The sequence below is a fragment of the Paralichthys olivaceus genome, chromosome 16 (genome assembly GCF_024713975.1).
Source record: "Paralichthys olivaceus isolate ysfri-2021 chromosome 16, ASM2471397v2, whole genome shotgun sequence".
In the NCBI taxonomy this organism is placed as follows: Eukaryota; Metazoa; Chordata; class Actinopteri; order Pleuronectiformes; family Paralichthyidae; genus Paralichthys; species Paralichthys olivaceus.
In genome coordinates this window covers 13115015-13185195 of record NC_091108.1, presented here as the reverse complement: position 1 = coordinate 13185195, position 70181 = coordinate 13115015, and the positions used below count along the sequence as shown (strand labels likewise).

The window sequence follows — 70181 nt, the reverse complement described above, 5'->3', positions numbered from 1 at the left end:
AAAAATAGATCCGCTAGGGGGGAACAAAAGTAGGCTATAAAGCTTTTGAGATCAACCCAGATACTGTTTGTCTTTTTTTTATACGGACAGGTGAGAAGCAGAGAGCATGCTCTGAGCAGGCATTATTGCTCCACAGTGAAATGCATGTTGGATGGCCCTTATCTGAAGGTCGGGGATAACTATGATCTGCACAAAATGATTCAACATCTGCAGCTTGTGGGAAATTCCAAATGCATCACACAAATATAAGAGAAATGAAAGTGATTCAAGCCTGTGTGGAGTGAAGGTTATACTGTTTTTGGTGCACGTACCCAATGATTTTATTTCCTATTATTGTTTAACAACATTGAAATTATCCAAATGTTTTTGCATCCTTAGCTGACACATTATTTAATTGCAGGAGCTCATAAATTGTTTTGCAGTGAATTGGAACAAGAGCAAAGCAATCCATTTTCCAGCTCATCTACAATTCCCAGAGGGGAGAGAGCTGGGTAAATGAAGTAGCACCAGGCAATACAGGCAAATAAATAATAATATGCACAATAAATATCACATTATTGTTTCTTTTAAGTTTAAAGACTGAGGTTGACCAATCTGTGGTATACAACCTCATTGTGTTTACACAATACATAAACATTATATGATATTATATTGATATGTATTGAGCCTTTGTTGTATTTCTACTGATTCCAATAATTATTGATATTGTTTTATTGCCCAGCCTTAAGTATCTTTGACCTTAATAAGACAATACTCTAAAAAGTCAGGGTTAATTCAGTCATCCTGCTCCTTGTATATTATAATGAGAACTTTGTACATCTCCTTTTTTTTTATCTATGCCCAATTTATTAGATTAATCTTTGATGATGACAGTGATAATGATGATATCCACAGTATTTCTGACAGATATGTCAACGTACACGTGATACTATAACATTGTCGATTAGATCTTATCTTTTCCTGTTCTAATAAATTCAGGAATCACTTCTCTCCATCTGCAAATCTGTTTGTGGTGACTGAGAGGAGCAGATTTCTCCTCTTTTTATTCTAGTGTACAAAGAAGATTGTTTTGACAGTCAACAGCCTACAGGAGGATGCTTCAAGGAGACATCAGCTGTACATAGAATATGAGAAAAAATGCATTATGCCATAAATCAGTCACAGTTTTGTTTCTTGGCGTGAACTATAATATGCACTCATCCCCTTGAGTGACTGCAGACACCTCTAAACAGAGCGGATATTAGTAGGTCAGCTCCACTGGTAGAAACGTGACACGGTGCACAATGGTGTTGCAATAAAATGAGAAAATATCTGTGTCTGTTGAGACAGCCTCAGATATGATTGGATTTCATACACAAACTTTAATATGTTTCTTCCCCCCCCGGTTTATATTATTTGTTTTTGTATTTGTTTCCCTCTAATTCAGTTCTCTGTGACCTGTGGAGATTTAAAAAAAGAAGAGACAGTTCCACTCTCTAATGTTCATACAGGGTTGTTTTAAGTTAATGAATGGAATTTTTCATGGTTAAAAATTAATTAATACAGATCAGTTATCAGTTAATTGCAAGCTGGTGGTTTCCAGGTAATAAAAATTATGCTTGTTTATTTCCTCCTCCAGCAATGATTACATTTGATTCATTCTGTCCCCTTCAACAGGATAATTGTGCCTCTAGGCTTTTTGCAAAAAAAGCCAAAGATCACCTGGACAAAAATCAATTTAATTGGAGCCATATTAACATCTTCCCACCGAAGAGATGAAAAATGTTTTCATAAAATCTGTCTGTTGTTTAAATAGAATAAAAAATAAGGGTTCCTCCACAGCATTAAACTATCAAGTCAGGAACTCTCTTGTGGGCCCATTATGTCTGCAATGGTGCATCTGTGAAGAATGTATATTTCAGCACAGAGCTGTCTTTCTCCTCTAAATGTGTAGAATTGAGTCCACAGAGGAAACAGATATCATCCATATCCCTTTCACATACATGTACGTATGGACACACACAGGTGCATCACGTTTCGCTCTGTTTTTTTCTCTGCCCACTTCATTTCAGTTTCTCACAGACTCCCCTACGGATGCTTGGTGCTGCTCTGCCCTCAACTGGCAGACGACTGCTACAGCATCCTGAAGTGGTACAGCCTCAGATGATCTTTGACAAAAACAAAGGACAATGAACCCAACAGCTGTGGTGTTGTTGCAAGTGGTAAGTGTTTTTTTGTTTTTTTTGGCTTCTTTCATCTGGGTCAAAATCAGCAACACAAATTATGTGGACCGGATGTCCATTTTCCTCCCTGTCACTCATATTTAACTAATATTTTATTCAAAAACAAAATATAGTGACAAAGAAACATGAAAAAATACAACCAGACAACATAAAATGTATCTGCATTATAATTGTTATTTATTATTTTTTATGTACAGTGAAGTTTTATCCATAGGAGTCAATATCCAGGTAAATATCTCTTGCATTAAGAATTTGTCAATTAGCTCCTGAATCATTCTGTGTACTGTTTTATCATTTGCATCATAAATTAAGACATAAAAATCAGCATAAATGATCCCCTCAAGATGACTAACTAATGCAAAAAGTCAAACTGATGTGTAGAACTGACTGAGTCAGAAAATAAAAGCTGAGTCATATCTGAACTGAATTAGTCTTTGTAAAGTGTGTAAACATCTTGAATGTAGGTGTCAATGGGCTTTTTTTCATCTGGCTCCAAACTTATAAAGATCTCGCCACCATGGCACCATGTGGAAAAAAATAAGGCCAAAATTGTGCCTTTGTTCTTCAAAGGGCAATCAAACCGAGTTGGATGTGAAGTTGCTATGAAGACTAACTAATAATAAATAATAAATAATAAAAACAGTATACAAAGAGAATAACGAAAACGCACTAACATGCCCAGCAGAGACTGAGTGGTGCAGCAATGCGTGCGTTCACACACACACACACACACACACACACACACACACACACACACACACACACACACACACACACACACACACACACACACACACACACACACACACACACACCGGGGCTGTGTCTCAGCAGCGCCCCCTGCAGCAGCCTCTTCCCTGCAGCAGCAGCAGCAGCAGCACCTGGACTGCCTGTCCTGTCCTCAAGAAGTTCACAGCAATAAACTGTCTCACACGAAGACCAACCACCTGCATACAAAATGGTGAGTCCACAGTGTGTGTGCGTCAGCTCCTTATTGTGTAAATGATATTTTGTTAAGCAGGAGAAAGAAAACCAGTCTGTCAGCGGCTCCTCTGGATCATTATAACGGTTTGTGTGCAACAAGCTGCGGAGGCTGTCAGGGGGCGAGTGCGGCTCACACGGATGCCGATGCCCGGTGTTTTGTGAGGTGATGTGTGTGTTCAGATGGAAGATCGGTGCGTGTATGTGCGTGTGTGTGTTGTATACGCAGCAGCTGATAAGGAGCAGGGCTGTGGCCTAAAAGCTGCCCGGGCCTCTGCGCTCTGTGACGCTCACAGCAAATCTTTTAATATCAAGCTGCTGGAGCGCGTTCATGTCGTGTGTTCACATGTGAGGGGACACGGTCCTGACTGCTCTCATGTGCATGTTGGTGAATCCTGGAATCACCACAGGAGGCGACAGAAATATGGAATGAAATATATGTATGCCCATAAAGACGTCACCTACACAGAGCTGCAGCACTGCCACACCATGGTGGATGACTTTAAATGGCCCAAAATCATCTATGACTATAATATTACTCTGTCTGGATATCTAGGATTGGGATTATGGAATTGTTTTGTAAATTAATGCTGTAGAATTAAGTTGGATATCTATATTATCAATGTTTGACTCTCGGTTTTCTGTCATATGAGTTAAGTAATTTCATAATATGTCAATTTAAACCCTCTAAGGTGATTTATTTAATATATATATATTTTCTATACCATGAACATCACAAACCCCTTTGTGGTCTCAACATTCCCCTAATTTAAGCAAACATAGATTTTATTTCTCAATTTATGCCCACTTTTTTTTTTGCCCCTCCTCATACATTATAACCCCCCTGTAGTTCCCTTATGTAACCACTTCTAAATTCACTAAATCCAGATCTTTATTAGGATCTCCATCAAATTTTACACTCATAAATATCAGTCCTAATCAGGTACTAATACTAAAACTGATTATATATATTATAATAAAGCCCTTAATCATTTCGCATAGAGTGAAAAACATCTGTTTGTTTTATTAATTAGGATTTCAAATCATTATTTGGCTTATTTGGTCATTTAAGGTCTAGAATTCTGCTCCCTGTGATTGTGAAATGTTTGGGTCCTCTCAGCTGCAGCATGAGTGCCGGTGACTCGGTACTTCCTGGTGTTGGTGAGAGACCAGAAGGTGAAGTCTTCATGTGGTGTTGATCAGGCCCATGGATTCAGTTACAGACATGTCTTTCTTTTTATAACTGTACTCGGAACAGCAGCAGAGATCTGTTAGTGGACATAAATAAACAGACGCACGATGAAAAAAAAAAAAAGAACCTGTGCGGGTTGTGACCCCACATGACCCCCTTTCCCCTCCCTCCCCTCCTCCACCAGGTGAACTTCACAGTGGATCAGATCCGTGCCATCATGGACAAGAAGTCCAACATCAGAAACATGTCCGTGATCGCCCACGTGGATCACGGCAAGTCCACGCTGACTGACTCGCTGGTGTCCAAGGCGGGGATCATCGCATCGTCCCGGGCAGGGGAGACCCGTTTCACAGACACGCGCAAAGACGAGCAGGAGCGCTGCATCACCATCAAATCGACGTGCGTTGCCTCAGAGCAGCTCACTGTCTTTGTGCAAAACAGTGAAGGTCCTGAAAAGTTGATAGGAAGTCCCAAGCATTTCTAATTTGTTTGTACCATTCATCATAAAATATGCAACAATTGTAGTTCAATATAGGTAAGGTATCCTTTATGAATCCAACCCTCAGACGTACATCTGAGCTTCATCAGCACCGTGGCTGTGGTTTGATCAGATTGATGATTGATTGATTTACACAGAATCACATGGAGCCTGTTATTAATATGAAATACTACTAATAATATAAATATCATTTCAGCTAGAGCCCGACAGATATTCATTTTTGGCGCTGATACTAATACCAATTCAGTAAATATGTGTATATACAGATATATATCCTACATACAGAATTTCACTTATTATCTATTAAGTGGAACAATCTCAACTTTGACGTTTGTCCCAAGAAATCCTGAATGTAGCTTTGTTAAGTCCCAATTTTTTACAATGTTCCTTTAATAAAATTTAGGAAGATGTTTAGAGAAGACACATTGCACCTTTTTTAATTCATTCCTTATATTTATTTATAAGATGAATTGATGTTGACAGACAAACACATTACATTAAGCCCTCTCTATGACTCAGGGCCATCTCCTTGTACTACGAACTTGAAGATAACGACTTGGCGTTTATCAAGCAGAGTAAAGACGGCAACGGCTTCCTCATCAACCTGATTGATTCTCCAGGTCACGTTGACTTCTCCTCTGAGGTCACCGCTGCCCTCAGGGTGACTGACGGAGCCCTGGTGGTGGTGGACTGTGTCTCAGGTAACCGCACAATGTCTCACATCCTTGCCTCCCCCTTCTCACACGTGCCCTTCCCACGCTCACCTGCTTGCTTCCTGTGCCAGGCGTGTGTGTGCAAACGGAGACCGTGCTGCGGCAGGCCATCGCTGAGCGTATCAAACCGGTTCTGATGATGAACAAGATGGACCGCGCTCTGCTCGAGCTGCAGCTGCAGCCTGACGAGCTCTTCCAGACCTTCCAGCGTATTGTTGAGAACGTCAATGTCATTATCTCCACCTATGGAGAGGACGATGGAGGGCCAATGGGAAGCATCATGGTACGGCACATGTACCACAGACACACACTTATGCACTAATACAGCTTGAATTAAAAGAAACTGAATTTTACTTGTGATTGCAAAGACAAATGGGCTCTTCTCTTTTAGATTGACCCTATCATCGGCACAGTCGGGTTTGGCTCTGGCCTCCACGGCTGGGCATTCACCCTAAAGCAGTTTGCTGAGATGTACGTGGCAAAGTTTGCTTCTAAAGGATATGCTCAGCTGGGACCAGCAGAGAGGTGTAAGAAAGTGGAGGACATGATGAAGAAACTGTGGGGGGACAGGTAATCACAAGTGCATTGATACCAAAAGTTACCAGGCTGTAAAACATGGTTGTTAAATATTTTATGCCTCTTCCAGATATTTTGATCCAAGTGTCGGCAAATTCAGTAAGACAGCCAACGGTCCCGATGGTCAGAAGCTCCCTCGCACCTTTTCCCAGCTTGTTTTGGATCCCATCTTCAAGGTGACTGAAAGTACACTGCGAAAAACCTGCAGTTTTATAAGAGCTTCATTTATCTGATGAATATTTAGAATTTACACGTTTCTATGTTGTTAAAAATCTATGTTAAGCCCCTCCATCTTTGTGGAGGAGGGCAACAAACTGGGACATTAAAGTTGCTGCCAGACATTCACTGAACTCCGGATAATCTCCTGAAATGTTGCTGTGGACGTTCCCTGGAGTTTTCCCCATCAGCCGTCTATTAAAAGACAATATCCGAATGAGTCCATATGAGATTACTGCAGGATAATGTCACTGCGAGTGAGTGGGCGTGTTAATGGTGTTTCTTATAGACAACTGACACAAGTCTGAAAAAAGCAAACAAAGAGAGTACAAATGTCTCTGGAGGAAAAAGGGTGTCATACACATGGAAGAATCTAAATTTAAGCATGGAATGAAGAGAATGGAGAGCCTTTGGCCAGTGTCGATGTGATGTAAACAAAAACACCTGATTTTCGCAGCAGAATTTATACTTTATAATTTTAATTTATACATTACGTCCTGCCTCTGCCACTCCTTGCCTGGACACTCCAGATTCTTTTGTTGATGTGAAGACGGGAGAATCTCCAGCTGCGTTCTTCAAATGTGAAAGGCAAACTTTGGACCCCTTTGTCCTGTACTTTTTCCAGAGTTCATGTCTAAAAAAACAGCTTTAGACTCCACCAGTATTCATTGTTTCATTTCTCTGCCAACAAAAGGCATTCAACTATTTCATTAAACTATTATGTCATCATAATAATGAAATAAATAAAAGAGGATGTCTTAATTTGTTTTCGCCCTCTCTCATTTTCTCAACACTCAGGTGTTCGATGCCATCATGAACTTTAAAAAGGAGGAGGCGGCCAAACTCATTGAGAAGCTGGACGTCAAACTGGACTCAGAGGACAAGGAGAAGGAGGGGAAGCCCCTGCTGAAGGCCGTAATGCGTCGCTGGCTGCCCGCTGGAGAGGCCCTGCTCCAAATGATCACCATCCACCTGCCCTCCCCCGTCACTGCACAGAAATACCGCTGTGAGCTGCTGTACGAGGGGCCAGGAGACGACGAGGCTGCCATGGGTCAGTGCAACATGGACAAGACATAATTTAATTAGGAGCCACATGACAATTACTTTATTTAGATGTTGAGCTGAACTTATCTCTGTTCAGGTATCAAGAACTGTGACCCCAAGGCTCCTCTGATGATGTACATTTCCAAGATGGTCCCAACCACCGACAAGGGTCGTTTCTACGCCTTTGGCCGTGTGTTCTCTGGATGTGTGTCCACTGGTCTGAAAGTTCGCATCATGGGGCCAAACTTCACCCCTGGCAAGAAAGAGGACCTCTACTGTAAACCCATCCAGAGGTGAGCATTCTTGTTAAGAAACTACAGCATCTCTTCTCCTCTTGTGTTTTTCATCAAACATAACTCTCTTCTTTCATCCAGGACCATTCTGATGATGGGTCGCTATGTGGAGCCTATTGAAGACGTCCCATGTGGCAACATCGTGGGTCTTGTTGGAGTCGACCAGTACCTTGTTAAGACAGGGACCATTACCACCTATGAACAAGTATTTTTTCCTCCCTGCTTCATGCATCAAACTGTTGTGTGGCCTGTCCTGATTCCTCTCCCATGGCCCTACCCCTAGATTTGAGGGGCTCCTTGCTGGGTAGTGTCTCCTCCAAACGGAGCCACATAGTTAAGGCTAGAATATCTTCCCCTAGGAGTTGGGACACCACTCGCTACATCATCACCAGCCAACCAACGTTATTACAGTGACAAACAATGTCAACTAATGTTATATCATCAACCTACATTGTAACAGTGACACATCTGACGACTGCAGGACAGATGGGGCAGATTGGTCTATTGCTGAATACACAGTCAGCGTGTTTACATCGCACTGAAAACATGAGTGAGAGTGTTTTTTTCAAACTTCATATACGGGAACATTACTCTCACTCAGGCTGTTTATGTGCTTGTTTTGATGGCGTGAATAGCGATTTTCCTGAAATGCTTGTAACAGCGATTCGATTACATTTTTATTTGATACTGGATTAAAATGAAATATTCTGCTGGATTTAAATAATATATATATTTTAAATATTTAATTCTTCACCCGCAGCGGTCACCATGTTGATTCACTTCATCAGTTCGGAAAGGATTCTGACATTCTGCAGCATTTTTAGGGTCCTGAATACATTCCAGTTGAAAGGGTGCCAGATGGCCACTACCTCTACATCACATAGAGAAATGAGGCCACACTACCTCTACATGGCCATGTTCAAAACGAAGGGGTTAGTGCCATGTGGTAGGGCTAAGGGATGAACTGGGACATGTCCTTACTGTACAGTGTATTTATAATGAGTTATTGTTACAACTGTTACAACTGCTCTGTCCGCAGGCCCACAACATGAGGGTGATGAAGTTCAGCGTGAGCCCTGTGGTCAGAGTCGCTGTGGAGGCCAAGAACCCTGCTGACCTGCCCAAGCTGGTGGAGGGTCTGAAGCGCCTGGCCAAGTCCGACCCCATGGTGCAGTGCATCATCGAGGAGTCCGGGGAGCACATCATCGCCGGAGCAGGGGAGCTGCACCTGGAGATCTGCCTGAAAGACCTGGAGGAGGACCACGCCTGCATTCCACTGAAGGTGAGACGTCCAGAACAGAGGGACAGAGGCCGTTCAATAAGATGTGCAGGTTAATGTTATCAAGCTGATTTAGAAATGAATTCAAAATGTTTTTATTTACATGGAATCAGTTACATGAGGTGAAAAACATGTGGAGCTTCTCCACTTGACTGATATCTGATATTTCAGACTCCCCAACAAATTCAAGCACACTACTTCAAGTACAAAAACATCAAAAAAACAACCTGATCTGCTCCAAATTACACACACTCATAAGTATCAGTCCCCGAAATATGCCTGATATTTATTATCAATATCCATTAAGTATTTGTGAGAAATCAACTAAAATGTGGAAAAAAGCCTGATCTCGCAATGTTAAGATTAAATTCCTGCATGGGAATTCTTCCTTGGGTTCATGTCCCACCTGTCCAAAAATGGAAACAAACAAACAAATGCAGGTGAAAATAATTGATAGATACTCCTGTGATGCTTGCAAAGTGAAGGAATATAAAGTTTTGTAAAGCAAGTCTCATCTGAACACAATAAATACCAATTCTCTCTCCCTTCATCTCTCTGCAGAAATCAGACCCAGTCGTATCTTACAGAGAGACCGTGTCGGAAGAATCAGACCAGATGTGTTTGTCCAAGTCGCCCAACAAGCACAATCGTCTCTTCATGAAGTCCCGTCCTTTCCCTGACGGCCTGGGTGAGGATATTGAGAAGGGGGACGTCAGCGCTCGGCAGGAGCTGAAGGTTCGCGCTCGTTATCTCGCCGACAAGTATGAGTGGGAGGTGACGGAGGCCAGGAAGATCTGGTGCTTCGGTCCAGATGGGTCCGGGCCCAATCTGCTGATAGACATGACAAAGGGTGTTCAGTACCTCAACGAGATCAAGGACAGTGTGGTGGCCGGTTTCCAGTGGGCAACCAAAGAGGTGGGCAGTGATTCATTGTGACTCCAGCTACATTTCACTACTTACGTTTGTACTTGCGTCCACCACAATGCTGCAGTCTCTGTCTTTAACCTGCAGGGCGCGCTATGTGAGGAGAACATGCGATCAATTCGCTTTGACATTCATGACGTGACGCTGCACGCAGACGCCATCCACCGTGGCGGAGGACAGATTATTCCCACAGCTCGTAGGGTCCTGTACGCCTGCCAGCTCACGGCTCAGCCCCGTCTCATGGAGCCCGTTTACCTGGTGGAGATACAGGTATGTGTGGAGGCGGACGACCTCCAAAGCAAAGTGAAAAAACAAGAACGTTAACTATTAACTATCTGTTAACCTTCATGTCTACATATTCTAGATTGCATTTTCTGTGAGAATATTTGGACAAATAGAGAAACATACATTACAAACAATGTTAGACTTTGATCCCCATAAAGTGGAAAACATTAATCTTTTCAATACAAAATTCGGAAGTGTCTCGCTGTTTATGTTCAACTTCTTCGTGCCAGTTTACCGAGTATTTCTGATTGCTGTGCCTCGTATTTGTACAGTGCCCTGAGCAGGTGGTCGGTGGGATCTATGGCGTGTTAAACAGGAAACGAGGTCACGTGTTCGAGGAATCCCAGGTGATGGGAACTCCCATGTTTGTGGTGAAAGCTTTCCTGCCTGTCAACGAGTCATTTGGTGAGTTTGTCTGTGAATCTGTTGTTTTTTGAATCTAACTATTAAACTTGTAGTTTCATGATAAAAGAGTATTTATTTAGTTTGACCAAATAGAGTTGAATAAAATTCAGTTCATTTTTCGGTTTCAGTCTCTGATACATGCTCAGATTCATTTGTTTACGACAAACCAAACTTGATGAAGATGTTAAGTAATTCCAGCTGATCAGAGTCACATTGTTGGCAGAGAGAACAGTTCTGTTTAAATGTGTTTGTTTCCTGCAGGGTTCACAGCTGACCTGCGCAGTAACACTGGAGGACAGGCCTTCCCTCAGTGCGTGTTTGACCACTGGCAGATTCTCCAGGGCGACCCCAGCGACCCCGCCTGCAGACCCCACCAAGTTGTTGCTGAAATTAGGAAACGTAAAGGCCTGAAAGAAGGCATCCCCGCCCTCGACAACTACTTGGACAAACTGTAAACTCTGACCCTGGATAAAAAAAACAAAAAAACAAATCAATCTCTAAACCCTACCCCGTGGGCACTTTAAAAATATTTGCACAGGCTTACAGATATGTTGCACAAACTTGTTTTGACTTTGAGTCCGGAGCAGAAACAAACATTTAAGTTTTCCGTTTTAGGCTAGTGGAAGCAACAGTGCTATTTTTTTTTTTCATTTCACAGCTACAGGACACCAAGTGCCTAGGGCAAGGGTTTTGGGGAACAATTAGATTAAAGCAGTAGTATTATCAATCCCTTGTTTCTTCTATTCCTCCATATCACCTCCTTTCCCCCTCACCCCTGCCAGGTCGGCCCTGTTCAGTGCACTGTGATACTGCTGCAATAACACGTATTTAAATAGGTCATGGCCAGATAAAACCATGGGAATTACTTTAAAGTGTAAAATTCAAAGCTTCCTGGATTGGACCTTTGTTCAGTGGTTGTACTGAATTAAAACATTCAACTCATGATGAAAAATGTGACTCCTGAAATTGTGTTATTGCGTCAGTCAGCTGAAACAAACTGAAGGGAAAGTTTGACATTTTGGGAAATAAGAACATTGACTTTCTGACAGTGAGTTAGACGGCACCATTGATACAAAGTCCCGCAGCTTGATTAATCTCTGAGAGGCCCCTGTTGACCCCCACTGTATGTGTCAGTGTTTCCCCAGACACCAAGAAACCAACCAGTACACTAGATTTGAGATAATAAGTTGATTGATTTATGAGTTAAATGACAGAAAGGAAAAATACAACAACAATTCAATAGCATTAGTTTCTCACTAATGTTAACCCGTTTCTGAGACTGTCGCTTCAGTGACAATTTCCACAATTACCAGTGTAATAGAAAATAATGATGGATTGATATTTCTTATTTCATGGGTTATTGGGGTTATGCGTATACTGTATAATTATTGAAGCCTAAACACACAAAATTCAAATACTGATTCGGCAACAAGCTTAAATATTTGATTCTGCCCTATTAATTTCTCTGTTAATGGAAACTAAAAACAATAATAATAGTGGGCTATTTTCTTATATTTTAAATTCTCAATTCATCAAAATCTATAACTGGTATAAAGGTATAGTGATGATGAAAATAATTTTTGGTTAACTAAGTGTTTTTTTTGGGCTAATTAAATGACAGAGAGAAACTTGATTAAACACAACATCCCTCTACAAGATGGAGGACACGTCATAGTCGATTCTGTACTTCATTAACGTCCCCTCATCCGTGGGAGGGACAGTTAACCTGACTATCTACTGTGATGCTGAATTCACCTGCATGCACCTTTAAAGCTCACCACTCAACAATATAATTAAATCTGTATAAAAAACGACACATAGCCATTTACATGCACGGCACCATATTCTCAGGTAGGAGACACTGCACTCATTAATGTAGTGTTGGTGCTCTTATAACCGAGTAAATGAAAAACAAGCACATATCATAAATTGAATAGTTATTATAGTGTTCATATACATACATGTGAATTTGCCATAAAAGAGGAAAGTGCTGCAAATAGACTATTAAATATTCCGTCTGTAAAAACTAAAGTTGCTTTCCATGTATTTACGTTTTAAAGTGCTGTTAAAGCCTATAAGTATTAACACATTTAATTCCTGCATACTTTAACTTCCCTATTACTTCTGTACTGTGAACTTACCACCAGCTTTTAAATCCTCGGATTTTACTTATTTACTTACATGAATAAAAGAACAGACATTAGTGAGCTTTTAATGGTGCTAATAGATGTATTTTATTACATTAGAGAAAGCCAAGCTTTCCCTATTTCCTGTCTTTGTGCTAAGCTATGCGAACCATTTGCTGGGTTTAGCCCACTGTTGCATTTCAAGGACAGACACTATCAGTGGTACCATTCCTCAATGACTGTCTACAAGAAAGCACATTTCCCCAAATCTGCCATTTTTACTTTAGATGAAGAGTTAAACAAAAACAAGCACCACAATATGTTTTCCTCACTCTTTAATCAATAGTTATTTCAAGTTACATATATAATGTTAATAAATGCCACTTTAATATACAACCCTTTAACTTCCGCACCAAGAAGGGAAGTTCTCCCACACTTTTTAAAACAAAGCTAAATAGAAACATATCTGAAGAGTCAGTGTGCATCCACAGAACAACCAAATGAACATATGCAAGGCCAAGAAGTGCAAGGTATCTTGGTTATAGGCAACTACCAAGCAAGGACACAAGATATCACAGATTGTACTGTATGTAGAAACCCGAAAATTGCTTACCATAACCATATTGTTAAGATTAGTATGAAGTTTGGTTCGAATTTGCCAAGAATTCATGAAGCCTACAAGGTCTTTAAGTCTATGGAAGTCATGTCAGTGAAATGCTGATCTATACTGAACAATGGTGAGGATCTTTTCTTGGCAAAATGTGATATTACTGTACATTCATACAGTTGCGAGTCTCCTTCGCACAAATGCTGCTGAGTACAAGAAGGGGAATCGTACAGCTTAGGAAGAATTCAGTGTCAAGCCTTATGCCGTCAATCTACAGCAGTGACATGGATGCTGTGATTGATCTAAGAGGCTCCTCCCTCCCTCTCTCCTTCCCTTGTGGAGTCTGTTACAGTCATTTCTGTTTCAGAGACTGGCACCACTACAACACAAAGGGATAAAAAGAAGTCACTAAGAAAGAGAGACAGCATCTCAAATGACGAGCTACGCCCCATGTAGTGACCTACATCGCCCCACAGCAAGTTCTCTTCTAATGTGGCCGACGGTAGGACACTATATGGAGAGAACAGTATGATGTCAGACATATTAGTCCCCAGTTCGGCTGCTGAGGTGTGGCCCTCCGCTGGTGTCAGTCAGTCACATTTGATGGAAGATCGTTGCCATGTCGAAGGTGACTATGTGTAGAAGATGACCTCAGGAATCTGTCCGTCCTCTACGGAAGTGCCATTGTTGTTGCCCGCTGCGTAGCAGAAGGTGAAACAGGTCTTTGTGCCGGTGGATGATGACTCATATGTAACCTTTCGCATTCCCTTCGTCCCATAATGAGAGTCTGGACCCTGTGAGCCAGAAAGGAGGAAGAGGAAGCTGAATACTCACTGAATAGAAGCAAATTAGATTATCTTATTATAACCATTAAGGGGAAAAATAAAACAGCCTATACTCCAGTACACTGCTAAACAGCACTGTGCAAGTTTAATGTTTTGTATTATTTATTCATTATTCACAAAAAATCCCAGACCTTAAGTGTTGCGCAGGCAGTGTAGTTGACGTTGGGAAGAATTTCCACTGGTTCTTTGAACATCACTCTGAATGTGTTAGCGGAGCCGTCACAGCTGAAGCCTGTGTCGTTCTGTCCCAGCACCGTGTTACTGTCTGTGTGAATTATCTGCATGAAGAGAAGGTTTCACAAACATCCAAAATATGATAAACAGCATCAGAGATGAAAGAAAGACAAACCACTGCTGAATAGAAACGTCTGAAACACCAAATACGGCAGTTGACAAATACAGCACGAAGCCAATCATGATGTCGCACTGACCTAAATATTTCATATATTATTTATATTCATTCTGCTTTGTGCAGCAGGGGCAATTTTGTCTGAGTCGAATCAATGTGATTGGATTTTACTAATAATTTTGTACATGCAGTTTTTATTTCCCAGTGACCATTAAAAGTTCAGGGTTTTTTCTAGATGGCTGCCAAGTGATGAGACTTTCATCTGATTTCTAAACGGTCCATACCTGTATGTTGACCTGGTAATCTGTGGGTCCATGTATCGAGCCATAGAGGCCGAAACCAACCACAAATATTCTTCTGTTTACTGAGAACCTGAGAGGAAACAGGGAACAGGAACGCAATAAGAAAGTCTATTGTGGAGAGAATTTTCCTTAACTATACTGTCATTATCTTGGTAGATTGAATCATAGGCCAATTATAATTCAATCAATTTTATAATTCATTTATTAAGACCATAAAATTATTGAAATGTTCTGCTTCACTCACCGTATGCGATCACTTGTCCCACTGTATCCCCAGCGGCTCTCCACTTGTCCAAAACGTGTGATGCTGCACTCCTTCCCGCGGAGGCAGCAGCGAGGCCGGTCGATGAATTCTACACGGGGCTTAGGGTTTACTGTGAAGTGGAGAAAGAGACTCACCACCTCTCTGTCACTGAGAATACTGGACTGGGCTGGACCTGAAGAGACATTGACACAACAAACAGACAATAATCAAGAGTCTGAGGTCGCCAAAGAGCGAGAGCAGTATAGAGACAGTGAGAGTTTACTCTATTGTTCACCTGCAGCAAACTCCTCGATGGTCATGAGAGGGAAGCGGATGAGTGTGAGCGCTTTGCCCAGGACTTTGCGTTTGTTTTCAGGTGTCGGCTGCAACTGCTGCCTGTGAGCCTCAGCCTCTGCCCAACGCACTGCAGCTCCGAACAAACGCACCTCCCTCACCCCCAGAGTATCCCTCTCCAGCACTGCCACCAATGTGTCTAAAGGAAGGAGACATAAAAATCAATGGCCTGATACACAACACATTGAAACAAATAGTCTTCAAAAGGAAAAGCAACATTGAGGGTGAGAGTGCAGAATTTACCCAGGTCAATATCTGTAAAACCCTCAGCAGCAAGAGCGTCTCCAGTGTTCTTATCAATGTTTTCTAGACAAAGGCTGGCGAGCTGAGGTTCATCAAACAAACGAGCCTGAAAAAAAACATCACAGTTTGAGAAATGCATTTGTACATATGTAGATGACATGTTCACAAAACTGACAATGGAACTTAAAAGAGTTCATGATTAAATAAGTAAAGATGTTCTGATACTAGCATTCCTCAGATGCTGCCAAAAATGGGCTGGGTGGGGCATCAGCGAGTTAGTGAATCAGTGGATCCAGTTTGAATCTTTGAAGTAGATTAGTTTCACCTCGATAAAACTGCAATTCTCTAGTCCAAGAAATCACTTAAGCTCCCTAGCTTTATAGGGGATGTCATTTTTGTGTATGTCTAGATTTATTTATGTGTGTTTTATTTCAGTTATGACTGTCAAACTAGATTATAAAAGAAACTTCCATGGCATTTATTCTCTGTATGCATTTGTTTTTCAACCTGACCTGTGTAAGCAGCATGAAAGCGTTGTCTGCTCTCAGGTTCTTCTTGAGGAATTCCACACAGTGAGCCTCCAGGGCCGGCACTGCGTACTTCTTAGCTGTGTAGAGCGTGGTCATCACTGTCTCAGGCCCGATCTGGACTTCATCAGAGTAGAGAAACCTACAGGAGGATCCACATTGAGGTGAGGCTCCCTTTATGTCTTGAAAATGCCCACTTAGGCTTTGGAGTCCAACCTTATAGGTTAAGCTTGCTTCAACAAAACTCTGTATTCCAGGTGCATTGTTTTCAAAATGATGAGGACTTTTGGGACAATAGCACCAGAGCTTGTGGAATACCCAACCTACAACTTTCAGATTTGCTGATTCTGTAGAATCTTCAAAAACCAGTTAAAACATATGTTTTAAAGCAGCCGACCTGTTCTCTAAAAACATATGTTTCAACTGTGGGCAGATAAAAATGTTCTTTTATCGATATTTTATTATTATTAAATTCCATATTTACCCTGAGACGTAACTATTTTGAGTAAAAGGCTATAATATTAAGAAATAATTTGTAATATTATAATAAATGACAATAATTTGACAAATATTGTGCTTGATTCTATATAACTGCATAAAACTGAGTTCTTCCCCATGTTTAAATACTATAATAACATACGATATATTATACAATAATAACATGATAAATACTGTAAGTAACAATAACAACACACGTCCACCCAAATGACATGCAGGTCGTCAGATTACACGATCTCTCCCTCCTTACTTCAGCAGGGCTAGAAAAGCAGCTGGTTCCACATCTGGAAGCTCGATTTCCGTTGAGGTCGTCGCCATCCCACCGTTAAACATGGCATCGAACACAGCGCTGCCCACAGCCAGAACAAACCTGACGGTGTCAACAAGCAGCAGCACACGGGTCAGCACGCTTTACACATTCAGAGGTAGCCGGTTGATATTGTTCACATTGTGCTCCTCTTACCTGTGCGCAGGTATCCTCTGGACCCCCATTCCTTTGCCCACTAGAAAATGAACGTCGCTCAGCACCTCGTTGTTGAACAGGAAAGCAAACCGCTCCTTCACGGTGCTCTTCGTAGCCTGCCAGTTGTAAACCGGTTCTCGGTACACCAGCACGGACGCGGCCGCCGGAGTGGCGGTCGGCGCGCCCGACTGCGACGCGTTCGATGCTGCGGTTGCCATGTTAGACGCCGGGGTGGCCATGGCTCCGGTTGCCGCAGCACCTGCCGCAGCGGACTGCTGCAGGGAGTTCTGCGCAGTCGGCGGTGCTCCGGTCGCGACACCGTTGCTGTCGCCGCCGCCAGGCCCCAGCTGCGGGTTGGGACGCCTCGCGACTCCCTGCGCTCCCACGGCTGCACCGACCGCTCCGCCGTTGGACACAGGCATCGAGAAAACGCTGTTACTGGGCTGGCTGTTTCCCAAAGGACCAGCGCCGGAGAAATTAAGGCAAGGAGGCCTGCCGCTGTTGTCTCCAGCAGCCATCTTGAACTTAGCGTATGCGTAAACAACACACTTCGTCGTTTTGCGTATATCCAGTGGAATCAACAGTCACTGTCTCAACCTTCTGCCCCCTGAAGATTATTATTGGTACTACAAGCAGCTCTCCACCTCTCTCCTCACACCAGCATTTAGTTTATGTTTGACATCTTTTTAGGTTCACGGTGAATCAGATGCACTGTTGGTTCCTGTTTTGATCCAGTCAACAGTTTGAAACCTGTTGAGATTTGGCCCAGATATGTGTTCAATAGTGTAACACAGAACAGGAACAATATTAATGCCCAGATTAATTAAGTTGATGATGATGATCATAATGATGATGATGATAATAATAATGATGGTAATGATCGTGATGATGGTGAAGAAGATGACGATGATGGGGATTATGAAGTTTATGATTATGATCATGATGATTATGATTATCATCATGAAGATGATGGTGATTATTAAGTTGATGATGATGGTGAAGATGATGATGGTGTTTAGGTGATTATTAAGTTCATGATGATGATGATGATGATTATGATATCAAGTTGATGAGGACGAAGATGATGATAGCAATATTTGTTCATGTTAAGCTTAATATATACTGTGAGTTTTATGTGTATACTCTTTGCTATGTCTGCTCTGAACACTGTTTAATCTCAACATTTTGATTTGCACAAATCCTGCAAAGCTCTTTGGTGCTGAGCCTCCTTTGTTGTCCGATTCTTCATCATATCTCCACGTGCGCCGCCTCTCTTTCTTGTCATCCTCTGACTGACTCAGCACTCATGGGATTCATATTTGATGTTTCCCATTCCCCCGGAGAGCTCAGGATCTTTATTTATTCCACTTTTTTGTTGCCAGTGTGATAAATGGACACCAAGATAAACTCACATTGCCCACATACTGACTCACATCTATTCTTGGACATGCACATCCTGAACATCAGATACCAGTGAGTTTATTGGAGTCAGTGAGCAGTATCACTCTGTGTAAAAAGTAAATGAGAAACAATTTACCAGTGTTTCCAGTAAGGAGACTTTATTCTAAATTCATTTCTACAGCTTACAGTAGGCTTTTTTGAGAATAATATCAACTAAAAATATTATTGTGACATTGATTATTTTGTTAGTTTGGTTGCAGGACAAGTTAAAGCATTATCATTATTTCTGTTGAGCTCACTTAAACCACAGCATAGATGTCACTAAAGGTACAAGCAGCAGATCCTCAGGCCAGAAGTATCTGAGCCATGACATCTTTCACTCTGCAAACATCTGTGGCCTTTTATTCTATAATGAGCAAAACTTAAGAAGCATCACATTTCACTCTGAAATGTGGTGAAATAGAGGCATAGATTAGCCTAAAAATGTAAATACTCTAGTGAGGAACAAATTGTACTACAAGAGAAGTTGATAATTTGAGATTATGTACCCAGTTACTTTCCAGCATTCCAAACAAATTAGACCTGGAACTTTTGGGCCTTGGAGGCTGGTGGATTTGAGGCCTTGGAAGTTTTTGAGCTTTTGGTGTCTGGATCCATGATGTTTGGAGCTTTTGTGGCCCTGGAGGTCAAGAGGATTTGGGGCCCTGGAAGTCTGGAGCCCTGAGGTCTGGAACTTTTGGAGACCCAGACGTCTGGGACTTTTGGGGCCCAGGATGTGGTTAACAATCAGAACAGCGTTGGATGAAATTGAAATACTAGAAAAATGAATGAAATCTATCGCCTCATCGCTCATCGGGTACATTACACTCATAACATCCCCCCACCCCTCCTCCTCCTCCTGCCTGCTACTCATCAACCGTGACGTCAGGGGCGGCGCGGCGCTGCGCGGCGGAGCTGTCTTCGCGCGCAGGGGTGCCGCCTGCCGCTGAAACAAGATGGCTGTGCGCGCAGGAGGAGCAGCGGAGGAGAGCTGAGGCAATGCAGAGGAGAAGGGAGAGGGGGGCGAGGGTTTTCACTCCCGTGCGTGCGTGTGTGTATATATGTGTGTGTGTGTCTCGTCCTGCCCGTAAAAAGAGCAACAGAGGAAAACAAGGCTAGAGCGACCGCTGACACGATGCCGGCTCGTCTCCGTTCCCAGTTTGAGTGTTTGTCCCAGTAACCAGGAGACTCACGGAGCAACAAATCACGGAGCTGTCAGCAGAGGACAGAGGACAGCCAGAGATGTCCCTGCTGTGTGTGGGAGGTAAGAGAGGACACCCGTGTGTGTGTGTGTTGAAGTGTTCACTGGTGGAGCTGCAGCAGTTGTCCGACAGACAGGTTGAGGCTGCGGGCTGTCAGCTCCGCGGAGAAGTCGGTGTGGACCGAGCGGCGGAGGGTTTGTGCTGAATAGTCACGAAACCACGCAGCGGCTCGTTAACGGAGCGGAGGCGACACCGGGACACTTTAACGCCTCTGCTGCCGGAAGACATGTTTGTTCCCTCCACTGTTTGACCTCAAGTACAGATGTGTTGCATACTGGTGATTGGAGTGACAGCGGAGAAAGAGACGTTAATGCTACACGGCTAGCTCAGGTGTGACTGTTGATGCTGTTAGCTTCCAGGCTGTTTGAGTTTCTGAATGTGTCCATGCGGAGGAGGAGAGATACCGCTGTTTGCTTCTCCTGTGTGTGTGTGTGTGTATGTGTATGTGTGTGTGTGTATGTGTATGTATGTGTGTGTGCGTGCGTGCGCGCGCGCGCGCGAGATCCACTCTGCTCATTCATGCGTGGGCAGTCAGAGGAGGAGGAGGAAAAGCCCCTGCCGCTGCCGCACCGCGCCGCCGCCTCCGCCGCTCTGCTGTAGTCGTGAGGGAATACTCAGCATCCGACTGGAGATGCGCGTCATTTCTCCACGTCGTGACCCCCCCCCCCCCCGAAGCGATGCGTCACCTCCTCCCACCAGACCTTCCCTGACAGCACCTGACGCTGCTGGTGTCCGTCAGTGCGATGAATAAGCATCTGCTGTGACTGCTCCAGAACAGCAGCCCCCTACTTCACACCCAGTAACAAGAGAGGCAGGTCCCCCTCGGAAACACTGTGGTGCCTCTAAAGTAAAGTCAGTTTTAGCAAAGGTTGCCTCCTTCGCCAAACATCTATGAGGAATCTAATCAGAGCTGCAACTAAAAATGGTTTTCATGGTTGATTCGTTTCTCAATTGAAAAAAAAGTGAAGCATGAGTCGAACCCAAAGAAAATCAGCACCTATGCTTTGATAATTGATTTAGATTCGTTTGTTTGTCTGTGTGTAGGGACATTTGTTTAATTTAATTTAAATATCACAAAAAACCTCAACAGACACCTGGATAGACAGAGAGTAGTTTGGACATTTGGTCCAAATCAGTTGGCATAAAAACTCAATAGCTGTTGGAATAGAGGACATTTTAGATTTGTTGTTCAATAGAAGGGGCAATAACGTTGTCCGGATGGGAGCAGGTTAAATGTTGAAGTCGGAGGATGCACAAAAAACCAAGTTGTCCGGTTCCAGCCCTTATATTTTTAAATTCTCTCATAAAGTGAATAATTGTGGGGTCCATACAGTGGATGCCAACAATAATATGTGAAGATTTCAACATTGGATAGCATACTTTGGTGACATTTAAAAGAAAACAACTTTTTACAAATTTTCTAGACTAAACCACTCATTGATTTTTTGAGAAAATAATTGTCAGATGAATCAATAATTAAAATAATCATTGTGTGCAGCCCCAGCTATAATCACTACTGGCTAAATCCCAAGGGGAAATCCTCAAACTGCTTGTTTTGTCCAATGAGCAGTCCAAAACCTAAAGATGCTCAGTCCTTGATCCTTGATCAGCAAAAAGTGAAACTACAGAATATTTGTCTTTTTTGCGTATAGAAAATGACTTTTATATTTATAAAAAAGTAAATGAGTGTGTGTTGATGGTTGAGCACTCTAGACATTTATGGAAGATAGAATAATGGTGATGTGTCATCAAAAGGGAAGTTTGAGGGCTTTCAAAGTCACCTTCCATATGTCAGACCCATTACAGATGCCCACCTCATTCCATCCCGCCAGGTCCACCCACTGACGGCTCCTGCTCTGAGTCAGCCCCGGGCGTCATTAGTACCCCGGGTGTTATTCATTCATAAGCACTGGCTGCGACTGTCAGTGTCGTAAGGCTACAAGACTTGGCAGACAGCCCTCTTTCTGTTCCTGTTACATCATTCATGCTTACCTGACTGGAGCTATTTCTGGCCTCCACAGTACTTTGTGCCTCTTGAATAGGCAGCCTTTTCTTTGGAGCATCAGCAGATGAAGCAGAATTCAGACACAGATTAACTCTGAAAAACTTTTTCCTGCAGATATCCTACTTATATACTTTCAAGTCCCTGTCTGGATTTGGACAATTAATCATGTAATGAAACGTCTCTGTCGGTGGTCGCAAAGACTGCTGCTGCAGATCTGCGTGTATATATATGATCCTTCAGAATAAGGCGCTGTCCCTGTGAATCACGTCAGGCTGGGTTTTGTCGCTGCATGGCTAAACTTAGCTCACCCTCTCACTACTTTACATTCCCTGATAGTTCAACTTGAAGGGTTTGCTTGATTCCCTGTTGAGTCCCTGTTTCCTTGCCAATCTGCTCCATTCCCATAAATCAGAGTCTGCTGTGTCAGAGCTACTTCCTGAATGATCTCTGGTCCAAAAAAAGGCATTGCACATAATTTATTATCGAGTTTTAAAGACTGCGCTATGCATCCTCTGATTAAAGAATAACAAAAACATGCAGCCACACTTTGATTTTTTATGGCCTTTCTTTCATTTAATCAGGTGGTGATAGATGGTTGTAGCTCTGACCTTGTTTCCTGAATTTAGGCTCCTCACCCATAACCTACATTTAAACCAATTGATCCAGTGCTGCAGCCCTTCACAGGCTTATTGTTTATGAGACATAGCCACATAAGTGAACAGAACGTGTTTGGTGGGGTCATCTTGGCTGCTTAGATACATGCACTTGTAACAAAATATAGTGTTGTGTGTTAGGACATGCAGACATTTCTCATCATAACTCATACAGTCAGAGAGATTTATGACTGTGTGCTATTATTAAATCTCAGCCTTCCACTGTTGAAAATCCAATTCCTTTTTTATTGATCCTCCTCATGTAGAGATACATTTCCAGGGCTGTTTTAGTGTTGACACTAAAACACAGCAAGTAGCAGGCACTGACGTGATCTGCCTAAACAATTACAAAATTTTTGTTTTCTTGATATTATATTCAATTATTTCATTTCTGTTCCGAAAGCTGAACTGACTTTAAATGAATGTTGAATCAGAGCAGATTTTGGCCTTTAGTAAACACACACATGTACGTATTTACATGTGTGTGGCTGTGTTGAGTTGACATTAAGGTGGCTTATGTATGAATGGCAGCAGAGATTCATATGTTTTCATCACTGCTGCTGGTGGATGTGAGTCAGTCACTGCAATTGGGTGTGTGCATGAGATTGTGAGCGTGTGTGTGTGTGTGTTTCTGTACCTGCTGATGTAACAGCATGGCACTTAAGCTGCAGAGTTAGCCTGAGTGTGTGTGTTGCATGAAAGAAATATTAAGTAAAGGAGAACTTACTGACTCAAAATAATTTTTTTATCAACTTTTCATTTTGTGTTGGTTACTATGGCAACTGATTACAATGAGGAGAGTATTTTGGGATAAGTTATGAATTGTTGTTTATTTTGCATTTCTCAAGGAGTAAAGGTAAAGGTTTGGTAACATGACATGTTATGCTTACGTTTGCATTTCACAGGCGTGTGTGCATGGTGTGTACACATCTGCAGCGTGGTGTGGAGATCTTCTGGAGTGTGTGTGTGTGTGTGGTGGAGAGCAACGGATTTTAGAGCATTAAAGATGTATGTGTGAGTTACGTCAAAGCTGGTAAAAAGGTGCTGCAGGGAAAATCTGGGCTTTAACTAAAATGAAAAATCCCCCAACACAATGATAAAGGCTTTTTTTCCCTTTTGAATGCTTGTACAACCAAGACATCTGCAAAGTTATATGTGAAACTATTTATAAAATTTGTATTAAATACCCACACCCACCCCTACAATTAGAATTCCTGCTGATAAAAATGATAAAATACAGCGGCTATCTGTTAAATCTGAAAATATGCTGTAGCCTTTCATTTGCATGTAGTTGAACTGTACTGTGTGTTTCTGTTTCTGCGTCTCACACTGATGAAACACAGCAGGTACGTGCTCGTGTTTTCCAGCACTGTGTGTTTCTGTGTTTTTCTTTGGACCTGAGCACTTAGTCCAAATCTGCATAGTTGCACTTTAAGTTTCCTGAGTCAACACACGTGCTGAATGTGAATTTGTATTGTCAGTGCAGAGACAGGAAAATATGTCTCAAATGTGCTGAAATTCCCTTTCTACATATTGTCTAGAATTTCATGTAGCATATTAAAATTAACAGTGTGATTTAATTTATTTTGAATACCGTCTTCTGGCCTGTTCTCTGTGTAAGAGCCAAAATAAGGGAGCCTTCAGAGATAAAAAACAGATGGCGGTCCTGTGTGTGACTTTGTCTCTCTCTGTGTTTCCACAGTGAAGAAAGCCAAACTGGATGGACCCCAAGGTAAGACCTGGGAATCTGGAAATGGAAAAAGGTAGATCACTTAGGGCGGGAGACTCACTGTTATGTGACATTAATCTTTAAGAAGGCAGAGGACATGTTACAAGCTTCAGCTATAAATGGAAAAAAAGGAATAGTAAGGTGGATAATGCATAGAAGACTCTATATCTTCAGATGCTGAGGCTGAGGTTGCTGTTGTTTTTCTAACTCACAGATGTTTCATCCATTTCTTCATCCCTTCTTTCCTAAACAGAGAAGTTCAACACATACGTGACTCTGAAGGTACAAAATGTGAAGAGCACAACCATTGCTGTCAGGGGCAACTTGCCCAGTTGGGAGCAAGACTTCATGTTGTGAGTCCTTCATCATCAAATCTATCTCTTGTCTTTCTCTATCTCCCTCTCCTTACCTCTTTCCTCTGCGTTCCCTTTTCACCCTCTCATCTCTTCCTCCACTTGAGCTACTTGAGTGCTTTTGTGTTTTTTTTCTTCCTTGCTTTCAATCAACCTTCCTTCCTCCCTCCCCTCTTTTTCACTCCTCCGTCCCAAGTGCCCTTTATTCCTGTATTGTTTCTCATATCTCTTCCTCTCTGCATCTGCACCTCTGCCTCATCCTCTTTTTCATCTGCTCCCCCTCAGCACTTCTGCCCCTCTCATCCTCCCTCTCAACCTTGGCTACCTTCCAGACCCTCTTTTTCTCCCTCCTCTGTCACTTCCTCTAAACACAGCTTCTTGATCTTTATTTACTCAGCCCCTCCTCTTCCTCCTCCTCTCCCCATTTCAACCTCACTTTCTTCCCCATATTCTCGTTTCCCTCTCCTCATATTTCTGCTCTCCAGGCATCATAAGTAGCTTTTCCCACTTTCAAATGACTTAGTCTATGCTTGTGTTTCAGTGGAATCTTAAAATAATTACTGTGAGTGTTTGACATGCAGGGCAATACAGTGTGGTATTGACAATGCAGTCCTGTGCATTTGTATGATATTCGGAGGCGTTGAATGTTATGCTGGGGTTGCATCAGTAAAGCTGTGTTATGTAATATTTGGGCTGCAGAGAAAGCCTCATCCCCTCCTTCAAAATGCCTTTGAATGACTGTGCCCCTCAGTCACAACCATGAATCAAACAGGCACTTCTAAAAAAGAGTCACCAATGAGACGGGAAATCCAGTCCCCCTATTTCTTAATTAAAGTTCCCACATTGTTGCTCCAGGCATACGATACTATCACCTCCTCCACAGTCATCCTCACACTCATCCCTCCCCTTGTTCATCTCTCTCTCTCCCTCCCTCTCTCTATGCTTCCTGCTGTCTTTATAATGTTCTATGTCAGATTCTCTGAGGATTGCACCCACAGAGACTTGTCACAGTGAAGCCCACAAGTAATTACTGTGCATCGTTTGTGTGGATGAGGGCCTTGAGTGTTAAGCAGTTATCTTTAAACAGAGTGAAATAGTGGTGAAGGAATTATATAGGTATTTAGATCCGTAAAAGTAGAAGTACCAGTGCAACAGTGTTAAAATACTTGATCACAAGGCAAAGGGACATAAATTTACAAATATAGATAGAGTACAGTAGTATCAGCAGAATATCATCAAAATAACTTGTATTAAAAAAAAATGGTCCCTGCAAAGGATTTTTAGTCAAGTTATTTTATATGGCACATTTACAATGATAAGCATGCACTAAAAAAAACTATATATATATATATATATATATATATATATTACAATATGTTTTTATTACATATATATTTATATGTATATAAGAATAAAGATATAATATAGTTATAAAAAGGAAAGTGACAAAAACATGAATTCAACAGTTAATTAAAAAAGTAGAGTGGTTCATGTTAACCACATGCTAATTAAAAGATTACCAAAAAAGAAGATATGCTTTTAATCAGACTTTAAAAGAAGAAGCTGTTATAGCAGACCTCAGGGCAAGTGACAGCAGGTGACACATACACTACTGTTTTGTAGTCAAGTAAATACAAATAGCTCAAAATGTGCTTGCAGTTAAGTTAGTTATTTTCCTTTATGTAAGTTAACTTTTCTGTCTTTCTTTCCCTTCGTAGTGAAATTAACCGCCTCGACCTGGGTCTGACAGTGGAGGTGTGGAACAAAGGGTTAATCTGGGACACCATGGTTGGCACTGTGTGGATTCCCCTCCATAGCATCCGACAGTCAAATGAGGTTTGCTACTAACCACGACCACCACCACTAGAGAAAGGCTGTAACTGAACACTCCGTTCTCAGTCATACTTCAGGGGTTTTACGGCAGAGTTTCTGGTCGCACTTGCTATTTGTGTGTCATCTGCACGTCCGTCTGTGCACAGGAAGGTCCAGGGGAGTGGCTCACACTGGACTCTCAGGTCATCATGTCTGATAATGAGATCTGTGGCACCAAAGATCCCACTCTCCACCTGGTTCTACTCGACACACGCTTCGAGCTGCCTCTCGGTGAGACAATCAATACTATAAAAATCCTCCATAGGGGTAAGAAATGAAAATATAAAAGTATAGGAAATTGTCAACCCTTGAGGAAAGGGTATGATCTCATGAATAGATTATATACGTCTGTATTTCCACAGCATACAGTGTGAATGAACACCAATAATTTCCGACTGATTAATCAAGCTGAACTACGTTACAGTGCAATGTGCTCAAGGTTTGTGTTTGCATCAGTGTCAGAGAAGAGAAGTGATTGTGTCCTTTCTGTCTCAGTGATCAAGCTCTTAGCATTGATTAGGTGTCATTTTCATACTGTTTCCTCTTCCTCTAGTCAATATCCTACACCTGACTCCTGAACTTTCTCTATTTATAGAGGGTTTGGCTTTGGCGCTTAAGTTAAAAGTCACATATTCAATGTCACAATGTTCTTAAAAATAGGTTGCTTTACTTTAATTTGTCATCACAATTTATTAAATAGGACAAAACACTATTTTGGGAACAACTATTTTTGTTCATCAAATCCTTCATTAGAGTTGTAAGAGTTTTTTGTACCTGATTTTGTTTGTGGCTTGTGCTTTTCAGATATCCCAGAGGATGAGGCACGGTACTGGGCCAAAAAACTGGAGCAGCTCAACGCCATGCGGGACCAAGATGTAAGCTTTCACCTTGAATAATTTAATTCCCTAGCATAATCTCACATGTTAGGAACATACCCAGAGGATTCATAAGTGGATTAAAAGAAGGAATCTAACTCTAAATTTGCCTTTCTCTACGCCCAAACCTTGTATAGAGTTAAAGACCTTTTTCTCTTTCTCTGTTACCAGCCGATCATTTTTCATTAATGTGCATTCTTATTTTTCAAGTATTCATACCAAGAGGAACAGGAACGCCCTCTCCGTGTACCAGGCACCCAGTGCTGTAAGTGACCGATCAATATTTGCCTAAACCAACCATTTGTTTGTGCTGAACAAGAGAATTATGCGTGTAGCTGTTGAGTTATAATTAGATTACTTAAGCTCAGCGTGTGCATTATGCGTGTAACCACACATGGGTAGTTTTGTGTTCAAGGGGAAAAGGGGCCTGGATCATTGCACTGTAAGGGATCAATAGCAGTATCAGATGTCTGGAGGCGAGCTGCTCCAGGATGTTTCTGTGCTGCTGGCCCAGTCTGCTGTGCTTGCTGAGCCAGCGGTCTGGGGCAGGTGGAAAGCACTCCTGTGCTCTCTTACCATTCGCCGGCTCCATTGAAGCATTAATAAAGAAAATAAATGTTTATGTTTAGACACCAGTTCAAGTCAATTGCAGACTGACCCCTCCCCCATTTCATTGCAGGTAACTGGAACCTATGGGGAGACCAACAAAGTAAGATCACACCCATCACATACTTTTTTGTTTCTAACTCCCCCCAAGTGTTATCTAGCCATGCAGATACGTTTTATTTTATTCATCATTCCCTGTGATTTCTGCTGTCCCTGCAAAAAAATGTAATGTTAACAGATCTTTGTGTCCTTGTTACTGTTGATAGTTAACAAACTGCAATGGCAGCAGCTTTCAGTGGCTTTGGTAAAAAGTAGTTGCAATGAAAGAAAGTTAGGGTTTTAGAGTATTCTGACTAATTTGGGTGAACTGATCCTTAAACCAAAGGTTCCTTAATTTTTTATCTAGTATGCTGCAGTACAGCCACTATAATGGAAAAATGTGTCACTGTCCAAATAATTATGCTCTGATCCCCTTCCATGTATCTCTGTCTCTCTCTCCCTGCGTGCCTGTCTCCCTCTCTCTCTTGATCTGTCTGTCTCCCTCCCTGTCTATCTCTCTCTCTCATGCTGTGATGAACAGATGGTCTTATATAAGCGCCTCACCCACACCACTGCAGCGATTTATCTCATCTCTGTTCAGTCCACAGAAAAAAGGAAAAGGAAAGAAAGAGCAGGGGTGTAGTGATAGATGGCGAAGCAGTGCAGTGAGTGAGACGGAGAGGGACGCAAGGAGTGAGCAGGGCATGCAGGGACATGGGTGAAGAGAGAAACAAAGTTTGATGCCTGTAATTAGTGTTTACACGCCCAGACAGATGGGGATGAAGGTGTAAGCATGGCACCAAGCGCCTCTGCCCCTCCCTCCTCAAAGTGGGAGAGACGGGGGTGGATAATGATGAATGATTGATGGATGGTGGTTTTGCTTTCAACTGATTCAGCAGTGTTAAAGTCTCTCATCACTTCCCTCCGGGGTGTTAAGCTCTGATCTATGGGCAGCATAGAAAACTGAAGCATTTCCTTAGTGTGCAGAACTGATTTATGGTTGGTTATGGTGATGGAAAGAGAAGGAAGTCCCTGATGATTTTCATCATGTGCTCCATCTGTGGATGCACTCTGATTGACCTATATGAGTCTGATAGAGTTTCAGCAGTGGCACACTGCCACCTCATCTATGTTATCTGTAATTACCATAGTACTACAAGATTGGTTCGGTGCTGATTACAGTCTCTTATCTCTGCGCCACATGACAGTGTTGACTGGGATCACCACTTTCCTATTTGTTCCTCTTTCTCTTGTTATTTTGTTAAAATCTTGAACTTCCTCCTGTCTCGCGTTACAAAACTCTAGAGATCCAACCTACTGTAAAAAGGCTATTAATCTTTTCCAATACTATGTCTCTATGCGCCTTTGTGTAGATGAGGATCCAGACAGTGCTGTGGACGACAGGGACAGTGACTATCGCAGTGAAACCAGTAACAGCATCCCCCCTCCCTACTACAGCACATCTCAGCCCAACGCCTCTGTCCACCAATATCCCATCAGCCACCAGCACCGTAGCTCCAGAAGCCTCTCTTACCCGCGCTCGGGCAACAGCCATGACCTCGACTACAACAATCAGAGGACTGTCAGGTATGTGATGGCTTCTGGAAGTCATGGCTCATTATTGGGCCATTGCCTTGAACTCGTTCTTAACAAACTATTCCTTCTTCAGAGTTGTGTACGATTGCACAATTGTAGAATTTATGCGCCTTCACTCGAACATTTCTCAGACATTGGGAATGAAACTCTCAATTATTCAACCAGCAACCTAATGGTCAGTACTTAAGATTATAGCTGCTTGTGTGTGTCTATCGGACAGGTTCCCCCCCGTTCTTCACCCCCTCGTCTTGGCTCTCTCTACTCCCTCTTTTCTTCGCTGCCTCCTCTCCCTCTATTTTATCTCCATGCCCCCTCCCTCCCTTCCTGTCCTCGCTTTCCTCTCTCGACCCTCTCCACCGTCCATCCTCCCTTCTCTCTGTGCCAATTTTCTTTTTTTAAAGTCTCATTCATCAGAGAGTATAAATACTTTTTTCCTCTGCGAGGCCTATCTGAGTGTGTTCTTTTTTTTTTCTTTTGTCAGCTTTCTGGAGATCTCTCACCTTCATGTTCTGCTCTATTTCTTGCTCGTAGTCTGCTACTCTCGTATCCCCTGTGCTTTACATTGATTAGTCATCAGCATTATTCCTGGTCACCTCAAGACATGTAGAAAGAGTCTAGTAGAGTACACAGTGTACAGGCTATCTTGTAATGAAGTGCTGTGTAAGCATTTGCGAGATTATGGTTCATAAAGCTATGGTAAACCATTTGTTTACACATGTGTACATGTTAATTTGTTCACATATAACATGGAAATATTAGCATGGTTAAGTGACTCTATGTTCTTCTCTTTTCTTCTCTTCTCTTCTCTTCTCTTCTCTTCTCTTGCAGCCCTACGGGGAGCTATGCATCATCTGCAGAGCTGAGTCGGTGCAGCAGTCAGTTGAGCGAGGAGGATTATGGCGGTGAATATGGAGAGAGGGACCCTTACGACGAGAATGACTCGTACCACTCCTGCCATTCCTCAGTCAGCTACAGCAAAGGCTCTCCTGACTGGGACCCTGATGAGACTCAGGGGGCGTACAGCGATGAGGGTGGTTACAGCAAAGATGGAGGAGAGGAGGTGGCTTTGTATGAAGAGGATGATGGCGGACTGTATGAGGGAGAAGAGGATGGCCTCTATGAGGATGAGGAGATGATGTATGACGATGAGGATTTGTACAACTTGGATGGGACTGTCAGTGAGGACATGGAGCCTCCTTTCACTCCCACGCCAACGTCAACGGTTCCTCCAACTCTCGATGTTCCTAACTCCAGGCCCCCTCTAGAAAAACAGCCCTCCCTACACCAACAGCAGCCTGCTACTCAGCCCTCTAACCAGACATCCAACCAGGCTCATCCTCCTGGCATGGCCCCAGCAGCACAGCCCCCCTCTGGTCAACCAACAGCCCAACCACCTAAACAGCCCCAAGCACAGCCACAGCCTGCCCCATCAGCTACTTCCTTCTTTTCAATGGCCAAACCTCTAACAGCTGCAGTCACAGGCTTGGCCTCTACTTTCCTCTCTTCGGTTCCCACCGCACAGCCCGCCCAGTCTCAACCTCCAGCCTCTGCTGTATCACAACAGAACCAGTCAGTTGCAGCCAACTCTGTCCCTCCATCCCACCCGGCCACCATGGCTAACTCAGCCTCTCAGCACCCATCCACCGCTACGGGTCCCTCGTCCAAACAGATCCCAACCTCTGCACAGCCCCATTCCCAATTCAGCGATCCTGCCACCACACAGTCGGCTGCCCACGAAGACCAGGCTCCCCAGCTGGAGGAAGAACCGTGGCTAGAGGAGGAAATGATATTGGAGAATGAGGCCAGAACACCCCCAGCCCAGCTGGAGGAGATGGTACTCATGGAGGAGAAGGAGGAGCAGTTTGAAGAGAGCAGACCACCGACGCCAGGAGAGTTAGAAGAGATACCACCTGAGAGGTAGGAGATGGGGATTAAAGGGAATGAGAAAACAAACAATGCAGTTATCACGAATCCCAGTAGGGTGTCAGACATTTTTGATAAAGTGTTGTTTTCTTTTAGCCCTCCAGTTATAGAAGAGCTCAAAGAGCCAGTCGATCCAGCAGTCAGAGCCAAAGAGAACTGGCTCAGGCTTTACAACAAGGTCTTAGAGCAGCTGCGGGAGGTAAGGTCACAAGTTTATCTAAGTTCAATCTGGTTTGAATCCCACCCTCACTCCAAACATCTGTCCAAAACAGTCCAGTCCACTTCCTGAGTTTTATGCCCCCGATTAAGCTCTACCCAGTAATCTAAAAGATATTTCTGAGTTCAAGAGCCTCTAAAAGTGTCTACCAAGTCTTTGAAATATGTATCTGCTGTGCATTATTTATGTGCGAAGACGGTACATACAGGAAGTTCTTGAGTTCTATTTTGATAATGTTTTTTTTGCCCAACACCAGAAAGCAGTCTTCATGTTTTTCATCTTCTATAATTGATACCTTTTAGTTTTCTCGAAATAAAAACACTTGACAGACAGCAGACTTTTTATTTTAGTTTTGCAGCACCACGCCACTGCTTGACGAAAGTACTGTTTGTTTGAGTTGTACACGTTCAGTTTTGCTCGGTCAGTTTTCACATTTTGCATATTTTATTCATTAATTATGTTGCTATTCATTACCTTTGAATTCAGTTGTGCAGATGATTAATCACTTGCTTCAATGTTTGTGTTGATGTATGTCACGTTTCATTTTTGTGCACTTGGCTTCCCTTTATTGTCCTTTTTTGTTTGTATGTTTATTTGTGGCAACCCACTTTGTTTTCTTTCTAGTTTCATGTCATTGCCATAGCGACACTCGCATGCACTTTGCTTGGCCATCATTGGAGCATGCTGAGAGGTAGGTACAACCTGACCTGCTAGCTTGAGAGAAAGAAGGAAATGCATGGTATCATCACGGTACACTGATAACAGCACAGGCAGTGAAGACACCACACAGACAGGCTCATGCAGTGATGCAAATATTGATGTTAAATAAGAGGCTTAGAGGCAGACAGATGAATACACAGGCAGGTGAGTCATGAGACAGGAAGGTAACAAAACCCTGGTAGAAGACATGAAGGGAGATTGAAAGCAGATTAACAGACAAGGAACTGGTAACAAGGTGAAACTTACAGACTGGGGTGATGAAATAAAATGCATGAGTTGAGAGAGGACACGGGTACACAGGGAGGCACAACAGTTAGACAAGTGAGCAGGTGGATGAGATGTAAAACTAAGTCTGGGGACATCTGGTGGGCGGCTGAAGGATGGCAGGTCTGTGGAAATGAGGTGAAAAACATGGCCTGGCAGAAGGGAGCGAGGGCTGTAGACGGGTGGGAGGAAGTGGGAAGCAGAAGGTGACAGTAGCAGATGTCTTGTTTTACTCCCTACTGTCTCTAAACAGGCACATTCACTCTGATCATCAACAATTTTATCTTCTCTCTTGTATCTTCCAAGAGATGTCATCCAGTTTGATAGGGCAGGACATACATGGGGTGGGTTTTAGATGTGAGGAGTCTGGTAAAGTAGTTTCATAAGCAGATAACTTACAGTCTAGTTATGCAGCTTTATTCATACTGTATATGAAGACTACAAAATGAATAAAAAAAAAAAAACTTAAGTTAGTCATTTTCTTTTGCTGAGATCAACTCTTCTTCTTCTTCTCTCAGGCTCGAGGAGAGACTTCCAACTCATTGTGGTTTGGTAAAGGAGGGTGAGTGTCCACTGTCGTTTCTTCCAGTAAAACACAATACATCCCACAGTGTGCGTCAAGTTATTACAATACCTCTAGAGATTAAACTCCATAAAAATGATCCTCAGCTCATTGTGGAATCCTTCCATCGTTCCGTAAGATTGAAAATGCCCTTTCTTTAGTATGGGAATCCTCCTTTTTCATTCACTGGCAATCGGCCAGCGAGTATTGAACTGCAGAAGGCTGTCCTGACTTAGCTGGCAGGCCATTTGTAGATGAGGCAGACCTCGGCATGGAACTGAGGCTGCATACTGAAGTTTGCCAAATAGAAACCCAGCAATTGAACACAGGTGTATGGAGTGTCATTCCCACTATTTGAGATGGGGCGGTCAGTGTAATTAAACTTTCCAGTGAAGTCCTTGAGAAGTCCTTGACTGGAGTTGCATTAGAAACAATGACTGAGGGAAATACATCAGATTTATGGTAATAAATCTAGAAAATGTGATGAATAATGAAGGATTTGATGAATAATTTGACCAACTGTAAATAGTGATGATTATAAATTGCCTTGCTTTTCTTATTCAGAATGGGAGGTGCACTCTACAGTATTGACAGCATGCCTGACCTTCGCAAAAGGAAAGCAATTCCTCTTGTCAGAGATCTGGTGAGAAACACACACACAATATGCACCCGTCTTGTGGGGTGCCCTGAAATCAATTTTGTTGTAGACATTCTTTTTTTCTCTAAAAGTTAACTATGAGACAGACATCTCTTTTTCTGCCTCTTGTGCATTGTTGTTACCTTTTCTTGAAAAACATCTGAACCTGATACTGCTTTTACTTTTTTTCTCACAGGCTAACCATGTTGATTTGGTTGCCTGTGTTTGATTTGCATATGAATTGAGAGCTCACATATCTGTGGTGTTAATGTAATAACAGTAATTAATCAATATATTCACACTAGAGGTCAGGGCATACCTGTCAGATGCACAGGGATGTGCACATACACCTGCACAAAATGCATCACAAAGACTCATTTGAAATTCCTAGCATATGTTCACATCTGTTTCCATTTTTCTCCCTCCTCCTGTTTCATCAGGCCATGGTGAGTCCTTGTTTATCTCTCCCAGAAATCAAATATAAATCTGACTTCCACATAATAGTTAGCATTCCAAGATAAACACTCTTTCTCCTCACCCTCTTTATCATAGTCTCTGGTGCAGAACTCTCGTAAAGCTGGAATTACATCAGCCATGGCCTCCACCACTCTGGGAAATGAAGAGTTGGTGAGTTTCCTCCTCCCTGTTTAATTTTTCAAAACTCTGTCCAGGGTTTTCCAACATCTAATCAGTATCAAACTTACATTTCTTTTCTCTGTGACCTTTGCAGAAGAGCCATGTCTATAAAAAGACTCTACAGGCTCTGATCTACCCCATCTCCTCCACTACTCCTCATAACTTTGAGGTGTGGACAGCCACCACCCCCACCTACTGCTATGAATGTGAGGGGCTGCTGTGGGGTATCGCCCGCCAAGGCATGCGCTGCTCTGAGTGCGGTGTCAAATGCCACGACAAGTGCCAGGACTTACTCAATGCTGACTGTCTGCAGAGTAAGGATGCACACATTTTTGCATGCATGCACAAGTAAAACACTGTAAAGCACATGCACCTCTTCTGACTGAGGTATACACACACCCAGTCCTCCACACAGACCTAAACCTATTTAGCTCCTCTTCTGTATCCTTCTGCCCGATTGACATCCCATTATTCTTGTCCTCTATCCACTCTCACATTCTCCTCCCTCTTCCTTTCCAATTTATCTCATGAGTAATGTGCTGTCATACCTCTGCCTCTCACCTCTCTCTATTCCATCCCTAGCCATTGCATCTACACACAAGAGGAAAGTTATCTAATTCCATGCTGATTTTAGAGTTAATCTATACAATGCATAATTCATCGCTCTCCTCTCTCTCCAAAGAGTCTTGTAAAATCTTGTTGCCAAATCATCTGTTGGTCCTCTACACTGTGACTATCTAATGTTTTCCTGACCAGGTCAGGGGTTAAGTGAATTTAGTTACTGCCATAACATTGGGAAGTTTGGGGTTTGATCCACAGCCATTTCAAAATTTATGTGATGCCAATTTAGCTCGGCTGGAAATAGATGGACTGCAAGGGAGGGGGATAAGCCGTTGTGCTTATGAGCCATGTTACCTTGAATATATTTTACACTGTCCTCTTATTCTTCCTACATCCCTCACTTTATTCATCGGTCTCATCAGGAGCTGCAGAGAAGAGCTCCAAGCACGGGGCAGAGGACCGGACCCAGAACATCATCATGGTCCTGAAGGACCGCATGAAGATCAGAGAGAGGAACAAACCGGAGATCTTTGAGCTGATACAGGAAGTGTTTGCCCTCGACAAATCAACACATGCCACGCACATGAAGCAGATCAAACAGAGCGTGCTTGACGGGACCTCAAAATGGTCAGCAAAGATCAGCATCACTGGTTAGTTTATTCCTTATCTGAATTAAAGATTTAAGGAGAGAGGGAAACGTGGGACAGCTTGTACAGCACATTAGTTATTTTGAGTTGTATAAATAAAACATGTGCGGTCCATGATTTCTGTCGCAAAAGATACTATGATTTCTTGCAGTAGTGGTCTTGTTTTCTTTTTTAAACTATTTATACAAACATTTTTTCAGATTTTAATCAGATTGCACAATACAATGTGTATTGTCAGACAGCTGCCAGGGTTTTTGTTTGAATGTCTCTTGTCTCTTCCTCAGTGGTGTGTGCTCAGGGCCTGCAGGCGAAAGACAAAACAGGCTCCAGTGACCCGTATGTCACTGTTCAAGTTGGGAAGACCAAGAAGAGAACCAAGACTATCTATGGCAACCTCAACCCTGTCTGGGAAGAGAATTTCCACTTGTAAGTGCAGTATTTCCAAAGATGATGTGTAATTTTAGGTCCATTTAATTATGTTACCCAAGGTTATTTATACCTGTGTATATGGATCACAAAATATCCTACTGTACTTACAAATTAGCCTTTTCTTATATAGTCCACCATCGGGATTTGTGCTCTGCACAGATGTCTTCTCTTTGACAACATTCTCTGTCTCTGCCTCATCTAGTGAGTGCCATAACTCGTCCGACCGCATCAAGGTCCGCGTGTGGGACGAGGATGACGACATCAAGTCTCGTGTGAAACAGAGGTTCAAACGTGAGAGCGATGACTTCCTGGGTCAAACCATCATTGAAGTCCGCACTCTGAGCGGGGAGATGGATGTCTGGTACAACCTGGGTGAGTTTTGCAAGATAAGAGAAAAAGGCGATGGAGAGTTAGAGGTGGATTAGAGAAACTGTCAGTCACACAGAGATAACAAAAAAGAAACCCGTTGTTGAAGTGCTTGTCTCTAGATAAAAATACATTTCAGACAACTAAGCAATATGATTTTTTTTTTTATTCGACAGACAAGAGAACCGATAAGTCTGCTGTGTCAGGAGCCATCCGGATGCACATAAGTGTGGAAATCAAAGGGGAGGAGACGGTGGCTCCTTACCATGTCCAGTACACCTGTCTACATGAGGTCAGTCTGATTTGATCTGGATGAAATGTTCCAAGTATTTTCATGATTATTTACATTTTAAATAAAACATGAAATAAGCAAGAACAGCTCTCTATTTCTAGTTCAGAAGTTCTAGTTAATTTCACTCAGTTCCAGTTAGTCTCTTTTTGTCAAAATCTCTTTGTCTTTCTTTGTCCTTTGAGACTTTATTATGAATAATTGGCTGGGATTATTGAGCCTTTTTCACTAGTATATAGGGGGATATGGAAATCCATATGAGACTGTCCTGAAGGCCTATAGACTATTTCATAGTTTATTTATAATCCTGTTATCCTGCAGGATTGTGAGTGACAACCAGAAAATTGGTAGAGCACAGAGAAACAGTCTTGGTGGGCAGCTTTGTTCAAATGCCTGAACTGCAAAATCTGAATCAAACTGGATTTCAACACATTTTTAGTTTCAAAATTGTGTGTCATCACAAAAAAAGATGAAAAGATGTGTTTGAAATGTATTCTTTTGTAAATATGAAATTCTTTATAACACATTTAAGTTCTTCAATTGCTTCAACTTAATACCAATACAGCTGCAATTGGTACGGCTACACAAAAATAAACATATACTGCCCTTTCTCCATGTTCAGCATTTGTTCCAGTACACCACTGAGGAGCAGAACGGCGGTGTAGTAAAAATCCCTGATGCCAAAGGAGATGATGCCTGGAAGGTGTATTTTGAGGAGACGGCTCAGGAGATAGTGGACGAGTTCGCCATGAGATACGGAGTCGAATCCATCTACCAGGCCATGACGTCAGTGCCTCTAACATCACACAATGTTGAATTTTGAGAATAACAGTAATTGGAGGAGATTAAAACCGAAATTAGAGTTATCAGTTTTGTTCTACTTGCCACTAAAATGGCTATAGCGTTTTGATTTCAGATAGATTATGAAAAGATGCTGTGTATTTGTTCATTAATAGAGTGAAGTAGAGGAAGGAAATGTTCAAAGTATTCTTTTTTCCACTTCCACCCTGCAGCCACTTTGCCTGCCTATCGTCCAAGTACATGTGCCCAGGAGTGCCCGCTGTGATGAGCACCCTGCTGGCCAACATCAATGCTTACTACGCCCACACCACCCAGTCCTCCAACAACGTTTCTGCCTCGGACAGATTTGCTGCATCAAACTTTGGCGTGAGTGCCTGAGAAATACTTTGTATACATAATAATACATACTTATATTTTGTTCCTTCTCCTAGAAATGTGACAGAAAATGACTTCAATAACTTTAAAGTGGCCCTGCCTTCTTCCCCAAACATCCTATCAGCTGAGCCGTGTCAGATACCGCCTCAGATTTGTGTAGTCAAATGTGACAGTCTGTCTGAGTGGGTTGTCCTCTTTTTGTGTATTTTCCTGTTTAGAAGGAGAGGTTTGTCAAACTGCTGGATCAGCTGCACAACTCCCTGAGGATCGACCTGTCCATGTACCGGGTACTGACACTTTCTCTCTACTCAACAAAAACAAAAACATTTTATTTGTACTAAACTTACTTCTACAGTCTCTTGGTTGCTGTTTGCAAACCAACTCATGTTGGCCACATCTGTTTATGTTGTTTCTGTGTGTACATGAGTAGGAGACTTTCTATTCTCTGTTTTGAATCAGATGAAAATGTCATTGCTAACATTCACGTTCTTTGTCTTTCTATAGATTGTAACTCTGGTGAGCCTTTTATGCATTTTCTTTTCATTGCTGTGTGTGTGTTTGTTTTCAGAATAACTTCCCTGCCAGCAGTCCTGAAAGACTACAAGATCTCAAGTCTACTGTTGATCTCTTGACAAGCATCACATTCTTCAGGATGAAGGTAAGAATAATTTTTTCTTTTCTTTCTTTGCCTTTTCACACCAGCTCGCTACTTTAAGATAAGCATGGGAGACCATGTTTCCAGTTAGTTAAGTAAAGTCACCTCAGGCACAAGCTGAGAATCAACTCAACATTTCCCTATCCAAACTGAAGCTATTATCTGGAGACTCAGGGTGTTAATGTGTGTTGGTGCAATTTGTGCAGCACAGTGAGTTTTGGGTTATTTTCCCTTAGAGACAACCCCCTGCTAAGACTGTGTGTCTCTGACAGACACTTTTGTAGAATTTTCAATTCATCCAGATGTTGTGTAACATTTGCGTTCAGGTCCAGGAGCTGCAGAGTCCCCCGAGGGCGAGCCAGGTGGTGAAGGACTGCGTGAAAGCCTGTCTCAACTCCACCTATGAGTATATCTTCAACAACTGCCATGACCTCTACAATAGGGAATATCAGACAGATCCTGTAAGTCTGAGTGTGTGAAGCAAAAGTAGTAGCAGTATTCTTACTTATTAACACCTCTACTTTGCTTTCAGCTGTTTGAATACTGTGTGAATCCTTAAACCTCTTTCTGTGTCCAGTCAAAGGCAGTGCCTCCAGATGAGCAGGGTCCCAGCATCAAGAACCTCGACTTTTGGTCCAAACTCATCACTCTCATCGTCTCCATCATAGAAGAGGACAAAAACTCCTACACGCCTTGTCTTAATCAGTGAGTGTCGCCTCACAACGTCAGTCTACTTGTTCTGATGTGTCACGTAGAGGCAGTGATGTAGATTTTAGGCCAGATTAGGAGAACATAGGGCTTTAATAGCACACGACACCAAAGCACAAAATACAAAGCCCTAGAATATGAGTGGGGGGTGTCAGAGAATCAAGAGAAACACAAACAGGTCAAACAGTCAGAAAAACGTTCTTTGTTTGTTTTGAAGCCACAAGCTGTTTCCTGTCAGTTCGGAAAGACAGAACATGAAGTAAAAAGAACATAAAGATTTGTCTAAGAACATCAGACTGTAATAAACAAAGCATCGAAGTGTACAAATGAGAACAATATATTATATTGCTGTGTATGATTTTTATTTTGATGTACCCTCAGCCTGTACGTACAGTCATTTCTCTACAGCTTTCGTGGATGCGTGGGTGTTGTTTGGATTTCAATCCCATGCCTTTTTTTAAAACTGTAAATTCAATAGTATGATAATGAATTTGATAGAACTCAGTGGAGTTGTTTTGGGAGACAATGAGGACAATGTCTCAGTAGTTTAATAATAATGTACCATTCATGGATATAGAGCCTGATTCAAGTCTGAGTTCTGCCTCTTCTAGGTTTCCCCAGGAACTGAATGTGGGCAAGATTAGCGCTGAGGTCATGTGGAATATGTTTGCACAAGATATGAAATATGCCATGGAGGGTAAGTTTTATGTGTGTGTGTCTGTGTGTATCTGTGTGTTAGGATGTAGAGGTCACAGACCTGGCAGGAGCCATTAGTTTGTGTCATGAGTTTGTTTTCAAGTGTTGTTTCTTTTTTATGTGTAAACTACAGCACATTTAAAGAACGAGTGGAGAAGTGGAACCTTTCTCATCCTGTCTTTCACTTTGATATTCAGAGCACGAGAAGAACCGCCTGTGTAAAAGTGCAGATTATATGAACTTGCACTTCAAGGTGAAGTGGCTCTATAATGAGTACTGCAAGGAGCTGACCACTTTCCAGAAGCATGTCCCTGAATATCCAGCGTGAGTATCTTATCCATACAGCATGCACACTTTTCCTGCTACATTTGCAACAGTATTACAAAGACTAACGTTCTTTTTTTCATTCTGTAGCTGGTTTGAGCCATTTGTCATCATGTGGTTGGATGAAAATGAGGAGGTGTCCAGAGATTTTCTTCATGGAGCCCTGGAGAGGGACAAAAAAGACGGGGTAACGGCTTTTATCTTCACCTTTCACTTGTAAAATATGCTTCCTGCCATACTAACAGGTGCTTGCTGTTGCTTCAGCAGGAAAAGGCGTACATACATTTCCCAAAACGTCAAACTTCTGCTTTAATAACCAATTTAAGTGTTAAAATAGAAACCGGAAATCATGTGAGACAAAAGTTTGACTAAAATTAATCAATTCAATCCTGTTGAGGCAGCGATAAAACACAACATGAAAGCCTAACTGGGAACTACCTGCAGCACCCCCCCAAAAAAAATATATTCATGCATTTCTCATGCAGATTCTGGCAGTTCACATAATTTCTCCTGACTCAGCACATTCCAGGTTGAGAGGAGCAGGTTGAATGTCTCAAGGCAATCAATAATGACTCGATACCAAATGCAACTGGAAAAAGCTTCGCTGCAGAGGGGAGCAGATGCTACAGTACAAGTCGATGTGTACTCATACACACACACACACACACACACACACCATGTACCATCTCACAATTCGTCACGCTCACGCCTACATATCCATGCAGCAATGAGGTCGATACAAAGCAGCTGAAGATTCTCCTGGCTCATATTTCAGGGATCCTTTGGGTCCAATTAATGTCGCCCGAGGCAGCTTCTGTTTTCCTGTGTCAGCGAAAACGTGGTCTCTAGGCCCAGTCATACACCAGAACACTGTTCGCTTTTAGGCTAATGGCCGGCCTGTTAATGAGAGCCCTGCTCCTCATCATAACTCTCTGATCACCTCCATTGCTCTAACACAAAGGCTTTCAGAGGAATCTTCCCACCAATCTTTTGCTGCTAAAGAGGAACTAATTTCATTGTGTAACAACACTGTGAACTTTCCCCACGGAGTTGCCCTCAGTGGGAATTGAACCCCTGTTAATTTCAGTGTTAGTCAGCTCACATCAGCACCATGAAGCAGCCTCTCATACTTTTCCCCCTGGTCCCGTTCTTTCTTCTCGTTCTCCAGTTCCAGGTCACATCGGAGCACGCTTTGTTCTCCTGCTCGGTGGTGGACGTGTTCTCTCAGCTCAATCAAAGCTTTGAAATCATCCGCAAACTGGAGTGTCCTGACCCGCAGATTGTTGGCAACTACATGAAGAGATTCGCCAAGGTGACTTTTGCCTCCTAATGTTCACACAAACTTTTTTACCTCAGCTATCACTGCTTAAAAATATTTTATGTGTAATTTCTCGCTGCGTGATCCTCTGATAACATTCTTTTTATTTTTCTCTCATAGACCATAGGCAATGTCCTGTTGTCTTATGCTGACATCATAGCGAAAGACTTCCCAAATCATGTCAAGAAGGAGAAAGTGGTAGGCGTTTGAGATATTTCAAAGTAAAAGACCTTATGAAGTTATAAACAGAAATGGTTTGTAAACAAGTTAGCAGATACAAATTTGTGCCAGCACAAAAATAAAGAGCAGTGATTAATACTGAACAGTTTCATTTGAGCTGCTCCATCAAGGCTTTGTAAAGGTTTGGTGTACGTGGCCAGGCTGATTAATTTCAGCACAATAAAGCACTCTTCAGTGTGCCCAGGTTGCAGTGTTTCAGAGTGAATTAGGGCTGTGTAATTAGCTGAATGTGGTGTAGACTCGGGGAAAAGTGGGCCGCACTCCCAAAGAGACCAGGAGCCCTCGAAGGAGCAGTAATTACTGAAAACTCCTTCTTCTCCTGTCCTGCATCACCAAGTGTTTTCGCCTACGAAGCAATAAAAAAAGTTAGGAGGACTAACTTTGATTGATTACAGCAAAATGCAGTGTGTGTGTGTGTGTGTTTGTGTGTAATGATTTTTCTCTCTCTCTCTGCTCAGCCGTGTATCATCATCAATAACATCCAGCAGCTCAGGGTTCAGTTGGAGAAGATGTTTGAGGCCATGGGAGGCAAGGACGTAAGTTTCCACACACACTGTTATCGTTGGGATTTTGCTAATATGATATGACCCATGTATCAGTTCTGTCCATCTTCTTCCAGCTCAACTTGGAGGCCAGTGACTTCCTGAAGGAGCTGCAGAACAAACTCAACAGCGTCATGGATGACCTCAGCCGCATTTTTGCAGTCAGGTTCGTGTGCTGCCTGAGAACAAATACGATGTCTAACCAGCATCTCCAGCGGGTGATTTTCATGTTGTTATTTGTTGGTGGTGTTGCAGTTTCCAGCCCCAGATTGAGGACAACGTGAGGCAGATGGGTGATATCCTGGCTCAAGTCAAAGGTCAGACTGTACCAGCCAATGGCAGCGTGGTTCAGGAGGCCGACAACGTCCTACAGCCCATTATGGACTTCCTGGACAGCAAGTGAGAACCTCAGCACTTTTTAAGAAACAACAGATGTTTGTCAAATGTTTGGACAAATTCTTCATCTTAGAAACTCTTAAATCCAAAACATTTCAAGGCAAATTTCTGCTGATCCAAATATAACATCTAATCTTTAGTGAATTAAATACATTTTACAAAATATATTGTCCTCAGGCTAAGAAACAAAATAGAATTTTCTTTTTTACCAAAATTCAAGTATTATATCTTATTATGGAACTGGAATAAAAAATTTAAAAAAAAGTTTATGAAACTCAAATAGCACTAGAGCGTATAACTCCTCCAAGGCCCAACAGTCCCCTCATGACACCACATTTAAATTCACCAGACCCAGATTTTGTTTGGATCTGCACCAAATTTCATACAGTCCCCTAAAGAATCCGGATTTTATTCATCAAGATCAATGAATTATTCTCTGAGAAATCAACAAAAATGTGAAAGAAAAGTGAAAATAATATAATGGCACATATCTCATCCTTCCATGAAGATTCAGGGTAACCGGGTTAGTTGATTTCGGGTTATAAACAAAAAACAGATAAGGGGTGAAGACACAATCTCCTTGAGGGAGGTAAATAAATGCTTTAGTTGTGTCTTCACATCAGTAAGTGAGAGTCTGTTTCTGTGTTTCAGTCTGTCGCTGTTTGCTAAGATCTGTGAAAAGACCGTCCTGAAGAGAGTGCTGAAAGAGCTGTGGAAACTGGTGATGAACACAATGGAAAAAACAATTGTTCTTCCAACACTCACTGATCAGACGGTATGTAATGATAGTAATATTAAAAAAAGACATTCACTCCTTTTTATTTCCTTCTTTTCTTCTGAATTTCACTGCTTTTCATTGCTGCTTTCCATTGTGGTTGTACATGAACTCATCTATCCTGCCATTAATCCCATTCTCTCTACTCTCCTGCTTTTCTTAGGTTAATGTAAGTATGTGTGAGTGTGTGTGTGCTTATGTTAGTGTGTGTGTGTGTGTGTGTGTAGCGTCTGTGAGCATGACATGACACTATTTTTAACGTGAGCCGTACCACCACTAGCATTAGAACTTAATTTTAAGTGCACAGTGCACTGGAGACAACATAACTTTTTTCCACTTAGTTTTCACTCAAGTGTTGAGAAAACAAAATTTTGCATAGCATTTGTACTTTGACTCTTTTGCCGTTCACTCCTCAAACTCATTTCTTGTGTTTGCAGCTGCCTGTTCTCACTTGACCTCCTGAACTCACCTCTCACTTTACAAACCACCTGATCTCTTAAATGTCCCTCTTTACTGAACTCACGCGTCTGTCTGCCCGTCTTCTCCTCAGCAGGGAACCCAGATGATCTTCAATGCTGCTAAGGAGTTGGGACAGCTTTCTAAGCTCAAGGTGATGAAAATAAAAGGCAGCAACTGTGACAGAACAGCAAAAATATGAAGTTGACTGACTCCTGTGTTTGATCTGTCCTGCAGGAGCACATGGGGCGAGAGGAGGCCAAAGCATTGACTCCTAAACAGTGTGCAGTTATAGAGCTGGCACTCGACACCATTAAGGTATCGTGTGGTCTGTTACTCCAACATAACATCATCACCCTCTGCCAAGGCCCCAACAGTCCACTTATGAAACCAAATTTTAATTCTCTAGATCAGGATTTTGATTTGGATCTGCACCAGATTGTACACACTCATAAATATCAGTCCCATTTTTCTCATCAAGATCCATGAAATATTCCATGAGTAATCATTGCAATGTTAGAAAAAGTGGTGGCAAAATTCCTGAACCAAGATTTAACTTGTTCTTCTCTGACCCATACCACATCCTTCAACCAAATTTCGCAGTAATACATCCAGGAGTGTTTGTGTAATCCTGCTAAATAACAAACCAACAAATGCTGAAAACAAAAGCTCCTTGTGAAGTTATTAAGAAAAATGATACTAACATCAGTGTTAATATATTATTGTTAGCTTCAGTCTGTCTGTTTGTAGCACCAACAAACCTGTTTGTTTCATATTAGTGCATCATGGCTCCGAGGCTGACAAAGCAGCTGCACTCTACAAACCAGTTCTGTCAAACTGGAGGATCTTCTTTGTTGATTTCTCTGTGTGTGTCTCTCCTCATCTCCACTATAATAAGTGTGCATTTGTCATATTTGTTACGCAGCAATACTTTCATGCTGGTGGCGTGGGCCTGAAGAAAACATTCTTGGAGAAGAGTCCAGATCTGCAGTCTCTGCGCTACGCCTTGTCCCTGTACACACAGGCCACGGACAAACTCATCAGGAAGTTTGTCCTTTCGCAGAACGCTCAGGGTAAAATTTTAATCAGCAATAACAAACACACACACACACACACACACACACACACACACACACACACACACACACACACACACAGTCACAGAGCAAGTCCAAATAGTTTCACACAAGTGTGCTGTCAAAGAGCTCTCATGCTTATTCTCACTGTAACTACAGTTTATGGAATTAAATGGGATTAAAGGATTAAATAGAGTAACTTGCTTACAGAGTTGGGAGACATGTTTAATTCATTGCTTCACTGAGTTACAGCAAAAATACTGCATTGCATTTATATATACTGTATATCCAGTTATATACAGAAAATGGAAAATACTTATTTCGTCTTTTAATGCTGCTCTCTGTCTCTTCAGTCCACGGAGGGAAAGGGGTCAGGTACACAGCAAACGAAGACACACCGCCAGAAAAAGGTACGTGTCAGCAGTGTTGCAAAGTGTTGCGATGTCTGTGTGTCCCCCCAGGCTGCAGCTCAGACTTTGGTTTGTTCAAACTGTCACAGAGCAAAGATGGAGACAGAGACTGGGTGCGGTCTTAGCCCTCAGCACAGCCTGGACTCTCCCTCTGCTTCTTTTAAATCTTCCTGCTTTTTATCAATAAAAAATGAAGTGTCACGCATTGGACTATTTGAGGCAGCTAAACATTGTGATATATGTAGAATGTACACAGCAAGAGGAAACACAAGATGCATGAATGTAAACTCTGTAGAGACCACAGATCAAGTGGAGGCTGATCTGATGACACAGAGCTTCTTACTCCAGAAACTTGTATCACAGTTTGGATTCTCTCATCATCATCTCCCTCTTTTTTCTCCTCAAGTGTCAATAGTGTCAAGAATGAATTACCAGCTATTATTACATTACAGTTTGCCATTTGCTTAGAAAAAGAGCTGGCACACAAGCTGCTTTACCCAGCCAAACGCTGCTCCTCTGATTATCACAGAGAACGTGTGTGTGCGTGGTTTCTTCATGTTTAAATATAGTTCACAATCTGCTGATCCCAGTTCTTCATGTTGTATATCTCAGCTATACTTATTTGCAGACTGTAAAAAACCAAGGTTATGGCCAAAGACAAAGGGGCACAATGCAAACACACACACACACACACACACACACACACACACACACACACACACACACACACACGTGATCAGTCACTCACTGAGTTTGTCTTTGCAGCATCTGGAGTGGACTCAGTTGGCGAGGTGGTCATGGTCGTGGATATCTTACCCCAACCTAATGGAGAACACAAGATCAATGTCAAAGGTACAGAACAGACTTCATCAGGGTCCTGTGTTCTAAGACCTGTCAGCTATTTATCTCTATCTGTGTCCTACCTTCCCTTTGTGCCTGACTTGACGTGCCTTTGTTTTCCAGTGGTGGCTGCAAATGACCTGAAGTGGAGGGCGCAGGGCTTCAGGCCTTTTGTGGAAGTTTATATCATCGGCCCTCACCTTAGTGACAAGAAGAGGAAATTTGCCACCAAGTCCAAGAACAACAGCTGGTCTCCAAAGTTCAGCGAGAGCTTCCAGTAGTGAGTATCAACTCTACCCGCTTCACTTCTGTTGTCTTGGGTTTGGTTTGGTTTGGACCAGATGATCCAGATCTACCAGTTTTTATTTGTGTTGTTTCTGGGTTATCTGTCCGTCCCATTCTTGTGAACGCAATATCTCAAGAATACTTTGATGGAACGTCTTCAAATTTGGTGCAGGCATTCACTTGGACTCAAGTATGAACTAATTAGATTTTGTTGGTCAGATGTCAATGGGAAACAATCAACATTCACTCTTGGGTCAAATGACTCTCGGATTTAAGATGAGAGAGCGCCTCACAAAAATCAAACAAACTCCTTCTGACAATGGGAAAGAAGTCAATCTCATTTTTAGCAGATTTACCTGCATTTTGAAGAACCCACTTATATTTTTGGTGAAAAACATTTGGACTTGATTCGATTTCAAAGGCTACAGTTACCTCATACGAGTCTGGAAATAAAATGTGTGTCATCTGAAACTGCAGTGGTTTCACAGACATACGACCACAGGGCAGTGATTCTATTTTGTCTTGTTTCAGCTCCCTCGGCACTGAGGTGGGTCCAGAGAGCTACGAGCTACAAGTGTGCGTGAAGGACTACTGCTTCGCCAGAGAGGACCGCACCGTGGGAATGGCCTTGCTGCAGGTGAAGGAAATAGCCAACAAGAGCAGCGTCACCTGCTGGCTGCCGCTGGGAAGACGTGTCCACATGGACGAGACGGGCCTGACGGTGCTGCGCATCCTTTCTCAGCGCAACAACGACGACGTGGCAAAGGAGTTCGTGAAGCTCAAGTCGGACCAGCGCTCGGCTGAGGAGGGCCGCAGCTGAGGGAGGAAGAGGAGAGAGAGAGCGAGGACACACGTGTGCACCAAAACACCAGAGACCTGTTCGACAAAGTATTATGCACACATGTCGTAGTCACACCCACATAGACTGGCAACCATGTGCAATACACAAGCACACACATGAAAACGCTCTATTGTACATATATCTGCATACATTATGCAACATTTACATAGCAATGGTATCAATGTAAACACGTAGGAATAGGTTTTTAAAAAATCCAATTTAATTTTCAATATTTCAACAGCTCCACTCAAACCTCTCAGTTTAACATTAGCGTAACATTAGCATCACATTAGCACTTGTCACTCACTCTTTCCTACAACACATCACACCTTTTTTATACACTGTAAATTTCAATGTGATATAACACAACGCAGATCAACGACCATGTGAATAGTTTGAGAGAGACCACTTTGCACTTTGCTTCTGTGTCTTCAGGAGGTCGGTCCTTGCCCTGCTACGATCTGTCCGTCTGCTTGCCTGCCTGACTGTGTTGCCCCCCCCCCCCATTGTTTCATCTGCTTAGTCTTCTCACGGTGTGATGACGTGATGTGTGAGGTGGAGATCAGGCACAGATCTAAGATCACAAAACCCAAACAGAGGAAACACTGACCTTAGATCAGTGTCCGAGGGCAACATCTCTATCTACGTCTGTCCTGTAATGTAAAGTCCTGCATGTTGACTCCAGGACACTGTGATTCCCTCTGCTGTAACCATGGCAACCACTCCCCTCCCACATGAAAAAATGGACGCCTCCAATATTTGACCTGTGCGAGCATGGTGCATAAAACCCTGATACCCAAAGGTTTTTATAGATCAGACCTGACGAGACTTTATGATCCTGGAGAAAACACCACCAGTGGAACGATGACGAGCCTCACGTGTGATGTATCCATAAAAGCAAAGGTTTTGGCCACAATGTGCTTTTTTTTTTTAAAGAAAAAAAACTACTTGCTTTACATCACGACAAACGGAGCAATACCCCAGCGTCGAACACATCCACACCCCTGGAGTGCACGTGAACTCCAGGAAGGGCTACGGGATCAGTGGACTGGGAGGTCACTTCAAGCACCGAGGTCAGTGCTTCTGTTGGCAGACGTCCGCTCGGCCACAGACACACTGCACGCAGTCTTTCATGAGTGACACTGTGGAGGAACTTGAAAAAAAAAAAAAAAAGCCACATGAAGCCTAAAAGGACGCATCCCCCCTGTGGAACACTCTCCTCCCGGTCGCCTGCACACGCATCCAAACCCTCCTGTTCAAGGCAATAGTGTGTGTTTGTACGTTCACTGATGCTCGTGGTTTTTATGACTAACGAAACCCTGTGTGAACACTGCTGTGTCTTTTGTCAGTGTGTGTGCATGTGTGTGAAGGTGCGAGTGTGTGTGCGTGTGGGCTGACCGTCACACCTGCAAAATGGGCTCGGAGATTATGAGCAATATATTGTACCTACATACCCCAAATGTCTGCGCTGTCAGTTTAACTACAGGAGCATCAACGGCAATATCCAGATCCAAGGAATGGGAAACTTATGATTCTTTTTTTTCTTAAATATTTTCTTTATGGACTCATGAAAAGCTTTTTCTCACATATTTTGGATACGAGAGAAGGAAAGTGTCTGTTGCTATTTTTGCCTTCAGCAGGACCAAATTTGCACGAACGAGGGCTCATGTTTGTTTGTTTGTTTCTCAAAGAAAGAAGCCATCGGATTCACCGCCAAGCAGTTACGGTGTTCAAGTATTAGTCTCGTCATGTGCTTTCGATGAACCCCTTTATCTTTCACTCGCAAAAAAGTTTCACAGTCACTGTCTGGCTCTTCGTTCAGTCTGAGACTTCGTGGTGTCGGTGACTGAGTAAACCCTGCAGGATGTTTTTCTTTTCCTGTCAGACATCACTGCTGGCCTGTCACATGTTGTCTTTACTGAATACTGTTGAATGCTACCAAATACAAATCTTCTGAATGTTACTGATCCTCAGCAGAGCCGTCTTTCTTTGTACGATCAACAATTGCTGAATCTAAAACCACGACCTGCTCGGGAACGCCAACTCATGCCTTTTGATTTAGGCCTCCAAATTTCACTGAAATCTATGAATCATGTTTCAGTCATGCTTGTTTTTGTGTGTGTTTTTTAAGGGGAGGGGTGAACTAGCGTTTTAAAAGGAACCTTCCTCCCCCTCTTGTGACACACAGTGCAGTTACATTTTTCTTCATGTGTTTCTTCATTTTTCTTTTACTAAGTAATCCCAGGGCTCAAGATGAAACTTGACAAAAAAGCAACAAAAAAACTAAAATAATGGTCCAGTTCGAGGCTCGGTCGGTTGCCTGCTTCATGTATTTACGCATACAGACACACACACACACACACACACACACACACACACACACACACACACACACACACACACACACTTCTCTGCTCAAGCACAAAAGGGCACATGTAAGACGACACACATGCATGCATGCACGCCGACACAACTCTGTTGAGACCAAACGATGCCCACTCTGTGAATAGAACCAACTTACAATTGCATGATGGGAAACTTTATTGTGCCAGCACGTGTCTCTATGATGTTTCTTGACTTGTTTTAAATTTCTCCTTGTTTTAAATTTCCTAACTATGTAATAACGATGACTCATCAATGTTGTTTCGTTTTTCTTTTTTCTGTGTTTTTCAAAAAGGCTTGTGAATACGTCTCCTGTAACCAATATGAATGTGAACACAGAACTCGCATGAGAGAATTATTTTCTACTGAGGATGTTTCTAATTTGTTTCTTATCATTAACGATCGTTCTTTAATGAGGATGAAGTGGACCTGGAATGCAGCCTGATTGTGATCTGCTTCCTATTAAAAGGACATTTATGTTACAATCTAAACGACTGCTTTGATTATTGTTTGTGTCAATGAATGTGTATTTGTTCTGTTAATACCAAATTAAAGCATCTGAGCCTTTAAAGTAAAGACGTTTTAATCCACCTATTGAAAGGCTCTGAATCAGAGCAGTGTTTGAGCAGACGCTGTGTTCTCTCACATGGAGACAGCTGGGTGTTATGTTGACACAAACCTGCAGCTGGAACAACTGGCTTCCACTGCAGAGAGCGCTCAGTCTGTTCTGTGTGACCTCTGACCTCCCTGTGGGAGGGGGGGACCATCACGCATCACCATTTCACACAACTCGAACCACATGTTGGAGACACTCACACCACAGAGGAGAGAAGACGCTGGAAAACGGTGGCGGTGGGAATTAAGAACATTTTGTGTTCAAAGTTAAATATAAATAATGTGTTCATGTTCTTCAGTCTGTTTTTTGTATTGAAACATTAGAAACGGAATTTAGTAATGCATGTGCTGTGAACCAGAACAGGACTGATTCTTAGTTTGATTCAGGGCTGTTAACTAACATTTGCATTATCAATGAATCTTCCAGGTCTTTTCTGTATGATTTAAACAGGAGGTCCACAGAAAGTCATAAATGACAAAGAAATACCAATTTCAATCCCTCACCAGTTAGACACAACAGCAAACTTCTAAAATATGTCAACCTTTACATATTTGGCACTTGTGCTTGAAATGACTGAAATATCATCACAATTGTTGCCAATTCATTTGCTGTGGATACATCTCAGCAATCTTATTTGTTTATAAAATATTGTGAGTGAAAAAGGCCCTAAACCATTTGTCAGTTAGCAGGATTATGTGGAGGTGTGGCATGACCCTATAGGAAGATTACTTCATCATTATGATCCATTTTTCATGATGAATTAAGACAAATAGATTTTCAATTCATTTTGCCATTGATGCATCATTTCTGCATTGCTCTGAAAAAAACTGGATTTCTATTCAAACGTTAGATCCAGGCTCGTGTATCATTCAATATTTGTAAAGAGACAAATGTGAGCTGCAGAGTTCACACCCACATTAGTCATGGACTGATCTGCGGCCCTGATGCAGGTATCTCTACTGCCACCATGTGGTGAAGAGTGCAGCTGCTCCACTCTGCCGCACACAGCAGAACAAGAAGAAAAAAAAACACAAGTCACAAGTTTCTTATTTTACAGTAAAAAAATGAAACCAAAAACGAGACTTTATTAAAGAAGCATAAAAAATAAAACTCTTGATACATTTCTCATAACCGTCAAGTCAGCTCAAATTATATGATTATACAATTTTCCCGGGTCACGGTTAAAAGGTCCATAAACTTTCAAATAAAATATATTTCAATTTTAAAATTTCTTCAATAGTTTTCTCATTTTGTTATAAATTGCCTATATGTAGTACACAGGAAATAAGGAAAATAAAAAATGGAAAATAAAAATAAATTTGAAGTAATAAAAAGGGTCACATTATTGTCTGGGATATTTAGGTAAGCAAATAAATTGTAAAAAATAAAATGTATAAAAAGTTTTTTTTTCTTTTAAATCTTAAAAATTATTAGCTAATGCCAGGTGGCTTGAAGACATGCAGATGGTTAACTTACAAATAATGATACATGTTCTTTAGAAACTACACTTATCTTCAATTAAGTCATTTTGCTTTTGAAAACGAGATCCCAATGATTGTATTCAGGGTATATACACACACACATATGCACACACGCACAGGTCAGGACTGAAACCTAGTTAGCCAACGTTTTACATTTTGGTTCTGCATACAAAGAGACTTAAAGCAAAAATAGGAGAGCGGAGGCTTGAGGGGAGTGTGTCACCCCTTACTGGCATAGCTCTCTTTGCATCCCCCCTCTAATCACAAAAAAGGTCAGAGGTCACTGGCTAGCATGCCTCAGGAAACCCTGTTTTCAAACCTTTAGGAAGGAAATGGGGGAGGGGGAATGTTTGGCTAAAAAAGTAAAAATCAGCAGTCAATCTGAAAATAAAAATGGTACCTTTTTTCATTTAAACAATTAATCTACTGTACATTAAAACCATAACATTCTCTCATTGGCCAGAAACTTCCCAGTGCAGCACCAGGAATCACAATAAACCCATCTGGCAATAAAACCCCAAAAAAATAACACAACACATTTTTATTTCTTTAACACGGCGACTTGGACAGTTTGGAGACGGGCTTTAAGATCTGTTCTGAGCGTGCACGAGTAAGAGGCTCGGCGCTCGATATTGGAGCCCGACGAGGAGATGGGTTACTGGTTTTGTCGGGTCTATGGTGTGAAGCTGCGGGAGATTCTTCAGAGAACTTAAACGGCTCTCCCACTACCAACTGCGGTTCATTTGTTTGTCAGAGGCTTTCAGTAGGGAGTTGCACCAAAGCACCATGGGATAACCTTCAGGCAGACGACCGGTTCAACGCAGATTTTTTCCTACATGTGTGAAATCTACACGAATCATCTGCTGCGCTCGACGAGGACAGCTGCTTATTAGATTCCTACTGCCCCCGTCACCCAAGCAGCACACAGACAGTCAAGACAGCAAATAAGTTGAAGGTCATGCTGGCTGGAGCACCAGAGCACAGCAGCTACCGCCCCCTTTCACCAATTATGACTCAAGTAGAGATTACCCTTTTTCCCTTGATAATAAAAACCCCGCCCTGATCTGCAACCATGTCCGGGGAGCACGACACATTGTGACTGCGTTGCCCTGCACTCTATCGACAGCATCTGAATGTGATGACTGTGTAGGGACGATAAAAGAAAAAATCAGCAGATTAATAAAAAGCAAAACATTCTGCAGCTGCTGGGATTTGAACACAAAGTGTCTGGAAGCCCTGGATGACCTAGCTACTAGCTGCCATAAAGGATACGTTGATTCTTTTCCTACTGTGTGAAACATGTGATTGTGTGTGTGTGTGCAGTCAGAGGAAGCCCTTAAGAATTAGGTGCGTGTCGTTTGAATTAAGTCGTCATGGCTTGTCTCATTCTATGAGCTGATTCCATGAAATGTTTGAAAGGGCCACAAAAACGTACCGTCGCCCCAAATTGTCCATACAGTATTAACACTATAGGAGGCAGTTACTGCAAACTCTTTAAAAACACAAAGACAAAAACAGGACACAACCGCCTCATCGGGAATTACCCAGTAATGCTATGAAACACAGGACAAGTCGCAAACAGCTAACCATATAGTGCACTACATTTGGCCAGGAGTACAGCGCTATATGGGAATGACAGTGTGTCATCTGAGAGTGCCATACAGCTTTGCTGTGAGAGTGGGGTGGAAGACCAAAACTTAACAAAAACAGTAAGAGCTGTTTCTTTTTTGGCTTTTTAGTTTTTTAAGTTTTTTTTTTCATTTTACTTTTTTTTTTTTTTTACAGGGGCTGAGGATTACAGTGCATGAAAAAAAAATGCTTCAAATCAAGCCCCTTGTTATTGTTTCATGTGGGAGGAGCGGACGTCTCTCCTTAACCTGGACAAAAACATTCACGTGTGACATCAGAAAAGCCCTATCTGATCCTAGAGTTCAAAACATGTCTGTAAGCCACACACTCGACAGTCAAGAGTCAAACACAAGTAGAAAACACGAAATGAGTCGATCTGAGTGTAACAGACAGGAAGTGAGAGGAAAGTGTCCCAGTGTGGATGGATCAGAGCGTCGGGTGAGAGTGAAGTAAAGGAGGGGCAGCGGGACAGAGACCAGAACCTTCTCCTGGTGGAGGATGCGTAACAATGCAGAGGTGAAGAACAGCATGAGCGGGCGTTACTCTCACACGCGCGCGCAAGAGAGATGTAAAGTGATTGTCAGGCAGCTCATACGTACAGACCTCAGACACATGCCTTCATCATCACTCATGGTATGTTTGACTTATTCAAGAGGATAAAATCATGTGAATCGATGCAGCTGCCACATTATAAATGTGGGGCGGACTCATCCAAATTCATCCAACACATTATTGAGTTTTATCAAGAATAACAAGACGTCTATTTATAGCATTCATTTGGCATCACTGATGGCTAATTTTTCTTCTGTGGCAACGAAAAACAAGGAATTCATCCTCAAGAGGTCCCTCGGGCGTATTGTTCTGCTAGGTGCCTGACTACATGCCGACCAAGCTTAAGGGGATAACAGCAACCCCGCCGCTTCATGTCGAAATCGAGGGGTGGGGGGGTGGGGGGGTTGTTGGAACCGTTTGCGTCCTGTCAAGAACATTAAAATAAGGAGTAGAAAAGTGCAGGCCTCAGTGACAACTTCATCGAAAAATATCTGTTAAGTACAAAAGTGTCAAAAGGAAAGGCTGTGAGAGAGAAAGCAGGCAGAGATCTGAAGAAGCCAGAATGAAGAAATGTGGAGACGGACCGGCGGCCAGTGGTGCACGCTGCTCCGGCTCAAAATGAAGGCCTGAAGAGAGATAAGACACTAGTTTCCTTCCATCAAGTTCACCGCCCAGAGACTGTCTGAGCCCCGATGTCTGCAGACCAGCTTCTAGTAACTTCACTCTTAAAATAAGTCAGTCATTATTATTATTATTGTTATTATTCATCTTGACAGTTATCAGTAATAAATCAACATCCGTATAGTATCATCATCTCTATTAATGTATTTATTATGGTCCGTCATGTGTGTGAAGGTTTTTAGTGTGGATCCTTCCATCGCCTCTGCCACAGCAGGTGCCCCACTCAAGTCCTCTTCCTGTGCCCCACTCAAGTCCTCTTCCTGCCCCCCACCCTCAAATTACACCTCCCATCCCCAACCCCCACCCCGCCTGGGCCATTAGGAGAAGATGCGGATGCACTGTGTAGTGGGGGTGTGGCAGACAGGGCACTCCGGCTCAGTTGACTGGCAAATTTGCCCGGCACACTCCATGCAGAACAGGTTGTGGCCGCAGGGCACCAGGGCTGCCGTCACCTCGCTCTCAAAACACACAAAGCAGTCCCTGTTGACCCCGGGGCCGACGCCAACCAGGCCCGCCACCCCAGAGCCGCCTTTCAGTCGACTCAGGATCCCAGAGCTGAGGCCCACGCCGCTACTGCCTCCCTCGGAGTCAGTCGGAGAGCCGCCGGGCAGGGAGGAGGCCGAGCAAGAGGAGTAACCGGTTGACGAGCCCCCGGAGCTGGAGCTGGATGCTCCGGAGAAGGAGCCGCCTCCTGCGCTGCCTGACTGGAGCCAGGAGAGAGTGCTGAGGGGGTCACTTTGTGCACGACGGGCCAGCGGGTGATCCAGGGGGCCCACACCTGTGTCCTGAGGCAGAGTTGGAGACAACCGTGGAGTGATGGCGCCGCCACTGAGGCCACTGCTGTTGCGACGTAGAGGCTGCTGCTGGGAGGAGCCACCTGTCTTATTGCCTGTTCCACCATTAACAAAAGGCGCCCAGATGTTGGAAGCACTGAACTCAAAGCCCAGTTCATCTGAGGAGGGCAGCCCCGGGGTGGAGTCACCCCCGAATGTGAATCCTCCTCCAGCGCTGCTGGAGCCTGTGCTAAAAGGACTAGTTGGACTGCCTCCCTCGTTGGCTTTCCTGCTGGTGCTGAAGCTTTCCGAGTTCATACCGCCATTGTGCGCTTGGTAGGCGGCAGAGGAGGACACCTTTCGGCTGTTGGAGTGGTGCATGGACATGGGAACAGCGGCAGGAGGGGAGGGTGGAGGGGGAGGAGGGGCAGAATGGTGATTGGTAGCCCTGGACCACAGAGACGCCGCCAGCCCTCCGCTCAGGGAGCCCAGGCCTTCCAGGCTGACATCAGTGCCGTTGGAGTGGAAGTCGTTGTCTCCCTGCAGGTCGACAAAGGTTCCAGTTCGCAGGGTGATGTGGGTCTCGATCTCCTCTCTCGCTCGGTCCACATTTTCCGGCATCCCGGTCACCTCGAACACGGGGTCTTTCTCTCGACTGGGTGTCACGATGTAGGTGTGAGTCTGCTGCTGGATGCGCTTGATAGTTGCTCCCTTTGGTCCAACAACTAAACCAACAACTCTGTAGGGCACCCTCACCTGGATCAATGATACACAGAGAATGACTTTAATGACTGAAAAACAAAAACTTTACTTTGTAGAGATGATAATAAAACAAACATCCAATAATTCCTTTGTTAGCTGGCAGGAGGAAGATAAAAAAAAAAAAAACGGGTGATAACTAAGTCACAGGGGTTTCTGTACCTGTATGGTGGTCTGTCCAGGAAGATGTGGTGGTCCAGGAAGAGAGCTTCCCCCTCCGGGTGCGCCAGTTTTGCAGCGGGACGCCCGGATCATAGAGAAATGCTCGGCCGCAGAGACAATTTCACGTTTGGCCATCTCCACGTCCTCTCTACGTCCTGTCACGATGAAGACGGGCTCCTCGCCCCTCACTGGAGTCTTTATGTAGGTGTTTGTTTTGGCACGCAAGGCCTTGATCTTACAACCTGGAAGATGGCGAGGGAAGAAGCACAAAGATATTAGTTTTATGAGTTAAACAAAAACACTCAAGAAGCCACGTGTGTGATTATGTTATACAAACAAACAAGCTATTAAAGGGATTTATTAACACTCAGCTAACCATTCATCAAATAATAATACAAGAGCAACAAATCTTACTGAGGTTGTACGGTTCAGTATTTGAGGTTTGATCTCATATTGTGATTAGTTTCGGATGGAGTAGTTTGTGATGCTATTGTTTCTTTTCAGTCTCCGCTCACTAAAACAAACTGGGCATTAAAACGACTTCTCAGTTTTCAGAAGCAGAGTTCAACAGTACAATAAACCACAGCCATTAAAATGACAATTAAGTTGAAGGAAAACCTCAATAAAAACAGCTGAGAAAAAAACGAATGTTTATCGTTTTAACCTGACTACACCTATAAACAAGTGTGGTTCTGTTGTACAAACATATCAAGCAGCCAAATAAAAACAGCGTTGATAAATTTCTCTAAATGAGGACAAATAGTGATTCAGTGCACTTCAATCCATTGTGTTAAAATAATATTTTGGAAAAACAAATACGTGGGGGTGGAACTCCTGCAAATGTCATTTTTAATATGAGAAATAATCATATTCCAATGCATTCATTGATAGATCACACTGCAACACTCGAAAGGTCTTTACGCACTTCCTGTTGTCATGTAGCAAATATATAAAATCTATGCAAATCAATTCATATGCATATTACATAAATATATTTTATGTCCTTTACATTTTGTCATTATATTTGAAAAACTGCTGCTGTAACAGAGGATTCCCTTATACATCTGTAACCAGAGCAGGTAAAAGCAGCAGGCTCCTATATATATAAATATATATATATTGCTCAATGGCTGCTGCACTGCTTGTGTCAACTCATGTCGCCTCCTCCAGCAGCGCCTCCTCTCGTGTGCTCCTGTTTCTTTAAATATGGACGCTCGGTTCCCGGCGACCAATCGGGCGCACGGAGCGTGATGTCATTGTGGGAAGCAGAAAGCATGGCTTTTTCAAACAAAGAGAACAATGCCATAACGCTGCCGCGGCCGCCACAGGTGAAACCACAAGCCCACCGCACTGGCCGTGGTTAAAGAGTGCTGCACATGTCGATGAGAGACAATAGAGATGCATGGAGTGTGTGAAATAAAGGCTGCGTCTCGGAGGCGAGCAGCAGCAGCAGACTGGGTGCAGGGCGTAACACCGCCCAGTCCCGTGTTTGTGTTTCAACCTAAATCTGCTCAGCGCACACAACAAAGATCTGACACAAACACACGTAACAGAGTTGTGAATATGAGCTCAGTGCGCAAATCTGCGTCTTCTGGTGTGTTGAGTGGTAAACTAGCAGGTCTCGGTGTGTTTCCTTTGTTTGGTGCAGGCAGCTAGACATGTCCAGACTCCCGACAATCTGCCGCTTTGTCTGACCCTCTCCCACCCCTCCCCCCTCCCTCCTACTCCCCAACCACACTCTCACCCACTCTCTTGTGAAGACATTGTCTGAATATCGCTCCAAACCACATGTAAATACAGGACGAACGGCTTTTTAACGGAGTGATCGCGTTATGATGGCGTTACAGAGCCATGCGGTTAGTGCAGGGAGACCAGGGCACCGAGATGAGGCAAATTCAACTTCACAGACCCCCCCTCCTCCAAAACAAGGAGCCACCCAAACAAAGAACCACCAGGCTGCATGCTGCACATACACAACGTATCACCATCACAACAACAACACAAAGACACACTCATCTTACCTTGTCTTCCTACTATTTCAGCCACATGCTCGGAGCTGGGCACAGGCACACATTCGGTCATGTTGACACTTCTTTTCCTGCTGCAGAGGACAGAGCTTTGTTCCCCGTGCAGCATGGGGTGCGAGCCGGTCATGTGGTACCCGCCCGAGCCGTAGTACTCCGGGGATGGGGAGCAAGACGAGGGCGAGTCCCGCGACCCGCCGGGATGCTCCAGCATCTGTAGGTCCATGTACCCCCCTCCACCGACGCCGTTGCAGCCCTCGGAAGCGGGAACCGGGGTCCCATCCAGAGAGTCGGTCAGCCCAACACCTCCGCCCCCACAGTCCACTTTCTCCAGGGCCATGAGTGACAGCTGGTCCAGGGCGAAGCGGAGCGCCTCTTGGTGGTCCTCCTCCCGGGACTCCTGGTCCGTCTCTCGGGGCAGACCGACCCCATTGTGCTGGCTGCTGATGACCACGTCGTGGTCCATAATCTCGGGGTGGAATAAAGGGCTAGGCATAGTCTCTCCGTGGATCTCACATCAGATCACGGATGCCTATTTGTTGGGAGTGATCTCTTCTCCTGAAATAAAATAATAATGAATAAGTTAAGAGTTGTGTTTCTTGTTAATAACAGGGATGCGGTGAGCAGCGTGCAGCCGCGGATCATTCATAAACACCAGCAGACTGTAGTAGTGTTGATTTGGGCGCCTCGCTTTGTCTGTTGTTGCTTCTTGTCTGACAACTGAGATCATCCGGGCTGCTTGTGTTTCCAGAATAAAGCTAAACCCGCTTTAACACAAGCCAAACTAACTACTTCCAGACACCGACATGAAACCCCTCAGTGTCTGTAACTCCAGCTGCGGCTGTGTGAGCCGCTGCTTTTAACAACACGTAAATAAAACGAGGAGACGAGCTGTTGTTAGCTTCAGCAGCCGAAGCTAACAGGCTAACTACACAGTCGGCACTCAGTCACGTTGTCGACCCCTTTGTTTGGGAGCACCGCAGCTAGCTGCTAGCTCCGCGCTGTCAGTCCAACTTGGGCTCTTTCTCAAAGGCAGCCGTGCTCAATTTTCTAAATTAAACAAGTGCTAAAACCACAAGAACTTACTTCCTCTTGTCTTTGTCGACGGGCTCCTGTCTTCGGCTGCAGTCCAGCTCTCGGGTGGGGAAGATGAGAAGCAGCCAGGAGAAGGAGCAGGAGGAGGAGGAGACCGGAGCTGAGCGGCGCTAGGAGCTAGCGGGCTAGCTAACTAGCTAAACGGGGGGCGTAGGAGAAAAACGTTTAAAAACGCAAAGAGGGAAGCGTTGTGTTGTTTTCTGTCTGGAGAGTGAAGCCTCCCTGCGAGCACAGTCACTGGCTCCTCATGCTGCTCACCGTCAGGAACACAGCAGCTGGAGGGTAGCAGTTACCTTTTAGTTAAAAAATAAAGCAGTGGTTCTCGGCTCCGCGCTGCTGCTGCTGCCGCCGCTGCTGTTGCTGCTGCTGCTGCCTGACCCCGGTCGCTCCGCCGCCTTTGTCTCGCCAGGCGCACGCCGCTCCGTCTCCCGCACACGGCACTGACGTCACCCGCGACACAACAATGGGTTCAAAGGCCAAATGCAGCAGGAGGAGAGCATCATCCACGCAAAGCCACTGTCACAGCCATTGTGTCTGCGGGACGCTGGTGTTCGATCCCCCTCCTGTTGGTGCGGGTCCCGATAAATTGTGCTCACGGCTGGGTGTGTTCATCATGGCTACCAAGGAGATGTTTTGGGTGCTCCTGCACTGGAGGATGCTCATGCAGTGTGTGCGTGTGCATTTATGGAAAACAAAATCACAGATGGGCAATTGTTCCATGTCGAAATGTAAGCATTGCAAATAAATTACCCAAAGCACTAGTGTCATGAGCAAAATATCTCAATTATATGTCAGGTCTATCTCTATACTGCCAATACAACAACGTGTTGTGTAATGATGATGATAACAATACGCTGTATTTATAGAGCACATTTCAAAACACAGTTGCAAGGTGGTTTACAAGTAAAAAATGACACAATACTAAAAAACTGAAAAGCTATTTGATGGATGGCACAGCATTACAGCACGAATACAGGAATAAAACATGTTTCAGATGACAAGAATTAAAATAAGACAACACAAAACATAAAATGATTAAAATATTTGGTAAGATCAGAATTAGGAAAAAGCACACCGATAAAGATTGTTTTTAAGAAAAGGAGTTGGTCGGATGGAAATTGTTGGGACTGTGGATGGTGAGTAGGGCCTTCACCTCCGTATTCACTGTGATTATTCCTCACGTCCCTGCTGCCTGTTAAATTATCCCTTTTTATTTGTGCCAGATTTACTCTGTGTCCTCGCTGAGCTGTGAATCAATGACGACATACAGTAAAGATGGAATTTAAAATTAAAAAGACATTCTTGTCCTACATGTGTCTGAAAGAATATGGATGAAATTTTTCCATTTCAGAAGTTTATAAGGGGATTATTTTCAGACAGGCTTGAAAATGTAATGAAAATCTTTAAATAAGAGAACCCTTTATCTTAAAATGAGAATCCATCGTCCTCAGCCTCCAAAGTGAATGAATGGTAATAACTAAAGAGAAAAAACAACTCGGATGGCACTCAGTAAAGCACATTATCTGCCCAGCCCATCAGTCCCCTCAACCACGTTTAATTCACTAGATCAAGATTTTTATTTGGATCTGCACCAAATTGCTCACACACAAACATGCCTGATTTTTTTTCATAGAGATGACTGAATTTACATATTTATGAGATAAATGGCATTTTGAAAAATGTCCCATTTCACATATTTAAAGGGAGTGAGAAACCAAAATCCTGGATCTGCAACCTGTTTCACACAAAAACTAAATAGATGCTTTCTTGGGTCATACCCCACCCCTCCCCAAAATTTCACAAAAATCTGTTTTGTAGTTTTAGCATGATCCTGCTAAATAACAAACAAATGTAAAAAAATAAAAACCTCCCCTGCTGAGGTAATAACTGACTCACACACCAATAACAAAACAGCTGTATTTATTCGACAGTGTCACAGTGATACAGAGACAAAAATGAATCTTGTAATGAGGTACAGTACACCAGGTCATGAGGTACATGAGCGTTGTATTTGTTGTTTTGTATTTTCTTACGGCACACAATTTCTTTTACTGAATAAAATCAAACATGGCAAAACAATACTGACAATTTTTCTGTCAGAACAAAAAACATGGCTTAAACCAGGGGCAGGGAACCTACGACGTTCGAGCCCTATAAGCCCGTCGGACAATTTATAAATATAAAAAAAAGGGAACTAAATTTTTTTTTCTTCAATAAAACAAAATAAAATAATAGCATAATAGTGTCCTTCAGTATGGTCCCTTCTGGTTGTATGACAGATGGGTCCCAGACACATCTCTAGACACACACATTACGAATCATTACTGACTAGCATCATGGCAACTCTGAAGAAAAGCAGAAGCAGATGCTTTCCAAGAGAAATAGATTAAAAAAAAAAAAAAAAAATGAAGTCAAAAGACAAGAAGGTGTGTTTAGTATGTGGGGTCATAGTCTCAATGTTTAAAAAATCTGATCTCGACCATCATTACAGCTGGAAACAGGTTTTACTAGAAGAGTTGCAAAGGCAAAAGCTCTTGGATGAAGTAAACACTCTTGAGCAGAGTTCACAAGAAAGTGTCAAATAGACTGTTTTGTGGTGAACGAGCTAATTGCTAAGTAAAATTATTCCATTCCATCAGTTTGTTACAATAAGCTTCTGCAAAACAGATTACTGATATGGCACAAGATATAAAAAACTAAAAAACCCTCTTCAGGACAGCACAAAAACTTCCATTTTTTCTCTCTGGCCTGCGATGAAATTACAGACATAACAAACACATTTTTGTGCGTGGGATTGCTGCTGATTAGGACATGAGGGAGGAATTGTTGTCTTTGCAAGCCATGCACTATGAAAGGTGGGGATTAACTTAAATACGGTTTTGATTTGTAACAAGGTGCCTTAACTTTCAAGGCACCTTGTTGCAAATGGAGTCTCAGCCATGGCAGAAGATAATTCGTGGCATTGGTCAAAACATTAAATAAGTAATCTCAGTACGAATGAAAGTGATTGAGATGTGTGCCACTGTCTCAAACATAAACACATCAGTCATATTCCCTGGAACACACTGGCATTATGACAACCTATGGGCCGTACAGCTGCCAGTTTAAGAGGCTGCTGAGGGAGCCTGAGAGTTCAGAGATCTGGTTTATCATTGAGATGCGCGAGGGTTGAATCAAGGTAATATGCTGCCAGGGAGAAAACACTTCATGGAGATGAAGGGAAAACCTGTCGTGCAACTCAGTGATAGCAAGTGGCAATGTGATCTGGCCTTCGTGGCAGACCAACAACCTCCCGGGGCGCCACATCAAGCTCCAAAGTCCCAACCAGCCTCTTAGCTCTCTGCTTTCAAACATAGGGCAATTACAGCTGTGGTAATTGCAACACTGTGCACTTTCCTGCTCTGCAACTACAAAAAGCCAGCTATGACATCTGAATATGCTGGTGAGTCTGCAAAACTCCTTCAGGCGTTTGATGATTGTTTCAGGACGTGAAATGTAAACAAACGGAGCATATTTGTTAAGCCGTTTAATGTGGAACCAGCTGATGTGCCTGACGACCTATAACATAATATTATCAAGCTGCAGAGCAACAATGAGTTCAAAGCCACAAAAATTTCTGCTCAAGTTTTATAAACTGTATGCGCGTCCTGAGGAACTTCCTAATTCCGAGCAGACATGTAGTGACGTTTGCATCTCTGTTTGGGACAACTTGTGTCTGAGAGCAGCGTTTTCAAAGCTGAATCGTGCAAAGACTCTGTTCTGCTCAAGACTGACTGACAAAAACCTAAAGAAACAGCTGCGAGTTGCATGATCACCGCCATCTGACATCAGACGTCATCAAGGGGGTTAGTGTGATATTTCTGTTCAGTCATTTAGTATGCCTCTTTGAGGATTTTCTCAAAATGAAATGGGCCTTGATAGGAAAAAAAAAAGGATCCCCATCCCCGGACTTAAACTTAGGTTATCATGAGAAACAACAGCACTTTAAACTGTAAAACCTTTATCAAATGAGCTAAATGTGATTATTCACAGCCACATGAGTGCTGTGTGCATGTAAACATATGGCAACCTACACAACACTACCTACAGTGCCAGAGTTCAAATATAAGAGCAACATATTCTTCTTGAACAGTTAAAAAAGGAACACACTTGAGGTTCTCAACATGAACTGATACGTCTTACATACACACAACACACATACACACAACACACACACACCAGGTTTGTGTTTTTAACTTTGAGCTTGAACAGCTGTTAACCGAGTGTAACACTGCATTGAGCACCATCCAAAACTGTCATACAGAGGTAAAAATTTAAACTCAAAGTACCCTTTCAGGGTTACATAGTCAAATATAAAAAAAGATGAAAAGAAACAGATTTTTGTTTAACAAGACTTGCAGAATGTGTTTTTAGGGTCTACTTCATGTAAACGTTTATAAAAAATCTTCATGGAGCCAATTGTGTGAAAATAAAACCAGTTTACCGGCAAACGTCATGTCGGGCCTGTAGGAGTGATGAGAAAGAGACAAGGTACATGTTTAGCTGAGTACTTAAGCTTTTTAAAGTGTAAGAAGTCTGTAAATGGATAGTGGAAAACAAGATGATGGCCGCTACACATTAATCATTAGCATACCTTGGCTATGATTCCTCATTGTCCACCTGCTCAACCTTCTCTTCTACTTTGTCGGCTGCTGTGTCTGCAGTGGCGTCCTCTATATGAGCCAACATGTCAGCCATGAGAGCCTCCTCGAGCCGCCTCCTCACATTCTGCACCAGGTCCTCCTGCTTCCTATAAGGACACAGGCAAGGAAAAACAAAATTAGAAAAAATAAAAGCTAGCACTAAGGAACACACACCTATCATGGAAAACACAGAAGGATTTTGAGAGCAGAGAAATAAATATAGCCATTTCATTTTTTCAGTCTCTTTCAGCAAATTTTACTTGGTTGTTCTAAATCACATCCCACCAAAACACTGGACAGTGCAATGTAAGCCTGAGAAGTTTTGGTATGAGTGACTGCAGGGACACTCACAACACTGAACCAGATTCATCAGTACAGTGGGCTGTTTCACAATCTTCAACAGCCAGTCAGACTGTCCTTCAAGTCGAGTTAGTTCCAAGATTATTCGCTTCTGAACGATTCATGTTGCCATCTTAACCATGGTGATTAAGGGGTTTAATCTTATATAGCATATTCTATCATATCATATGAATGAATTCATATGAATCTGATTCCTTGAGTTATGACCAAAACCTGTTACACAACATCTATTTTATATTGGCAGCCCACTGCTGATAAAATGATTCAGGATTGGGGCAGACACACATTAAAGGCTTGTTACCCTTCGTAGTATCCTGCCGCATACATAGATCAATGACAGTGCAGCTGTGTTGCACATGTGCACCTCTCACCTGATGTCATCATCAGTCACTACGAAGGCTTTACAAAGAGGCTGCGCTGTGTTGAGCCACACTCCAGGATTTTTCTCCACCGCAGCAGTGAGCTGTCCGGTGACGGGTGCAGGGCTGGTGTGCAGCGCGCTGGCGATGGAAGAAAGCAGTGTTTTATCTGAACATGCAGGCCCAACACCTATGACAGGGAAAAAAACAGAGGGACATGTCAAGGTTGTAGAAAACTCTTACTTTGAATTATACATGGCAGTCATGTTGTCTGTTACTCTCACCCTGTAAACCTTTGGGAAGATCCATAGTTTTCACCAGTTCCTCCGCAATATCGAATGCATTTAAGCCGCTCAGCTTTCTTTCCCAGAACAGCTGAAGATTGAAGCAAACCAAGAAAACACGGGGGAGGGGGACCTTGTAAAGTTTTGTTTTTTTTTAAAATTCAAAACGGAAATGATGCTTTATTGTGAAATGTATACAGATATCTGCGTCCGGGCAAATTAGCCCTTCAATACTCTCCAAAAGCGAGTCATGTCAAATCACCAGGCTTTGAACTCTGAGTGAGTTACTCAAATTAAAATTTGCAGGTAAAGCTGATTCCTTTGACTCTTGCATGCAGTTTTACTCTTTACTGAGATAGTACTAACACCTGCATGTTTCCTGCTCTCCGACTTACTTGCTTGGGTTGGTCCACAGCTTTCTGCGGGTCTGTCTTCACCTTGTTGTTGGGGTGATTTGTTACCTTGGTCACCGGCTGTTTAAAGATGGATGCTGTCTGTCGAACTGGTAGTGTTGTGTTTAAATCAGGCTTGGACTGTAAGGAAAATGAGAACATGAAGAATTCTATTACGTGTTTATTACGTGGATCATTGGGAATGAGTGATTCAGAAATAGCAACACGTCTGGTGCCATGGTGACATATATTTTGCCACTTTATGGCCAACTGCAAAGGAAGTTAGTTTAAAAAATGGTCTCATGGCATCTTAACTACTGTTTGCCAGAGGGCACGTGGGAAACTTAGGAGGAAGAATGTTGTTTGGTTAAATGACAGTGTTTATACCTTGCATTAACATGTGTCTTAGTTGAGTGGATAGCTTCTAAGTACAGGTGCACTGAGGATGCACTGTCAGACCCAGTCTGTATTCTGATTTCTCCTTTTTGTAATTTGCAGCAGACACGGTAGGAGGAGAACATTGCTTCCTCAAACCGGTTAAAGTCAAAAATAAGTTCGGTCTCTGCAAATAGAAACAATGCAGTTCCTCCCAAAAACTCATGGGAACAGTGAGGCCATTTATCTTGTTTCTGATGTACACAGAGGATATTTGTGTTTAAAGATCCAAAGATAAATATGAAACATGAGTTCAGAGTTTCAGCTTTAATTTATTGGAACAATATTTGCAACTAGATAAAAAGCTTACGACAGACCACCTATTGTATCAGGCTGCCCTGTTTTTAGGTGAGCAAAAGTTAGGTAACATATACTTGCACTTTAAATTCAGTCTCCTCTTTAGGACATGAAATGCTGCTCTATTAGGTTGGAGTCTAGTGACTAGGACAGTCTAAAATCTTCCATCTCATCACAGACCTGCTTGTATGTTCTGGATCATGAGTGGATCCCTTCTTTCTTCACACTTTGGCCTTTTGAAAACTTTGTTACAGAATGTTTGCGGCGCATCTCTGTACTTCTCTGGACATCCCATGTTTTACTGCCTGCGAGTGTTTTGTATCTTGTGATATGGCCTTAATATTTCTGCTGTCAGTGTCTTATTCAAGCGGTGGATTGTGATACTTTCTCTCCTGCCCTGTGGAGGTTGGTGGTGATGTCAGACCGTCGTTTTAGATTTCTCTTCACAATGTTTCTGTCATCTTTTGCCATTTTTTGTCCTTGGCTGACCCAGTTCAGTACAGCAGGGGTTTTCCAATGCAAATTGTTGTGGTCCTTGGGTTTTCTTAATTCTGAACAGAAGGACTCTGAACAGCCAATTCACATGGTTGAAAGAAGGTTTTGATTTATTTTTGATTAATGAATAATAATATGCTCAGTCATCTGGAAAGAAAATGACCTTTTAGGATTTTAGTCATTTTGTACAACCCTAATGTCCAGTTCTGTTTGGATCCTCCCAGGTGCACATTAATGTCAAGTGTTAACATATGAACTTATTCTGGTGGTCTCTTTCAAACAGCACAATAAAAAAACACTGTGATTAAATGATGTGAAACAATAACATGAATAGGTCTAAGGGGAAGTTTATATATAAAGACACTGCACATACTATTGTTAAAGTAAATTGTTACAGCGCAGTGAACATGTAATTTTGCAGTAGATTGAAGCAGCTGTAGCTATTGACTTGTGTTAGTGCTAGAAGAATATCTAAGAGGAAAAAGTATTTGTGAGTGAATATTCTAAGTGTGCAACTCTCTTTGACAGTCTTTTTGTGGATGTGCACATTTTGTCCACGACTTCCCATTGTTAACAGGTGTGTGAATATATTTTGAACAATATTTGCTGCAGCCAGTGTAGCAAAAAAACATGAGAGCAGGAGTTTCTCAGATTGGGATTAGTAAAACAGGGTATATGGACTTGTAATGAAGACTGTGATGTGAAACTTTTGTGTTGTGGGTGAGTTGTCTGTAACTCCGTGTTCTATCTGTGGGAGAGAAAAGAATATCCACATATTTTCAACTGCTAAGGCAGTTTTCTTCTCAAATATACTGACACGTGACTACTTTCTAAGACTACAAATTTCTCTTTAGAAATACAAATTCCATTGTCACATGTGCTCAGTTGGTTTGCAACAGAAAGAACTTCATACCTTCATTTCTGTTGAAGGGTATATTTTCCCTCCACCTCAGGAATTTATGCTCCATGACACAAAACACAGTCTTACCCTGATATGATGGTTGGTTTCGTAGTGGTGCTTGTGCCTGCTGCGCTGCACTTTGGTCAGGAGAGACCTTCCAGCTCGAGAGTGGCTGGCATTCACATCTGTGTGAAGGTTTCCACTCAGACCACGGACTATCTGGGGCTTGTTGAGAATGCACTTAACGGGTATACTAGAAAGAAAAACAGGGAAAAAAACAGTATCACATGACTATTCGCAGCAAGAATCTTGGTTTGAGGTTTGCATGTTCTCTCCAAGTGTTTGTGGGTTTTCTCCAGGTAGTCCAGCTTCCTCCCACCATCCAAAGACATGCTGATGACAGTTAAGTTAGTTTGGAGACTGTAAATAGACGTGTAAACGTGACAGTGAAGGATTATTTGTCTCTGTATCCTTCAGTGACAGACTGATTAACCTTTAGAGTCTGATGGAGACGTATAGCGGGTTGTTCCTACCAGCACCTGCTGTACAATCATCTCTGCTCCCAGTAGAACTCAGTGCACACACCCCAATTCTGGGACTGCACTTGAAAAAATCAGGTTTAACTAGTTTTACAGTGCAACACTTATTCTGCCTCAACAATTCAATGGCTGATGTGCACTCCATCACACTGTATATATTCTGCTCACACTGTTCATATTGTGAATATATATATATAAATATATCAATTCCATAGTTACATGCCCTTGTGTCTAAACTGCATATTTATTTATTTATTATGGATGCCTACTTTTTGACTGTGCTCCTATCCTTATTGTGGGACCAATAAGGGATCATCTTATCTTTTATTGTCACCGTGTTTGAGTTGGCAACGGCTTATCAAAATCATAACCATAATGATGATAATAAATGAAGGTATAGATTCACCTTCTTCAAAGCTGAGGCCACTTCTCAGTTCATTCTGATCGTGTAGTCTTCTCCACAGGCTAAAGCTGGATTAAGTTTTCTAAGTGACCTCACTGTGAACAACTGAAAGGTCTCGGGAGTTGAAGGTTTTCCCTCCATTACAGATGCAATGACAAGGAGTCAGATGATACTGAGCACTTTAGTGCGACCACACACAGGGTTTAAAACGTGTGCATTAATGGAAACACTCGAGTGGATGTTAGCAGATAAGAAGTTCTGAGGAGGATTCATTAACTGATGCGGTTTGTGATTTGAAAAACAGACTTGCTGCCTCTTAAATTGTGAATTATAGATAATTCGGAGACTTGCGGGTGGATAAAACAATGGTGTGACAACATATCCTTTGTCTCCGTGTTGTATCCTGGATGTTTCTGTCCGAGCTGCGGTGAGTGCGGCGGGGCCCGTCGCACCGCCAGTCAAGCGTGTGTAAACAATGAAACTTAGCTAGCTAATCAAGCTAGCAGCGCCGCTAACGTAAATAACGTCAGCGTAACCGGCAGCTAGCATATCAATTAGTGCTGTTAAAGTTACCCAGTGTGATACAACTACAACTCCCTGCAGCCAAAGTGGAGCTACGTTGACTAGTAGTGTAAATAAATAAGACGGACGTGTTCATTAGCAGATGAGGGTTTCCCCACTACAGGACGTGTGTGTATGTGTGTGCGTGTGTGTTTGCATGCGTCTATTTCCTGCACACAAACTTTCACGCTAACATCTGCGCCTTTTTAAAAGTCCCACCTTTTCCTCTCCATGGTCCCGCTGCGTCCCGCTTTCCTCTCCTGTTCCACGGGCTCACGGCAGATCTGAAGCCAGCTCTGCGCTCCTCGTCCCGGTCATGAATTTTCTCACCGAGTTCCGTTTGTTATCGATCCCACTGTCTGTCTCCTCGACCTGTGCCGCTGTGGAATCACTGCGCCTGCCCCTTCACAGAACGAGCGCCGCAAATCCATCCGCCAGACCCTCTGTAAAGACTAGTCCGTACAATGAGCTCACACACAGCAGCACGATCTTCTTCTGGCGTCATTGGGTTGTGTAAAGCGCTTCTAGGTGCACTACTGCCCCCCGCAGGATTAAATCTGACATTTATAAAACTGAATTTATGATCAGATGATCATTCTCATTTTGACCAATAAAGTTTATTTTGAACAAATCTTTATTTGCAACAGCGAAAGACACACATAAAGTATGTTTCTTTGTTTTTGAAATAAAATACACAACCCCTCGCCCCCTTT

The 70181-nt window shown here is 42.8% G+C and overlaps 5 protein-coding genes across 5 annotated transcripts; 2 read left to right on the top strand and 3 right to left on the bottom strand.

Annotated features, from left to right (window-relative positions):
* Positions 1-3048: 3048 nt before the first annotated feature.
* On the top strand, positions 3049-11581 carry LOC109644766 (elongation factor 2b). Its single transcript, XM_069511611.1, has 14 exons — positions 3049-3183; positions 4580-4794; positions 5414-5595; positions 5679-5890; positions 5999-6177; positions 6254-6359; positions 7198-7450; positions 7541-7736; positions 7818-7941; positions 8776-9018; positions 9577-9930; positions 10027-10209; positions 10497-10629; positions 10891-11581. The coding sequence occupies exons 1-14, from the start codon at positions 3181-3183 to the stop codon at positions 11082-11084; spliced, it is 2577 nt and encodes an 858-aa protein (XP_069367712.1). The 5' UTR covers positions 3049-3180; the 3' UTR covers positions 11085-11581.
* Positions 11582-13075: 1494 nt separating this feature from the next.
* Positions 13076-17739, bottom strand: btbd2a (BTB (POZ) domain containing 2a). Its single transcript, XM_069511614.1, has 9 exons — positions 17188-17739; positions 16975-17094; positions 16212-16368; positions 15700-15805; positions 15398-15595; positions 15103-15295; positions 14841-14928; positions 14339-14485; positions 13076-14156 (listed from the first exon to the last, which is right to left on the bottom strand). Exons 1-9 carry the CDS (start codon positions 17703-17705, stop codon positions 13995-13997), a joined length of 1689 nt encoding a protein of 562 aa, XP_069367715.1. The 5' UTR covers positions 17706-17739; the 3' UTR covers positions 13076-13994.
* A 1836-nt stretch (positions 17740-19575) lies between these two features.
* On the top strand, positions 19576-48777 carry LOC109645980 (protein unc-13 homolog A-like). Its single transcript, XM_069511616.1, has 42 exons — positions 19576-19891; positions 24250-24279; positions 24530-24629; positions 26348-26465; positions 26609-26732; positions 27306-27376; positions 27587-27641; positions 28056-28085; positions 29395-29608; positions 30446-31534; positions 31637-31739; positions 33260-33303; positions 33868-33946; positions 34381-34386; positions 34493-34567; positions 34671-34890; positions 35560-35787; positions 36069-36210; positions 36416-36585; positions 36756-36871; positions 37491-37654; positions 37882-38035; positions 38263-38331; positions 38613-38702; positions 39026-39160; positions 39277-39404; positions 40019-40104; positions 40301-40427; positions 40518-40614; positions 41596-41739; positions 41866-41943; positions 42444-42521; positions 42605-42693; positions 42783-42926; positions 43575-43698; positions 44252-44308; positions 44392-44472; positions 45080-45227; positions 45584-45640; positions 46406-46492; positions 46604-46760; positions 47297-48777. Exons 1-42 carry the CDS (start codon positions 19870-19872, stop codon positions 47583-47585), a joined length of 5619 nt encoding a protein of 1872 aa, XP_069367717.1. The 5' UTR covers positions 19576-19869; the 3' UTR covers positions 47586-48777.
* Positions 48778-54159: 5382 nt separating this feature from the next.
* On the bottom strand, positions 54160-60138 carry LOC109645969 (RNA-binding protein MEX3B). Its single transcript, XM_020111657.2, has 4 exons — positions 59752-60138; positions 58663-59223; positions 56642-56883; positions 54160-56476 (listed from the first exon to the last, which is right to left on the bottom strand). Exons 2-4 carry the CDS (start codon positions 59159-59161, stop codon positions 55265-55267), a joined length of 1953 nt encoding a protein of 650 aa, XP_019967216.2. The 5' UTR covers positions 59162-59223; positions 59752-60138; the 3' UTR covers positions 54160-55264.
* A 1525-nt stretch (positions 60139-61663) lies between these two features.
* Positions 61664-69949, bottom strand: mbd3a (methyl-CpG binding domain protein 3a). The gene is made up of 7 exons (XM_020111333.2): positions 69688-69949; positions 68053-68218; positions 65841-65978; positions 65446-65536; positions 65174-65351; positions 64394-64549; positions 61664-64263 (listed from the first exon to the last, which is right to left on the bottom strand). Exons 1-6 carry the CDS (start codon positions 69699-69701, stop codon positions 64399-64401), a joined length of 738 nt encoding a protein of 245 aa, XP_019966892.1. The 5' UTR covers positions 69702-69949; the 3' UTR covers positions 61664-64263; positions 64394-64398.
* Positions 69950-70181: the final 232 nt, after the last annotated feature.

Excerpts from the sequence above, each read along its gene's own strand:
- LOC109644766 (XM_069511611.1), top strand. Across the intron at positions 5,891-5,998 it reads GGCCAATGGGAAGCATCATG|ATTGACCCTATCATCGGCAC; the intron begins GTACGGCACATG and ends CTTCTCTTTTAG. Across the intron at positions 9,019-9,576 it reads ACGCCTGCATTCCACTGAAG|AAATCAGACCCAGTCGTATC; the intron begins GTGAGACGTCCA and ends ATCTCTCTGCAG.
- btbd2a (XM_069511614.1), bottom strand. The coding sequence starts at position 17,705 with ATGGCTGCTGGAGACAACAGCGGCAGGCCTCCTTGCCTTAATTTCTCC. Across the intron at positions 15,806-16,211 it reads CTTTCATGCTGCTTACACAG|GCTCGTTTGTTTGATGAACC; the intron begins GTCAGGTTGAAA and ends GTTTTTTTTCAG. Across the intron at positions 14,486-14,840 it reads ATTACCAGGTCAACATACAG|ATAATTCACACAGACAGTAA; the intron begins GTATGGACCGTT and ends CTCTTCATGCAG.
- LOC109645980 (XM_069511616.1), top strand. The coding sequence starts at position 19,870 with ATGTCCCTGCTGTGTGTGGGAG. Across the intron at positions 40,105-40,300 it reads TATGAAATATGCCATGGAGG|AGCACGAGAAGAACCGCCTG; the intron begins GTAAGTTTTATG and ends TTTGATATTCAG. Across the intron at positions 43,699-44,251 it reads CAACACTCACTGATCAGACG|GGAACCCAGATGATCTTCAA; the intron begins GTATGTAATGAT and ends TCTCCTCAGCAG.
- LOC109645969 (XM_020111657.2), bottom strand. The coding sequence starts at position 59,161 with ATGCCTAGCCCTTTATTCCACCCCGAGATTATGGACCACGACGTGGTC. Across the intron at positions 56,884-58,662 it reads TGAAATAGTAGGAAGACAAG|GTTGTAAGATCAAGGCCTTG; the intron begins GTAAGATGAGTG and ends GCCATCTTCCAG. Across the intron at positions 56,477-56,641 it reads CTGGACAGACCACCATACAG|GTGAGGGTGCCCTACAGAGT; the intron begins GTACAGAAACCC and ends TCATTGATCCAG.
- mbd3a (XM_020111333.2), bottom strand. Across the intron at positions 65,979-68,052 it reads AAACCAACCATCATATCAGG|TCCAAGCCTGATTTAAACAC; the intron begins GTAAGACTGTGT and ends TTTTCCTTACAG. Across the intron at positions 65,537-65,840 it reads CTGTGGACCAACCCAAGCAA|CTGTTCTGGGAAAGAAAGCT; the intron begins GTAAGTCGGAGA and ends TTCAATCTTCAG.